The sequence below is a fragment of the Centroberyx gerrardi genome, chromosome 17 (genome assembly GCF_048128805.1).
Source record: "Centroberyx gerrardi isolate f3 chromosome 17, fCenGer3.hap1.cur.20231027, whole genome shotgun sequence".
Taxonomy (NCBI): domain Eukaryota; kingdom Metazoa; phylum Chordata; class Actinopteri; order Beryciformes; family Berycidae; genus Centroberyx; species Centroberyx gerrardi.
Genome location: NC_136013.1, coordinates 16,476,387 through 16,548,475, shown reverse-complemented (window position 1 = coordinate 16,548,475; position 72,089 = coordinate 16,476,387). Strand labels below are relative to the sequence as shown.

At 43.8% G+C, this 72,089-nt stretch overlaps 3 protein-coding genes and 1 pseudogene across 3 annotated transcripts; 1 reads left to right on the top strand and 3 right to left on the bottom strand.

The window, feature by feature from the left end:
• The window catches only part of LOC139911814 (cytochrome P450 1B1 pseudogene), a 2,730-nt pseudogene extending 1,494 nt beyond the window's left edge, over window positions 1-1,236 (bottom strand).
• A 1,589-nt stretch (window positions 1,237-2,825) lies between these two features.
• On the bottom strand, window positions 2,826-5,879 carry LOC139912135 (cytochrome P450 1B1). Its single transcript, XM_078289531.1, has one exon. The coding sequence runs from the start codon at window positions 5,624-5,626 to the stop codon at window positions 4,049-4,051; it is 1,578 nt and encodes a 525-aa protein (XP_078145657.1). The 5' UTR covers window positions 5,627-5,879; the 3' UTR covers window positions 2,826-4,048.
• A 20,954-nt stretch (window positions 5,880-26,833) lies between these two features.
• LOC139912437 (adhesion G protein-coupled receptor G3-like) lies at window positions 26,834-32,946 on the bottom strand. The gene is made up of 17 exons (XM_078289332.1): window positions 32,919-32,946; window positions 32,733-32,833; window positions 32,342-32,437; window positions 32,184-32,255; window positions 31,924-32,085; window positions 31,149-31,223; window positions 30,858-31,032; window positions 30,509-30,668; window positions 29,880-29,999; window positions 29,610-29,720; window positions 29,479-29,518; window positions 29,272-29,372; window positions 28,958-29,079; window positions 28,591-28,856; window positions 28,400-28,490; window positions 28,031-28,314; window positions 26,834-27,797 (listed from the first exon to the last, which is right to left on the bottom strand). Exons 1-17 carry the CDS (start codon window positions 32,942-32,944, stop codon window positions 27,667-27,669), a joined length of 2,133 nt encoding a protein of 710 aa, XP_078145458.1. The 5' UTR covers window positions 32,945-32,946; the 3' UTR covers window positions 26,834-27,666.
• A 19,751-nt stretch (window positions 32,947-52,697) lies between these two features.
• On the top strand, window positions 52,698-63,754 carry bmf1 (BCL2 modifying factor 1). Its single transcript, XM_071899910.2, has 4 exons — window positions 52,698-52,822; window positions 54,930-55,126; window positions 55,785-55,987; window positions 60,674-63,754. Exons 2-4 carry the CDS (start codon window positions 54,955-54,957, stop codon window positions 60,788-60,790), a joined length of 492 nt encoding a protein of 163 aa, XP_071756011.1. The 5' UTR covers window positions 52,698-52,822; window positions 54,930-54,954; the 3' UTR covers window positions 60,791-63,754.
• Window positions 63,755-72,089: the final 8,335 nt, after the last annotated feature.

Below are 72,089 nucleotides of genomic sequence, written 5' to 3'. Positions count from 1 at the left end.
ATGGCAGTCTGTCACGCCCCACCACTTTATCAATAAGTTCCTGGAGTTTGGTTTGGATTTCGGGGTGTTTAGCCAGCAGAAGGAGAATCCAGTGAAGGGCAGTGGAGATGGTGTCCAGACCTGCGCCAATCAGATCTGCCACAGTCCCCTCTGTATGCGCTTCGGTCAGCCCAATGTCACTGTCAGCCTTGTCAATCACCCCAATGATGGCATCACTCATGTCCCGGGTTACCTCTGGATCAAAGGTCTCTCTGTGCTCCTCCACCTTGTTCCTGACAAAGCAATAGAACTCATGATTTAGGTCTTTGAAGTTCTTGAACACATTGCGGACTGGATTGGGGAAGGATTGAAGCCAGGGCATGACGTCCACCAAGCTGCCAGCCCCTACTGTCTCTCCAAACTTGTCCACCTTCATTAACAAGGCTCTAAACTCAGCATCATCACGTCCATAACGTTTTCCAAAGCATAAGGCACAAATCACATTAGCCGCAGCTACTGTCAGCTCATGACCGGGGTTGAAATACTGGCCCTGAGCACTGAGTTTAAGGAAAAACTCAACTAGTTCTGTGGCTTCAGCCACAATGTGCTGCTCAAAAGCTTTTTTGGTCTGACTGTTGGCAGATGAGAAGGCTCTGATTGTTGATTGAGCAATTTTCCTGTGCATCTTCCACTGTTTGCTGTAATTAGTAAAACTCATACTGTTTCCTCCAGATACAGACTGAAAAGACACAAAGTTTGGTCTGCCTGCAAACTCTGTGCTGTGCAGCACCAGAGCCTGACGTATCGCCCTGTCTCCATTGAGAACCACAATATCACTGCAACCTAGCCGTATCTGGTACACATTACCATATTTTTTGGCTAGCTTGGCGAAGGTGATGTGAGGCATTTGGCCCAGCTGCATGGCATTGCCCACCACGGGCCAGGCAAAGGGTCCTGGCAGTCTTCTCTTGAGCCTGAGGTTCCTGACCCAGAGACAGGCTTCCAGACAGAAGAGGAAAACAAACGAGGCAACCAGAGCAGGCTGGACCTGTCCGCTCCATTCCCTGATGATGCTGCTGCCCTTCACACCAAACTCAGTGTCCAGTTGCGTCATTGTGTTATCCTGTCGTTTTTCTATCATCCACCGCGTCCAATGGAAAGACAATTTTCACTTGATTTTACATGAGCTATTCCTGAGAAGAGAGCGTTTCAAGTGGTTCCTCTCTACATACATTCAAATGCAAATTCTGTATGTTTTCTAGTCGTCCTAAGTTATAATCAGACTCTGAAAAAATAAATCCGTGCCATAAGATTTCAAGCACCTCTCACACGCTGTCTCACCCCTCCTCCACGCTAGCTAGTGAGGAGGGCTCGATCAGGTTGAGTGGATAGCGGTGGTGCAGCGTGTCTTCAGATGACCACTTTAGAAGAATGCAGATTCAAGCCTTAACACCCTCGCTTATAAGTATCTCTATGGTGGGAGGGGTCAGCGACTCAGGTTTTTTATTATCTCTCCCCTCCCATTATGAACACAGCCTGTAGACCCTAGAGTCCTATTCCTCAGGCCTCGTTCCAGCAGTGTCAGTTGTAGGAAAAGGGGGAGAGGAGGAGAGCAGCTACTTAATAGACCCTGTTGCCAAAAAGTAAAGGAGATTTGGAGTTTTGTTGCCAAAGAATATGACAGAGAGGCCTAAAAGTTATTTGTCAATAAATATCAAGTATAAATTAGTAAAAATAGAAAAATGACATGCACTTTGACGGTCTGATCTGAATTTAAATGAGATGGGTATCATATAATGGAGTCATACATTGACTTGTTATATTTAACTTATTGTATGAAAGTGGCACTCTTTATATGAGGTAAGATAGATAAATAAAAAAAAAATGCATTTACTATTCAAACTTTCCTATAGAGATTTTCCATGGTTGTTTGGTTGTTTTAAACATGATTTTGTGTCTGTTATTTTCAGCCAAGCTGTTAATTATAATCATATAGGAATAGGCTCTGAGATATGACCATGAAAGCTCTGGGTTTCAGATCAGAAGACTAAACAGATGCAAACAGCACACTTTATTATGCTCCATAAAATATATATATACACAGAGTTATTGTTGGCATAATAGCCGTTTAAACAAAGTCCCTGAGATAATGTAGCTGTTAGGGTTGTGGCTGTATCAAAATAGTTTTAAACAGAATTCAGAACCAAGTACTCTAGCAATAAATCTTATATGGCTGTTTGTGCAACGAAACAAAGAACTTAAAAAAACCCATCAGCTTGGGTTTCAGTGATGTTCAGCCACAATTCCAGTATTATAGAACTTTCTATTTATATAACAATGAGTAATAATGATGAACAGAAATAGACATTTTAACCACCATGTTGCCAGACCCAAGCAGATGTCACACAGTTGGCACATCTCTGACAGCTCTGACAATGGGTAAATAAGGCAGTTAAGACTGAGTAATCAGTTTGTATTGTACCCAGAGAAGCTCGGGTAGCTTAGCAGGTTGAGGTGTCATCAGATTTTAGCTAACCCTAACTCTAACCTTAATCCTAACCCCAACCTTTGTCATTGAAAAAGTGCTTAAAGACTACTTTGCTACTTGATTACCACATTACAGTGGGTATCTTTAGTGTTTCATCCTACCACAAAAACCTGACTTATCTTCTTTGTTGTGTTAAATAATTTTAATAATTGCAGTGTAACATGCTGTGACTATCTTGCTGCATGATATATTGGTTTGAGGCACTTCAAATCAAACTCATAAACAATGTGTAACAAAGGGTTGTCTGGTGTAGTGTAACTGATATGAAGACAAATGCTACTGAAACATAACACAGACTCAGAGAGACCCAGACTTGAGTCATGATTATTACTGACCATTGACAGTTCACTTTATTCATTTCAGATATAGCTTATTTTTCCAATCATATAGAGCAAACAATCTAATAACAACATATTCCATATGATGAATCTTTGCCTGAACATTCAAGGCCTGCTGTAGTTGAGTTTGTTGCCTTGAGAGAGACACATCTTTAGGACATTACAACGTCAATTCCTGAATGCAGACTCTTAGAGGTGTGAAGTGACATCCATGTAGCTTTGAAAATCTTGCTTTGTAAACAAACAAGTTTATGAGAATGCCTTGTGAGTGAAAAGTGAGAAAGATTTATTTGTGCTGCACTTTTGTACTGGTTTTACTGGTGAGACTTTGTGTGTATGATATATAGATTTTTAGCTGCAGTGCTTATACAGTAAAACTGAACCCTGGATATAACAAAGTTAGTGAAGTGTTCACGGTCCATGCTTTCACCAACACAGTCAACCTTGTGTACTTCCAGACTCCTGTGAGATCTCTCCTTCATCTCAAGTCTTTGGAACGTTGTTGAAGAGACTTTACTTGATGAAAGACTTCCTCCTCGTTTCCCGGCTTCTCAACCACTCCAGCATTTGTTTCCTTCCATCAATATATTTAATGTGTTGATATGCTTTGAGTACAGTAGATAGTGACATGGATTACATTTCTTTAAAATTATTGTCATACCTGAAATATGTAACTATAAAAATACTTTGTAACTGCTTTATGTGGCAAAGGCTAAATATATTCTTACACCATTACACTGAAGAAAGAAAAATACGTATTCAAGTGACCTCATAACATTCACAAGTATTCACAAGCATTTTGTATACAGTTATATTCGTTTGTATTGACATTTCAGGGATATTGCTAATTCCTGCACGTCATACTTATTAGTATTTTGTGAACCAGAAATTGAATATTATTAGCATTGATTCCAACAGTCCACAAGCTTTTAATTCTGCCTTGTTGAATTCTAGCTATAGCTAACATTTATTTCATATTCATACATTTTTACATATTCTCAACCCTGCATCAACAACATTTCAAACATAATAGACTGTGTTTAGATATTCATTAAATATTAAATATGAAAAAGTTACAACAACAGCATTTAGTGCAGTTTTACTGATACTCACTGTTAAATGTCATTGGTGGGGAAGTGATTAGTCTTTGCTGGCCTTGAGTCACAGTATTGGGAGAAGGTGTTCATGCTGGGGAGACCAAGCCAAGCAGCTTGCCCCTGAGCTTAACACTGATACTGCATTGGAGAGGCTTCAGTGTAAGCCCATAGGAACAGTCAAGAGTGAGGGGCTCAGAGGGGTTGCTCTCAAAGCTACACTGGTGCAGCAACACCGCTGTAAATAAGAAGATTTGCACCTTGGCAAGCTGGTCACCGATGCATCGCCTTTTACCTGTTGAAAAGATCATGACACTGTTGGTTATGTCTTTATCGAGGGCTCCGTTTTCATCGAGGAAGCGCAAGGGGTTGAAGATATGTGGGTCCTTCCACTTTAGAGGGTCATGGTTGACGGACCACTGGTTGATGAAGACCACTGTGTCTTTGGGGATGTGGAGACCCTCGATAGTGACATCCGAGGTTGTGGAGTGGGGGATGGTGACGGGGACGAAGCTGGTAAAGCGCATGGTCTCATAGATGAAGGCATCCAGGTAGGCCAAGCTGCTTCTGTCCTCGATTGACGGCAGCCTGTCTTGGCCAACTACTTTGTCTATAAGTTCCTGTAGTTTGACTTGGATGTCAGGGTGTTTGACCAGCAGCAGCAGAATCCATTGCAAAACGGTTGACATTGTGTCTTGACCTGCTCCAATTAGATCTGTGACTGTTCCTTCAACAAAGTCTTTGGTCAGTCCATTGTCCTTCCCGTGCTCGATCACGTTGATAAAGGCATCACTCATGTCCCGTGTCACGTCAGGGTTGAAGGTCTCTCTATGTTGCACCACTTTATCTTTCACAAAGGCAAAAAACTCCTCATTGATGTGTTTGAAGTTTTCATAGACGCTGCGGACCGGATTAGGGAAGGACTGAAGCCAGGGCATGACATCCACCAAGCTGCCAGCGCCTACTGTTTCTCCAAACTTGTCCACCCTTTTTAACAGGGTCCTGAACTCCAAGTCATCATGTCCGTATCGCTTCCCGAAGCACAGAGCACAAATCACATTAGCAGCAGCTACTGTAAATTCATGAGAGGGATCAAAATACCGTCCATCAGTGCTCTGGCGCAAAAATATCTGCACCAGTTCCATAGCCTCAGCCGTAACATGTTGCTCAAAGACTTTTTTGGTCTGGCTGTTTGCAGAGGAAAAGGCTCTGATACTAGATTGTGCAATTTTCCTGTGCATTTTCCACTGTTTGCTGTAATTGCTAAATGTCATACTCCTGCCTCCTGAGACAGACTGAAAAGACACAAAGTTTGGTCTGCCTGCAAACTCTGTGCTGTGCAGCACCAGAGCCTGACGTATCGCCCTGTCTCCATTGAGAACCACAATGTCATTGCAGCCAAGTCGTATCTGATACACATTGCCGTATTTCTTGGCTAGCTTGGCGAAGGTGATGTGAGGCATTTGGCCCAGCTGCATGGCATTGCCCACCACGGGCCAGGCAAAGGGTCCTGGCAGTCTTCTCTTGAGCCTGAGGTTCCTGACCCACAGACAGGCTTCCAGACAGAAGAGGAAAACAAACGAGGCAACCAGAGCAGGCTGGACCTGTCCGCTCCATTCCCTGATGATGCTGCTGCCCTTCACACCAAACTCGGTGTCCAGTGCCATTGTGACAGATCTGCTGCACACTTGTTCCTCAAAAAAGGAAAAAAATTGTCTTCACTTCTCAGCAAATTCTGTTCTATGGTTACTTTTGAGAGAAAAAAAAAACTTTAATAATGCTCTTCTATATCCATATCAGATGAGAAAAAATATTTCAAAAAAGTTAATCAAATGCCAGTGAGGCCATAGTTATAATTTCAAAACTCCAAGGAAATTAATTCATAAATGTAGTGAGTTAGGATGAAGTTTTTGCCTTTAGTCAGTCTTTTCAGCAAGATTTAAGGCTTTAGTGCCTGCTTTTGCTTCACTACAGCGTCTTATATGTTTGCAGTTGGTGGGCAGGGCTCAGGATAACTTTCATACTCCTCCCATTGTGGTAGCCCTGCAGACCCCACTATATTATCTCTCTGCTGTCGGACTTGGAGGCGCGCACTTGTGAGAGATGTCGGACACCGTGAGCGTGCAGCGTGAACGACTGCCGTCCACACCAGGGAGACATTCAGCAACTGGTGACCGATTCAGTAGGAAACGTGTCGAGCCAATTTGTTTTACTAATTGGAAGACTGGCAATATTTGCACATTTGAAAGTATAGCCGTTCATCTTTCTAATGTGGTTTCTTTGTTGGCTGCAGAAGACTCAGCGGGCGCACTTTGGCTAGAAAGCGTTGCTTACGGTTTGTTCAGCTCCAGATTAACTTTGTTTTGTTACAATAACGTCTATTTGGACCTAATTACATTTTTGTAACGTGAACGTAAAATTGTTCATTTATTTAGTTGCTGTTTACAACAAAAGAGATGCCTTTGATCTGCGTAAAAGTTAGTTGGCACGTTTGGTCAAGAGATAAAAGCAGTCTATGAGGTAAATTTAAATTGTCTGTAAGTAAGGTTGTAGTCACTCAATATAGCAAAACGTTATCTATATGTTATATCGTACCATGTGTTTAAAAATAGGCCTAAATACCTATTTATGCCACTCAGTGATCTTGAAAACCAATCTTGTCATTCTTAAATTCCCAGGATTTTCCTGTGATTCTTCCTTTTTAATCAAACAAACCCTGGAAGTTTGAACTGAGGTTCGTTTTGTTACTTTTTCATTAAAACGTACTGTCTGAAATCTGCATTATGTCCCACTGTGCTTCAAAACAAATGTGCGTGCGGAACATAAAGTTGAGTGAAAGTTGCGCACCACATACCCGACTCCAAATCCCCTGACGCTTCAACTGACCACATTTTATACTGTATCGCTCCTAAACGTTGCACTCTTTGACAAACTAAAATCATGCGATTTATACAACTTTGTCACAAAATTCTGTGTATTTATAATATTCAGAATTAACACTTATACGAAAAAGAACTGTAGCAATGCCACACTACATTTTAGAGGGATACTGTACAAATTACAGACAAACAAACTATTAAATTTGTTTAAATTCATGGAGCTATTAACTAAAAAAAAAATATCACAACAGAAAATCCTGTAGTGATAGGAGATTGGGAGATGAAAAAATACCATCAAGTACTATAAGATCCCCATAAACTCAGTACTGAGTACCACAGACACATTGAAACTTCCTGTAGGAATATAATAGTGATATATCAAATTAGAATTGAAGCTGCTTTTCTTTTTTGAAATGAATCATCATCTGCAGACTTCTGAAGGCAGCAGACTAATTTGAGTTGAGTGCTCATACAACAAAAAGTGAGCACAATAATTCAGCTTGCACAACCCATCAAATATTGATACTTGAATTTGAGAGTGCTACAGCATCTCTTCCAGTTTTCGCAAAACCTAAACTGCACTTTTGCATAGCAGACTTCAGACTGCATAATATCATAGCAGACTTCAGACTGCATAATATCATAGCAGACTTCAGGTGCCTCATAAGAAGTGGCTCTCCTCTGCTTTCAAGCTACACTCCTCAGAAGTGAAGGGGAAATCAGAAAAAAGAAATGTCCTGTGTAATCTGTAATGTTCTGAAGTGATGACACGCAAAGCTAAATTTGAGGCCAAATCTTGGTTATATTTCAATTCACACAACAATAACTCATATAGCAAATAACAAGTTCCATATTTACATGGTTACAAAATCTTGGTAAATATGAGTTCAGGGTTTTGGGCTCGATTCCTTCCACACTGTTCATAAATTCCCTCTCAGACAGATAGATAGATAGATAGATAGATAGATAGATAGATAGATAGATACCTGTGGGAAATGTAGAAAAATACAGTATGATTTCACACTGTATACCATAAGTTTCCCTTTGCATATTCACGTTGTAAAGAGATGGTCAACTTCCACCATGTCCTCGGCATTCATCACAAAGTAAGGTTTACTCCTTGTGGAAATCACTGTTCTGTTGATTCTATTAAACGTTCAGTTCAAAGACTGATTTCAGCTCCCAAAGGCGAAACGTTTTCCTCCTCTGTGCCGAAGACAAAATTTGTGTTTCTTGTTTTCCCACCAACTGTGAAGTTTATTTTTGCAGGGAGGTAATGACCCTAATTGAAGGTACTAAAACATTTCCGAAGTGCGGCACTAAGTCAGAGGGACAGAAACTTCAGTACCACACAGGCGCAGTCACTCGTTATCAGCAGGAGAGGAGAAGGGGAGGAGGGGTGGGGAACTGGGGAGGATGGGGGTGAGTCGTTGAAAATGATAACTAATTGACCTCTAAAAATTTGTTTTTTTATTTGTTATTTCCACAGCTGATATTAGACATTAGCTCTCCATGAAGGAATTGTTAAAAATGCTGCTGGGATCTTTGCAGAAATGTAAACATGCATAAAACATTTACATTAGGCATACACATTTATTATTATTACTTATATGTTTCATAAATTGGCAAAACATGGAAGGGAATAAGTGTTACGCTTAGGGTGGAGAGAACTATTTTTGATGCGGTAATAAAACAAATGAGAAAGGTCAAGGTTGGAGAATTACAAAGTTTATTTTTCAATTTTGTCAAGTCTTCTCAGGCTGTAAATTCAGTCCAGGTAAAAGTCAGGTAAAGTGCATATTGCTCATTTATCAAGTGGAACATTAACCATGCACTATATCTGTATATTTTGCCATAAAGTTTAATTGGTTGTTGCATGTGACAGAAGAAGTTTCCACAACCCTTGATCAAATATTCACTGCTTCAAAAGATTTGATAGAAAGCCTTTCACTAACCTGCTCTGTCAACGGCCACTAGCCTGAGAACCACACACTCACAACCAACAATGTAACACATGAGGATTTCTGAATTAACAGATTTAACTAGTAGGCCTGAAGGTAATGGAGAGGGACAGAGTGCCTAAGCTGTGAAAACAAACTGAAAAGCAACAATAAAAGTAACTTGGGTGAAACTGCATTATCTGTTTAATATTCTTTAACAACAATGGTCCTAAAACAGCCTTTTACACATGTTGAGAGTTTTGCTGGTTCAGAGCGCTGCCTAAGAGCTGTTTGTCTTGAGAAATGCGGTGTGGCTGAGCACCAAAGCCTCCAGAATGATTCCTCGGTTAACCAGAGACATAGCAATGTCTTCCAATACACTGCTGCACTGGGGATGACTGTTTCTTCTCCCTTCTTCTCCTATAGGGGAATCCTTTTCTGGGTGCAACACGACACCCTAAGCGCCCCCCCCCACACACACACACCCCCCCACCCCTCGCTATGAGTCTACTCCTCATACACATGTGGCCACTCGCATCCCCATCACGTTAATTAGAGCCAGGTTTGCGGCTGAGGAGGAGGAGAGGAGGGAGTGTGTGTATGTGTATGTGTGTGTGTGGGAGGGAGGGGGGAATGGAGGGGGGGGGGGTCGTGTGTGTGCGTTTTGCGTGTGGCTGCTGTGTTTGCCTGTGATTATCCCTTGTAACCTGGCTGTGAAAGGTTGGCCCTGACCCCGCGCTGACTCTGGCTGAGGGGGGTAGTTGGGTGGGTGGGGGTGTGGGGGGTGTGGGGGATGTGTGTGTGTGTGTGTGTGTGTGGGGGGGGGGGGGTCTGTATGCCACTGCATGTAATGTGCTGGCGGGTGGGCGCGCGCTGTGCGGAGACAGGACCAATGGCAGACCAGGCTGCCCCGGCTCTGGAGCTAATCATTGTTTACTAGTCTCATTTCCACTTCTCAGTGAGCTACTGTCACGCACAGCACCGACAGGGAGGAAGGAAAGGGGGGAGAGAGGGAGAGAGGGTGGGAGGGAGAGAGGGAGGAGGGGGAGGGGGGGGGGGGGGCAGCCAGGAGAGGAAAGCCAGGGGTCCAACAGGCAGTTGGGGAGCTGGTGGGACTTAGGAAAGGGGAAGAGCGGAGGGGGAATGCAGGAATTTCAGTGTAGATTAGGCTTTTGAGAGAACAAAGGTGAGCCAAGATTGAAAAAGCTGCGGCCAAAAACAACCCAGACAAACCAGTAAACAGACCAACCAAAACATCCCCTGGGCCAGCGCCATCCCAGCCAGCCAAGGAGGTAACCACCGGACATTGCTAGTTTGTGATGGTGATGTTTGAAATGAGAGCATTTATGCCGGCCAGACCGCAATATGAGGACAGAGAGACAATTGGAAAAATTGTTTCTGTCTGCCTTGATTGTTGCTTAAAGTGAAAAAAAAAGAAGAAAAGCGGGGAATAGGCACCATTCACTTCAACGGGATGATACCATCTTGACTGGCAGCTAAAGAAAGTGGTAGAAGTACGCGGCATTGTCACGCCATACGCACAAAAAGTTAATATCATTTTCAACCCTTAGCTATTGAGTTCAGCTCTCCAGGCTTACTGGTCAGCTTTTCACATGGTGTAGATTATGTTAAAATGTGAAATGGAGCCGAATCCAGTTTGTGGAAGCCTTTGTTGTAAGTGAAGAACAATACCAGTTCCAAAATAACAAAATGAGAGAATCCCTTAACATGTTGATTTTTTTTTCTCTATTCGAAAGCACCGCTGGGGAACATTTCTGGTTTCAAAGATGTTTCAATATATTCATAATCAGACAAGGTGTAGCCGCAATGATGCATTATTATCATACAAATATCTAGCGAGCATCAAAATGACTTTGGCCTTCTGTAGAATAAGTTTGCAACGTCTTTTGACCATTCAGTCAGTTTCTATCACACACATCCCACCACCTCCAGCCTGATGAACCCCCTCTATGGAGGTCCAAGTGGATCATGAAAAAAAGTCTTGAATTATTGGGACTTCAATTTCTTGTTTGTGTGCTTTCCAAAAAAGCCTTCTGCCAAATGTCCATGGCTTCACTCATCTTGAACTTCGCCTGACACCAGATTAAAAGGCTGTTTCTCACAACGAAAGGAGTCCACAACCACTGGAACAGTAGCCGCTGGTATAACCTGACATGAGATGGGGGCAGTCCACAATATCACAACGGCTCCAATGTCCTGTGTCCGTTTTGAGTCGGAGTAAGGGAAGGAAAATGGCGTTCGAAGGAGCCTTTTCAGCTTTGATAACTCGCCGATGTTAGACGCACTGTGACCGAAGATGATGTGGCTGGACGTAATATCAAACAGCCCACATGAGAGGAGAGGACTACTTTTGGAGAATGCTTTCCTGGAATGATTTGAGGTCCTTGGTTACACTGTGAAAACAAGGATTTAGACCTTTTCCAAAACTATTATTTTAACCTTAGCACAATATTATCTTACACATGCTGCACTTTCATGTGGTCCTGTAGCTCACTGAGTCGAGCATGGCACTAACACTGTCAAGGTAAGGGGCTTGATTGCCCCCAGGGCCACCCACACTAAAACTGTATGCAGTGGTGATACTGCAACACACTTTAGATGAAAGACTCCACCAGGTGGCAGATATTCATGTAAAAACATTATCCATGGGTTCCATTCAGCAATCTTTGCATCACTGAGATAGAGTTTTGTTCCAAGATATCCATCATAGGAAAGGAGGCATTTTTTTTATTAGCCAGACACACATATGGATTAAGATTTATCTTCTAGAAGGTTTATCTTCTTTTCTTCTTCTTTTTCTCAGCTGACTCGTTGCTGTTTCCCTTGCTTGGCCTGGGTTTGGATCCTCATAAGCATGGCTGAGTGCCAAATTACCTGGAGTTACTGCAATGGAATGACAGGATCCCATTTGCGTGTTTGCTGTGTTAACCGGCGATTATGCCTCTTCCAGTCTGTGTTTTTCTTTAACATGTTGAAATATGCAAAAGGTTAAAAGGAAAAAATGAAAACCAGGGCGCTATCGCAATTAACCTTTTCCAGATCAAATATTTGGGTTGCGCACCTCGGATGCGCCACTGGAAACGTCAGTGTAAACCTGCAATCACACCATTCGTGGTATGAGTATGAGTATGAGTATGAGTATGAACTCACTCTTGAATACCGCACACTATAAATCTCTATAGGAAAATCATAGGAATATTATCGTGGTACCGTAGGAGACAAAACAGTTCATAAGGTCACTATTAACTCACCACTATATACCACAGACACACTTTAAGTTCCTGTAGGAATATTATAGGAATAGACTATATATTCATGGCAATGTGACGCCCCACACTCCACGTGGACAGGACACGCTCACTCCTCACCATGACGCACGCAGACTGCTGCGTGCGTGATATATCCTCACTTAATGTGGCACCCAGGACAGGAGCCATGTATTATGTACAGTATAAGGATATTTGTTTCTTATCCCGTTGAGTTTTTGCGTGCTAGGTTGGAGCGGAGCGGGGATGAGCTTGCGTGCCATGCCGGCCTGGCGTGCGCGGAGCTCGGTCACTGAACCCCGGCTTCCCCGGGGAGCGGGGGGGGGGGGGAGCGGGGGGGGGGGGGGGGGGGGGGGGGGGGGTGCGCTAAGAGATTAAAATGAGACGAGGGAGAAAGCACAAGTAGAAATGGCTTCCAGATGACCCCGACTCCGTTCGCTCATCAAAGTTAGGCTGAGAGATCGTAGGACACAGTTGATAACGCATTCCCCACTTTCCATAAAGAAAAACTATACGTCCTTAGATGAATATTATAGGAATATTATAGACGTACCATAGGGGACAAAAATTGTGAATTTTCTTTAGGGATGCCCCTTAAAATTATTTGAACTTCTTATCTCTTCTCTGTCTCTTCAGCACAACCATCCGTGTATCTTAGACGTTATTGCGCCTATATAGGCTAATATCTTAAGTGAATATCACATGACATTCATACATCTGTAAATTGTTTGCATTCTATGTGAACCTATCTTTGGAAAAATTTAAGTTAAAAGAGTTGGGCAAGTTTGGTGTTGGGGGCCATAAAGAAAAGTCACTATAATATTCCTATAATATTCCTATAGGGACTTATAGTGTGTCTGTGGTACACAGTAGTGAGTTAGTGACCTCCTCCTACTTTATGGTATTTTTTTTTTACTTTTCTGTTTCTTTTTGACCTACAGTATATTAAATGCATGCTTTCGGATTTGTAATAGGCCTATTTGCAGCATATATATTCCTCTAAAATTTATTGTAGGATTAGGCCTACTATAGGTCGCACTGTAACATCTGTCATCCATCACCCCTGAGATACACACTCTTTTTTATATCACTTTTATGGCTTATCTGCTGTACAGTGGAGAGAGACAGGGAAGATGAGCGCTGTACTGTTAAGAGTTCATTGTGACCTTTGCCCTCTGAGCCACCAGGGCGGCCCTAAACACACTTTTGATTTACACTCAGTATCCATCATACATAGGGTTAACCCAAAAAACGCACAATACAATTCTGAACTGTCTCAAAGTATTTTATTTATTGGTCATTGTCAAAGTAGTTCAGCCCTCACTAAACCACATTTACCACATTTTAAGTGCTGGGATAATGCCTTAGCTTCAGACAGGGCTACGCAAACGTCTCAGTATGAGACAAAACAGACCACAGCACATTTCAAGTATTCACATTTCTGCAATTAATCTTTGATACAAACGTAACAAAAGAGGTGTTATCCATCACACCTATTACACCTATTCCAAAATTTAAACTAAATGCTGTCGTAAATTTCCCTGCAGTTAAGTTGGCCGTCATTAGCTGTCAGTAACCGACTTTTTCTCAGTGGCTTTGCAGCACATTACTGGCTGTGTAAAGAGATGCTCTTTTTGATGACTTGCAAAGGAAATTGAAGTGAAAATCCACCTTGAAACAGAAATCACTTGTGCCGTCCCTATGATGTCGGATAGGTTAAGATTTGTGTACATGGACAAATTTGTCCCACAGCTGGAAACTAGAGAAACAAGACTCTAGTCTGTGATGTTCTTTGGAGCTGTTCCACTGACAGTAAAAATAACCCTATTTTATTTTATTGTATTAGTTGATTTGACAGGGACAAAGTACATTAATAAACTCTTGTGTAAATGTGCCAGAGTTGGTTAAAAGGTCTAGTTTTCATCTGTAGTCCCGGGCCAGATGTCATTAGTGGCTGCCTAGAATGAAAAGCAAATATTTACAAAAAAAGAAGACAACATGTAGAGTATGACAGGACAACACTTTAGCAGATATTAAAATGGCATTTAATGTTTTCTAACTAGGCATAAGTTTGCACATTTGCATACAAGGACAAAATAATATTAAAGATGTTATGTATTTCCAACAGCACCAAATAAATGCATATCAGAGGTTCATAGAAATTAAGTTAATAACTTTTTGTTTGTTAACAATGTCTGGTCAGTGGAGGTAGTTAAAGTATGAATGCAGCAATACCAGCAGAAAATAATTCCAGGTTTTACAATTGAAAAATGCATTATTTAATGTCATTCAATAATCACAATATGTACTTAATACCAAAACAAAATGTAACCTAAAAATACAATTACCCCAATTTCTGTACAGACACATTCTAATCTTTTTCAACATGTGCAGCTCAGGCCATGCAGGCTGGAGGCAGAGTACAGTATGGTTCATAGTCAAATCATTGCACTCTTGAGCCCTGCTGAGTGAGATCGAGATTTGCCTGGTATTTTAATGACTGCTGAGAAAGATGAGAAGCTGACGTGCAAAATGTTGGTGTGTTTACTTTTCCAATACAGTGCGTGCAACTGCTTTGAATACATTCTCCTCCTCCCCATCAAACTCCTCTTGAATTTGGTTAACCATGAAAGCATCTTGTCTCTTGATACCCAAAACAATCACATCATCTGCAGAGCATCTGCTCCGCTTGCTGTGATAGGACATGAAGCAGGTTGTTCGTCTTTGGACATGAGACAGGATGTTCCTTTTTTTTCTCTATATGCTGTTTTGTGACTCACGCATTTACGAGCTGTTTTGTCTCTGAGACAGACTGTCCCAGGCTGTGATCCCTGCAGGTGGGGAGGCTGAGCTGGTCTGATCAGGGCCGGGAGGCCGGTGGCTCACTGAACATTACGTGCAGTATGGATACTACCAGCGGGTCGCTCTTCTCATTGTGTAATTGGGCGGATAATGTTCCGTGATGCCCTCTCTTTTGCACCTCCATATGTTCCGCTTGAGCACCTCGCTGCATTTTAGTATCCTGAAAATGAAGCCGGGTCACCAAGCGGTCGGGTTACCCCCCTTCGCATGGTATCGCCACAGTGCGAGGACACAGTTTCTGAGGGCAGAGTTCATGCACAGTCCTGGTCCTAGTCTCACTGGTGAGCCTGTCTCATCGCATCATTAGTACTGGAAAAACGTCCCCCTTTGTGATTTAGTTTATCTATCTCGTCTATGCTGTAGATACACACTAGATACACTACCAGTCAAAAGTTTGGACAAAATTGAAATTTGTTTCTTAGACAAATATAAATAGTGAAGTTGATGCCTATAATGTCTTTCCAAAGCCTTTGCCTTTCCATCAAGGCAAAGGGCGGCTACTTTAAAGAATCTAAAATATAAGATAGTTTTGATTTGTTTAACACTTTTTTGGTCACTGCATAATTCCATTTGTGTTATTTCATAGTTTTGATGTCTTTTCTATTATTCTAAAATGTGGAAATTGTAAAAAATAAAGTGTCCAAACTTTTGACTGGCAGTGTAGATAGTACTGCACTAGCCAAGATGTTTAAAATGTGTGAAAGCCGTTGTGTTCTGCAGTGGGAACAAGCAGTACTGTCTGAGAGGAGAGTGTGAAATAAGTGTGCGTGGGTGGCCTTTTGGTAGGCTTGTGTGCTTTATGTGCCGCACGCCTCATTTGCACACCACAGCCCTGCGTATCTGGGACTGTAAATTGTGAAGTAATTACTGTAGAGCAGAATCTTTACCAAGGCCAGGGAATTCACTGGAATCGCTTTATATTGTGACTGCTGCAGACTGCTTTCCAGTCTTGCCATGCAAACATTTATCATTTTTCTATATTGTGAAGCGATATTTAGGAATGCACTGAATGTACGAAATATTAGGGACATCTTACTGATACTGAGTTGCAGCCCCTTTTGCGTAATCCGCGTCTCACTTCTCTCAAAGATTAAAAATCCTTCTCTAACTCGTCTGCTTCTGTTTCTCTACATCTGATACATTTGATAAGCGACCATCCAGATTTTGCCAGAGTCCCAGAGGTTCTTCATTCCCAAGCTCAGCAGTCTGGACCCAGCAGTTTGCACACGCATAGTGTCACTGAATGAGGAGTATGATAGATCATTTATAAAGCCTGTCTCTTACGTTGTTATCAGGCAGCTCCCCACCATACAACTTTTTCAGGACTGCAACCCTGTTGTCCATTCTCTGGATCACCAAACATGTTCAGGTCCATCACTGTCACTGTCAGGAGCGAGCCTCCACTCTGTCTGTTCCATCTTTCGCAAAACTTTCTAAGGTTGTTAACTTGCTCAGCTGTTTTAGTTCAGTTTCAGTGGTTTTTCCAATTCAGCTGCTGCTGGAGTAACAGAGACAATTTTTCTTATATTGTCGCTGTTTTCCAAAATGTCAACTTTTCAGGAAATAAGAAAAATAGCCTTGTTTTTTACCCTGATGACAATGCATTTTTTACATTATCCGAGTGGTTTTGAAAGGGTTTCAGAAGCCCAAGAGGTCAGAGAACTTTCTCAACCCATAGAGGACATGTAATCCTTCAACTAAAGTTCAGATTTTTGGAGTTACGTGGTTTTCACATGACAACAGCGATATACACCGTAGTCATGCAAGTATCTCCTCGCTGGAACAAGCCGCTGAAGTGTTTACACATCTGTCCGTGAATACAGAAGTAGAGATTACCGCTCTGAGAGCGAGCTGACGTGAAATAGCTCTGTGATCCATGAGGATGACACAACTCTGGCACCCTCTCTTGCCCTCAGACGCTCTTCAAATTGCACCTTGTCATATTTGGCTCTCGGTGAGGGATGGCCCTGACTTCCTTGTATTTCCAGTGGGTCAAGGCTTCTCTGCGCCAGAGAACATGTTTGTGCTCCAGAAGGCGGAGAACAGCAGTGCAACTCTCAGCTGGTTGATTGTGTGAAGTTGTCCAGGGCCGATCCCCTCAGACCCTTTGTTCTGTTGTTGTGTGTTTTCTAGGTAACGCAGATGATGATTGAGAGTATCAAACAGGGTCCTCTGACCTACAAGTAACAAACTATTCCCAGATCATTTGTCCATTTGGATTTCCACCTTGTTCTTTTGTGGTGGTGTTGTCTGTTGATTGCTGTTGGTTAAGTTGAGCAAGAGTTATACCACTCTCTTGCCTGACTTGGAGAAGCAATCAAGAGGCAGGATAAAGACTTAAAGTCAGTCATTGCCTTTTTCAGCATGTTTTATATTGGAATATATCTAATAACACTCAGTCTGGGCCTTGAAGAGAAATGAGCGCACCAGAGTTTTGCCCTGACCATTGACTACTCACGTTTTGGACTGAATGAAAACTGTCCTAAGGGATACAAAAGAGCAGGTCGAGACACTATCTACGTGCTAAATGTGATTTCTGCAACACATGTATCCCGCAGCATCATTTCACACAAATCGCCACTCAGTTTCCAGGCATTATTTCACTCTGGCATGTTTGCGAGTCCCAGCTGCACTGGGGTCCACCTCATCCTCTCTGTAATTCACCACATCTCAGACTGTAGCCCGCACTGTGGCTCGGCCCATGTGGAAATAACTGGGAACCATTGATCTTTTCAGCTCTTTACAGTCAAACAGTTGAGACTGCTTGAAACTCTGTTTCACCCAAGCACTCATGCATACTCATACGTATGCATGCGAGCAGGCACAAAGATGCTTATATACAAGCAGTTGCGCGCACACACACACACACACACACACATACTGTTTTGTGTAACAAAGTCTCTGCTAGCATGATTGAAGCTCTTATATCATCTTACCTTTCCTCAAAGCTTTAGTCAGCCTGAGAGTCTCTATTTTTGCGGTCAGGAATTTCAGGCTGGGTCTAGACAGAAAAATCACCATTTACAATGATCATATCTGGCCTTCTCTTATATTTAGGTATGAGACAAGTTCAAATACTCAGTGGGCTGGGATTGTGCCTATATAAGGCATGTTCTTTTTGGTGCTGCAGTCATTTGTAGGGGAATGTAAACACATAGCTGTTAGCAGACTAATAGCCATTTAGTGATCCTATTGTGTGGGGAGAGAATGTCTCCACTGACAGAGAGAAAAGTATCTACTGTTCATCGCTTAGTTTGAAATGGTTGTCTCTAGCCCCGGGCCTAGATTTCACACTGGAGAGTGTGGAACACTATCCATCATGTGGGTGTTTCACCCTGTCATCTGTAGCATCCTGAAGTGGATATACCTCATATTTTAACTCATAACCTGTCACCTCTGTCTTGAGCAGAGTGCGCAGAGAGGAAGGAGGTGGAGAAAAGGGTATCTAAGAAAGTGAAAGGGTCCTGATTCTCTGAAGAGTTTGTCAGATAATTTGCAGAACAAACCCAAAGAAACTACTATTAGCGGGGAACGATGGAGTCAGTTTTCTCTGGTCTTTAAAAGAAGCCCTGCAGGCGTAGCTGGAGTGAGTGGCGCTCTGTCATTGTTTGGGAACAATTTCACAGACATGTGCAATGAATACTGACGTCGGCCCTCTATTTCATAGGGGATGATATGCCTTTTCCTCCCTATTCGATACGCTTTGGTAATTCATTGACATTGCTGTACCAACTGCAGGGAGGGAACTGTGTTTGAGGCAGATCTGAAGACTGTGAATCCCATATTTTGTGCACAATACCTTGAATTAAGAAAGTCATCTTGAAAACACACAGACCTTACAGAATGGCCCAAAAAATAGAGGTCACACGTTCTTATGTGTAATGAAATGTGTAATAAAAGCTCTTTTAAGATTACTCTAATTATATAGACAGAACAGAATAGAACTTTATCACTCTTAATCAATATATTATTTAGCAATTTTACTTGCAGTAATTTCAAAGTTCAAACATGTTGTTAAGTGTAGGCTTATGACCCCAACAGATAACAACATGAATGGTGTTATCTGAGACGTGTTTTCTGTGGGTCATGCCCGCCCCAGACGTCCCATGGAGGCAGACCCAGACACAAACAACCTTAAAGTTTGACCTCCTCACTCCTCAGTCCTGCTACTTGCTCCTCTCCCCCTCTTCCTCGTTGCACCCACCACTGAAGGTGATACATTTCTCAATCCCATGGTTTCTGTAGAGAGGAGGGGGGCTGCCTCACAAACCAAACAGTTTCAGAGAGAGCGGTCTCGGAGGAGTCCCTCATGCACAATGTATTCCATATGCTGTCTCAGAGGCTGAGAGGCACCCTACACCTCACATCTGGCACGGACCACCTATGCTAGCTGACATATCCCTCCTCAGACCATCTGATCACCTCCCGGTGGAGGGAGACTGGCCTCATCAATGATCTCTGGTCCTCCTTCTTCTTTGCTGTTTGCGTTTGTTGTCCGAGCTATATACAGGGACTGAGGGTCTATCTTAACTATGATTAGGGAAGACACAACACAGTTACATTTTCACCTAAATTATAGTTAGTTACTGTGTTTTAATGGCTTTGTATTATCTATGAACAGTAAATTTCTGATTCCTTGCAGCCACTTGGGATTTATAAACATAGAATCTGAGCATGATACATTTACTTAGGAAAACCATGAAAATCATGGAACATAAAGTTGGGCTGCTGGCAGTAGGATTCAGAGTAGAGTACCTGCGTGTGGCCAAGTAAATGAGCTTTGCCATAGTTGCACTATACTTTACTATACACCTTTTTGCTTACAGGAAAATTGATGAGACAGCTCTTCAAAGTTCTTTAAGATTACTTTTAGCGGAATGTTAACTGAGGACATGAGACGAATGAGTGAGAGGCAGAGGCCTTGTCGTGCAGACAACCTGCCACTCTGAGGTACACTGAGGCCACCAGAGTTGTTGTGTGAGAGTCTTCAGCTAAAAGGTGACCAATATATCCTCCCTTTCGTTTTTAGTCTCTCTGAGGAGAAGGATTGGTTGCTCATCCCTCCTCTCCTCTCTCTCTTCCTTTGCTCCCTCGCTTTATTACCTCCGTCAGCCCTAATTTGGGTTGATGGGGCGGCTGTTGCATGACAAGACACACGTCTGGGCCCCTGCGTGAGAAGGCTGGCTCGCTCTTGCTGGGCTTGTTTTCTTTGCGTGACCATGTCCCTCCCTCTGTCACTCCTGGCACCTCCCGGCGAGCTCCCCCTCTAACCCCTTTCACGCCCTCGTTAGCTGGCGTGTTGCTGGTTTATTTGCTTTGGCCAGCTGCCCGTGTGAAAGGCACATTCTGACCAGGCTCAGGGAGGGGTCAGCTTAGGGGAGAGCAATGGCAGAGGTGTTGGTGGTGGTATTGTGTGTGTGTGTATGAGGGGAGGGGGCGATCATCTTTACTCAAAAGGGGGGATGGTAGGATGAGCATGTTCAGTTGCAAGAGCTCTGCGCTTTGCATTTGTGAGCATGTGCGTGTTAATGTGTGGCTGTGTGTTCTTGTGCGTGTGTGCGGCTGGTATATTTGAGTGTGTGACCTTCCTGCCCGGTCAAAGGGAAATATGCCCCACTGTAACTGCTTTTGAGGAATGACATGCACAGGCAGGTCACTCAGAGTTTACTGTTCCGGTTGCCGTCCATAGAGAGTGCCGAAGAAAGGGAGCATGAGGATCGTGGCAGTGTGTGGAGATTTCACTTGTTCCCACTGATGTAATCCAACAAATGCTCACGCTAACATTCATGTCTCTGTACATACTCTCTCCTGCCAAATTCCCTCCATTGTATTGTGAATGGGTATACCAATAAAGATAGGAACTATGGGATTGGACTAACACGGATATGCAGAATAGGATTCATGCCAGGCGAGTTTCCGTGCATTTGCATGGTTGCTCCAGCCTTGGCTACTGAACCAGTACAGACTCTGTACAGTCCCACAACACGTTTGTGGGGATAACATATAAGTCTTTCTGAATACCTGAAGAAGAATGTGGGAATTGTGTGAAAATTCACAGCTAAGGTGTGAACTTTTATGTTCTTTTATTAATTTCATACTGCCAACAAACAACAGGCATGATTTGTAGAAAACTATTCTCTATTATTCTCTAACTATTCTAAGTGCCATAAACCATGACGCAGTTTGATAGCACACAGCTATAGAGTAGTGAAGTGTCTCGTCCCCGATGAACCCTGACTGACCTGTATTTGCCTCTTAATGACCATGGCGCCATGGCGATAATAATACTCCTACACATTCACCTCTTATCATCATTTTAGCTTTCACAGAGGACAGCGTGACACACTTCTGTTTTGACTGAATGTGATGCCACATGACAAGGCACAGGAGCTGTGCGATGAATGACGTGACAGCACAAGGTGTCCTTAAGAGTAGGCCAAGACATGAACTCCTCTGAGGTTTTCACGCAATCAGTGGAAATCCCACAACCTCAGGAAGTGACACACTCAAGCAGGCACGGGTGCTGTCATCGTGGACGTGACGTGGGCTATTCTAAATTGTGCCATAACTAAATAAATGGAGAACTGACATTGAAGGCAGGAGAGAGCAGCAAGTAAGCACATGTGGTCCCAATTCCCTGGATCCAGGCAGGGTTTCTCAGTCACTGGCTGTGTTGATTTTACTCTCCACAGTGTTTAGTGGACTATCATTAGCTCGACACAACAGCAGAATGAGATTGGACCGGTGCTAAGAATACACCACTATAGTATAGTGGAGCTGTGGGGACTATTTTGCCGGAGTTGCGTCAACACATAGCGATTCCACCTGGGGTAGGTTACAGCGCACGCATACACAGACCTACGCACAGACAGAGAGACACACACACAAAGTCTGTATGAAAAGTATGAGTGGAGGCGCAGGGAAACCCAGCTGACGTCACTTCCACTAATCCTTTAAGTCAGAGAAGAGACATGGCGAACAGCAGCGAGATGAGGCCCATAAATCAAGTGGGAGGTTGGGACAGCAGGATAACACAGCTCGACATAGTCACAAGTATGTTCCAGATTAACCTCTGCCACCGCCTCAGTCAATACCTCTGCTGGGATGGAATCACTTGGAGCTGTCTGGCCCGGGACCCTGGAAGCCATGCTTTGGCTGTAAACACAGACGCCACACTCTAACTAGGAGCTGTGGAACACCGAGGATCCCGCAGAGTCAGACTGCTTTTTGGTTTCTGAGTCAATATGACTTATCTTCGCAGAGTTGTGAAATTTCACATGATGTTCTAAAACATGTCATTATTGACCGACTGCAGCATCACAGGGGTGAAGCCCATGTTTCATCACAAGCACTTAATGGACACATTCAAAGCAACATGTTAAGAAGATTTATTTACTCCGAATGAACACTCATCAAGCCCGAATTGTGCGGTTTGTCCGATACCACTCTGTGAAAGAGCTGGACCCATATTGGGACAATACCCGGAGGGCTTAGCGGAGCCACATCCTTATGTTCTGAGACTTCCATAAATGACAAACGAGAGACATTAAAAATGAGCCATGGAGAAGATGAAAACAAAAAAAAACTTCCTCTGCTGTTCCAGGAAACAAACGTTTCTGGTGGTCCCTGACATTAAATTGCCACTAACCCAAACGCAAACACACAGATACAAACAAGATTTGATTAGGATTGGCATGAGAATGGATGCTTTCCTTATTTCTCTCCTCGTGAGATCTCAGTTTATTTACGTAGGGGAATATATTCTCACACTTGGATGTGTAAAAGACCGCGCTATAGAGTGATCGAGGTCTCTCTGCAGAAGAAGAACAAGGCAGAAGAAACACAGTCGGAGAATACCACACTTGAGCAATAATGTGGCTTAACTGAAATCAGATCCCTGTGGGCTAAGAGGATGCACACATACACACACATGCATGCCTGCACTTCTGCGTGCAGACACAGAAACACACACTCACACCCCACACACGCCAGAGAGTTGTCTTGCCTTTGGGATTTGACATGAGAAGGAGAGCAGGATCATTTTTCTCAATGCTAGTCTCGTAATGTAATAACTAATCGTGAAGTGAATTGACATGGGAAATGGGAATGAAAGCAGAAAAAAAAGAGTTATATTTGGTGTTTCAGTACCAATCCACAGCACATGGGGATATAATAGCATTAATTGCAGCCCTTTTAGATGTGTTGTTCATTTTCTACCTGTGAAGATATCGTAATTCTGTAGCATTAAACCAGCGGGTGAATCAGTCCCTCCAGTAAATTCTTCGTCATTGTGGGAAAGCCTACACCACTTGTGTGAAGCAAATACCACGACTTAACCAAGTGTGAATTTTAAAGGCCAAACGACAGCCAAGTCAATAGCAGGCAAACTAGGCACAGTGTGAGAGGATCCAGACGGCCTTAGCTTCTTAACCATAGGCTTTCATGTCTCTAAAGTGCGGGACCAAACTGGTAGTTATGAGGTCTGTTAAAATCCAACTCCAATGAGGAAATACTTTAGACAGAAAATGCTGGCAACAGTGTCTTATAAATGAGAAGGATGATATCATGACAGATATATACTGGAGTCATACATCTAAATTACTCTGGAAATTTTATACATTACTCACGTGTAATCAATATTTATGTGGAAATTACAGATGCTGACAACTGTTTTTGTTCATTCAGCTCGTAAAGCTATAGAACAACTGTGAAATATAACTTTCATTGCTGGCATTGAAAGTTATATTTCACAGTTGTTTTATTCAGACAGTGCACAGGGACGAGAAATCATAGAAGTCCCATCCAATATCTGTTATTACTTGTAGAGAAGATACTGCAGACACTGAAGAGAACAACATTTTTAATTTGGCAATATTTCTTGCGGTGGGACACCAATAGTTACCAGTATGTTACAGCTGTACAGTGCGGTAGTGATGAACACTGACATATAATTGACAGATCAGAACGTATGGGAGTCCCTCAGCTTTGTCACGCCCGCTGGTTCCTACAGAAGCGAGTGAGTTATGGGGAACCTGCTACAAGGTCACGGACTCAAAAAGAGTTAATGCCTTCCCCCGGCTGCGGCGGGACACAGAGAAGCCCGTTACGTGACACGGAGGGGAATGATCCTCCCTGCTGCTGCGCATGACGTGAGAAGGGGAGAAAGGCCCCGGTGGGGAGGAGAAGCTTGAAATCCAGAGGTCAAGTTTTCAATCTGAATGCTTTCGCAGGTCAGCACTTCCCCCCTCCTCCTCCCTTTGGTGATCCCTCCTCACCCTTCATCCTCACCCCATCACCTCCCCACACCCAAGCTGATGAAAGTTATTGATGAACAGTAAAGACAGACATAGAACCGACTTCCAGTTCTCGAGGGGGGGATCCAGGCAAGACAATTCATCTCAGTCAAGTCCTGTATATGCATCTGCAGCCATCTGGCCCCTTCTGCTGAATTGGAGCGTTTCCCCCAGTCATGGCCAGTAACCTGAAAGCACCTTGGGTTGTTGTTGTTGTTTTTCGATTCTCTCCCCGCTTTCCTGTAGGAAGAGGCCTCGTTTCGTGCTCACTGCAAGAATAACACTGTTTCTCTGACACGCTGCAACCGCCCCTCATAAATCTACACCCTTAACTACGGGCCCTCGAATCTATCAGCCTGGATGCTGTGTGTCTGGGGCTACGTCGTGACATGCGAGGAGGCGGGACCCTCGCAGGTGCCCCTGCACAGAGACTTATGGCCGGTGCTCCCCCACTCTGCAGTCACGCAAGCGCTGCCCCGCGCCTGGACCTCAGCCTGATTTTACTGCAGCCAGCAGGGAAACCAGACGCTACAAAGGCCCCGAGTCCACATCAATTTCACGAGCAAAGTTACTAGGAAATAAATCATTTCAAGGACTTATGAAAAAAGGAGCGGGGGGAGGGGTGCTCCGTGGGCCAGACAAGAACACAAAATAGTGGTGCATAACACAAAGTCAATTTGGCATGCTCATACTTCTGTTAGTGAGAAAAATAGATAGAACCGCTACTGATAATAGGCATCCTTTTCATTTTTGATCCAAGTAGAGATATTACTCAGTGTATATTATTAAGTCAAATAATAAAGGAATATACATATAACTGCATGGCTAATTCTATTAGGCTAATCATATTTCCTCCAGACACATAAGGTTCCAGGAACAGGACCTCATGCTTTACAGGTCATTTGAGATAGGCAATTTGGCTTTTACAAGGCAGGATTCAGCCCAGACTCCATTACAATAAAATACCTCTTTTCCTTCACCTGAAATATGTCCATCATAAAACTGACCCTATTCACACACTCTGGCTGTGAGAGAACAGTGTGATTAGCGGTCTTATACCTGTGCTACTAAAGAATACCAGTCTGCTATATGAGATAAAAGGAAATTCAGGTTATAAGGACTAATTTGTTGAAGATTTTATACTTAAGAAGAACCAATCGCTTACTTGGAGGCTGAATTCATCCTCTTTTTCTAATCTTCACAAGGAGTATGAAGTGTTATAATCCACCCATGATGAATTCCGCCCCGGCAGCTTCATTTTCCCGCATCATTATTTCAGTATTATGAAGAAAGTACTTTGTGTCAGTGGGCTGTCTGTGAAATCTGGAGACGAACGCCAATGCGTTCCAAGCCACTGCTGTACATTTGGCTCCCAAGCCTTAGCAGATTGAGAGCAATTAAAAGTGCTTCCTCAATTTTCCTCCACTAAAGGAAACACATCTACACATGTTAGATTTTATTCTGGTGGCCACATTTTGACTCTGGTAACAAGCAGTTTATGGAATGGCTTGAAAATTTGAGCATTCCTCCACTCTCCTCATTTTGAAATTATTGTGATTGACATTATTACAGAGAATGTTCCCTGAGGCTCAACATACATAATGTTCAGTTTCTAACTTACATCTCTTACAGTTGTCTAAATTTATGGTTTCTAAAAAGCTGTAAAACACTCCAAATCACAATCTTTGTGCGGTAGATGATGGAACTTGTTTGTTGGGAACCTTTAGTGACATTTTGAAACTGGAAGACTGACCAGAAAAAAACAGCTGTAGCGATGATCTTTTTTGCTCAAGAAATTTTCCCATTTTGTCTGCAGTGCGCTTCATGATCATTTGCACAGAGCTGCAATTTGCACTTGCAGCCAGCATAGTAACCTCAGTCCACAGATGAAAGCTTTGGTGTGAGTCCTCACTTACAGACACACACAGGTACACCATAGAAGCCTGCTATGCTCTGCATGAAAGGCCTTTTTGGGGCAATACAAATCAGATGTGTATGGCAGTAATTACCCTAGTTTTTGGCTGGCACGCTGTGGTCATTTAGAAGATTAATCAGTCATAGATAAATAAACAAGCTTTGCTCTCTGGATGTCATTCAGCGATCTCACAGTCCTACTCAGAGCTCTGCATAAGGAAAGACTGTATCCTGGTGGCTACTTCCACCAAGGATACTGTAACTTAAAAAATCCTCGTTGCACAATAACAGGCATTTCCGCAGACAGCTCTCTCCCAACTATTTCCTGATCTGATTCAACATGCCACATCAAATGTCAATTTGATTCACAAACCCAGTTGCACATCTGTCTGAGGGTCTGCACGCTTTGTCCCGCGCCACTGATTCCAGGAACAATGCTTACTAAATTTCATCTAAGTAAAACCTTACCAAGCAAATAAGATGGCAAATAATTGCATCAATGAAAAGAGATCTTTAAAAAGTTGCATTATAGGAAGAGAGGCAGATACGTATCTAAGCCAAAAATATATAATGTGGTGAATCTGGTTGAGATTCCCTCTGCTATGTACAGTTGTGTTACCCTGAACAGAATATAAATAAATACAAATACACATTCTACTGAGAAACAAATGTAAATGAATGGACAATAGACAAAAAAAATACACAATTGTCATTTTAATGTATTTGCCAAGCTAGTCAGTTCCTTTAAATGGCGTAAATGCACAGTAAAATCCAGTCATAATGGTTTCAACATAGCGGCAGGCCCTCAAGCTTCTTATCACTATAGGTAGCCATGAGCTCATTTCTTGTGCGCCTGTTAAGGCTCCCTGCTCAGTGGATACTGCTCTCTGTAGGCACAAGGTAATTATCTGCAGGCACGCGAAGCGCTAGCTAGCGAGCTCGGCCCCCAACACTCTGTGAGAGACAAGACTTTCCTTCACCTTCTTTTTACTGCGTGCTTATCCTTTTGCTGTCCTCATTCCACATGACAACCACATCACTCATACAAGGGCAATACTTTACTTCATAAACATTTACTCTCTGTATTCCAATGTATGATTGAAGCTTTGATTTAGGGGGACTGTAATACAGTCTGAGTGAATCACAGCATTCTCCAGGAGGCTTATGCAGTGAGTAAGAGAGAGCCTCTGCTGGCTGAGACAGCAGAGAGGAGAGTCATCAACACAAGTGACTCCCAGGAGAATACTCCTTGCCTCTGTCAGTGTTCATATGGGTATTTTTCTCATTAGGGGTAAACCAAATTAGCCGCTTCACATCAGGGTGCGTCAGGAATTGAACAACACGGGGCACTTCGTAAAGGAGAGAGCGAGAAAGAAAGAGAGTTTGTAGTTTTGCATAACTTAGCTGCACCTCACACAATAGAGGATCTACTTGACCATATAAAACACAATGCTGCCCCCTTGTGTCAAACTTGAGGCATGGAACATTTTTCTGTTGAGGTACAAATAGCTGTCACACTGTACACAGTCAGTTTACTGTTGTGGAGCATAATGAGGCGTGATATAGGTATTTGAAGTAGCTGTGCCTGAACTGCTGCGTGTGGAGCTTCTGTCCTCTCCGACGGTCTTGCTGATGTTGTAATAGTAGAAGAACAGGAAGAAACCTGGAAGAACATGGCAACCGAGTCACAAACATGTCCAGTCCCCAGACTGTATCTGGAACACAGCCAGCTCGTGTAATGGCATGCAAAACCAACATAGATCAGAACGAGCTGATAACTATTCCTATGGCACTATTGCCATATTTTGTGTTTTTTGTGATGGCATGACAAATTTTAAGTAAGTTAGAGTGGATGGGCAAAGTTCTGCGGCTGCCATGTGCCGACTTGGAGTTTACCTTGGAAGGAGTTGAGGATGGTGAAGATGTAGTAGGAGGCTATGACCATAGGGCCGTAGCTGAAGAAAGCGAAGGCCCAGGTGATGCCCAGCAAGAGGAGCAGGCTCAGAATGGAGAAGGTGTTTGTCTTGATGGAGCTGGTCTCCTGGGTGTTCCCCGCTTTGGGACTCCGGAGAAAAATGTGCCACACGACCATAATGAATACGAGAAAAGTGAAGATGAAAACTACAGCGTAATAACCAATGTTCACTCCCTGGTGGACACTGACGTCAGAAATCCAGCACCTGGAAATCATAGGGAAAATAATGTTCAGAAATGTGGATATGTTTTTGAAAATAGAAATTCTCATAATCATTAAGAATTACTTACATTTTCACAGAATTCCCATCATCTGTGTTTATGACCATGTAAGTATATTTTCCCGCGGCAACAATAGCAATCACCACTAGAGCTGGTGTGACTAAAGAGAAACAAAAATTGCACATAATACCTGATTGTTATGCCTCTGTAGGTTGGAATTAAATACATAAAGCATAGGCATCTTTTCAGTGTTCTCTTACCCCATCCAGTGATACAAATCTTCACCATGTAGTGTTTGATTTCAGTAGGGACATTCCTCAGCTGAAGGTACAAATGGAAAGCCTCTATGAAAAACCAGCTAAAAGTAGCCAGCATAGTGTAGTGCATAACCGCTGCTATGGCCACACATGCGCCAAAGTTCCCCAGGTTCGCAATTTGCTCATTTATCAGGAAGGCAAAGTTAAGGGAGAACATGGCGATGAAGAGGTTGACCAGGATCTTGATCGCTTGGGTCGATTTCCTTTTTCTGTGGAATCAGTCAGGTTTTGTGTCAGCAAAAGCTTTTCAGAAGTTATAATAAAATCCACACATTCGTGCAGCGGCTGTTGCATCCCTGTGATTCAATACCTCATAACACAGTGCATGAAGAGAGCCACTGCCAAGAACATCATGGACAGGCCACAGCCGATGGACGTGATGTAGGTCAGAGATGTCACATCTGAAGAACTTATGTTTCCAGTTGGAGGTGACTGTGTTTTGAGTAAGAGAAGTAAGCAAATGTGTTATTAAGGAGGTGAGATGTTACAGCTATGATAGCTATGGTAAAATCAATGTTTCATTCAATGTTAGAGCCAAACTGCAAGTATAAATCATATACTAAGAAAAAGTAATATGATAAGATAACTTATTGTCAAGGCAACTATTTTGTGGGAGAAGCTCACCATCAGCACAGCAAAAAATGTTAGATGAGTGCATTGGCATGTGAAGCTGTTATTGCTCTCCTTGGTGTGACAGCCCTTTGTGGTCCACTTTGGTCGTTTTCCTATGAAAGCAGAAGAAGCTGCTTTAAAAGGGTTTGCTTTATCACACTGACAGCTGTGGATGGTTTGACTCAGGGCATTAGTGTATTAAAAGTATGTGTGTACTACCTTTGCCGTCCCAGGAATTGCAAGAGACATTGGCTCCCCTCTGTATTAGAATGAAAATAAAATGGGCATACTCTCTCTTTCCACCACCAATTTAAAGATTATTATCATATCTGTTAACACATCTCTCTTACCTTGTCCACATTTCTGTAGTGAATGTCTATGGTATCTGAGAGATTGACTATTTGGATTCCCATACCAATTCCCAGTACCTCATTGTTGAAAACGATGCTGTTCTCCTCATCCTGTTAAGAGTGAAACGTAGGCACAAGAAAAAAAACCTCAAACAGGTTTCAGTGTAGATGTAATTATATAATCATTATATTTATATTGTAGTTATGATTCTAACATTATGTATAATTTGCTCAAGTTCTCTTTTATGTAATACACATAGCAAGCTGTACCTGAGAAATGCCTGGAAACTGAAGAACCCCAACAAATGAGCCATTTCTGTTTACTGCTCTGACGCTGGCCTCTTTTGAGATATGCACCGATCGGGAGAAGGCCAACATATTCTCAACAATCTACAAATAAAAAGAGTGGTTATGAGAGAAACTGCAGTGTTTTAACCTTGTTAAATATTATGTTTTACACTACCAGCCAAAAGTTTCACTGGCACACCTGATTGACTGTGCTAAGTTTTTCACTCTCTTAAAGCCATTTTGATCTAAAGGTTTATGCGTAAATGCTTGAAATTTGTGTCTCAGACAAATATAAATAGTGAAGTTGATGCCTATATATGAATTTTTTTAACAAATCCTTTTCTTTACCATGAAGGCAAAGAGTGGCTACTTTAAAGAATCTAAAATATAAGATAGTTTTGATTTGTTTAACACTTTTTTGGTCACTGCATAATTCCATTTGTGTTATTTCATAGTTTTGATGTCTGTACTATTATTCTAAAATGTGGAAAATAGTAAAAATAAAGAAAAATGTCCAAACTTTTGACTGGTAGTGTACATTTACTTTGTCTCAGCTGTCTCAAATAGTTCAGTCTATGTATGCTGCACAACTCTCATGCCAAACTACATACACTTATCTTATCGCTGCTTGGTGAAAAGCCAAAGATGATGTCGGTTTGATTTTTTGGGGGGAGCTTTATGATCAGTCCTTTGACATTGCCTGCTGAGATGGCCACTGTTGTGGCATTTCCCATCTGTTTCACCAAGTCTGGGAGACTTTCCATGACCTCTCTGCAGTGGAAATACATAAGAATATTGTGTACACACTAATTCCTAAATACTTTGTAATGAGCCGTATTTCCTCCAAAAGTCTATTCCAGCAAACTGCAGTTATCATCACTACTCCTACAACTACCACATCATACGTTTCCGTGCCACTACTGTTTTATTGCCATTAGTTGTTATAACTCAGATACTTACGCTGCCTTTTCTGCACTGATGCCGGACCCATTATTGCTCTCCAAGGGGGGAAGATTAATAGATGGTGGGGGAAGAGTAGTACTTGCCACTGGCTCTTGAGATGTTTGGTTACACCTCACACAACTTATGTCTCCATCAGAAGAAACGTCAAGAATGAATTTCGTAACGTCTGTGCCTGCATATCAACACACACACACACACACACACACACACACACACACAGGATTTGATTTCATTGCCATGTTCGTTTTGGTTTATTGATGATAAGAGCTCATAAACAAATGAAAATACCTTTGCAAGTCTGGTTATCATAGAATGAATTTCCGCAAGACAGGTTGTTTTGGGTTATTCGAATATGCTTCATACCTTAAACATATAAAGAACACACAATTAGACATGCACCTGGGCAAAACAACCACCACTGGTGCTGATATGCAAGATTAGTGTTATGACAGATGTGTGGGTTTACCCATCCTTGTGCAGTTTTCAAGGTTTAGAAAAAACGCTGAAACACAATAGCAGGTATGTAAGAAGATTCATTCAAATAGGCAAACGCTCACTGTGCGTAAGAAATGGTGCTACATTCAGTCCAGTGGGAGATTGAGAGCATGTTACAGTAAAGGAGATAAAAACTTTCACCAATAGAGGGCACTCTCTAACAGCTTTTGTGTGCAAAACATCAACTCTCCTCTGGTTCCCATAATACAAGCTATGATTTGTAATAGTAATTCCAGTAACTACATTATGACTGTTTTGTAGTATCTCTTGGTTGCAGCACGAATCACAAAACCTATTTAAGGATAGAGGGGATTGGATTAGATCACTTTGATGATATTTCTCAAGGTGGTTAAAAATACTTCTTGGCATAGCCTGCTTCAAAATCCGGCACTCAAACTGCTCCAGTGTGGTTGCCAAGGGACACAACAGTACAATCCTCTGGTAAATCTGATTAGATCCCAAATGTGTTTGACTTTCCAACACAGATGTTTCCCACTGGCAATTAGTGCAAAAGAGAGCTCAGTTGTAACTTAGTTGGGTTAAATAAAAGGCGGTTTGCTAGTCATACCTGAAGATTTGTTGTAGAGCGCAGATGGCATAAAAGAACATCCCTGAGAACACAGTATAATGTCTTGTTGCTGTAGAGTGTCTTCATTCAGAGTTAGGCTGTATGTCTCTTCATGTTTCCTTATTTCCAATGTGCATTGGGAAGTTCCAGGGTGACAACAATCTAAAAACACAAACCAGATTTCAACACATCCTTCAAATCCATCCATTCTATACTGAACTCTAGTGGACTTGAAGAGTGTTAATGATTGATTTATATACCTATTTTTTCTGTTTGGTTTTCCTTGACAACTCTGATGCAGAGGTTCTTCCCATTGGCCAGAGGATAGGTATCTGAAATAAGATTTGAAACCATTGTTCACTGATGAATTTTCAGCTGAAGACTATATTCAATCTCTCCATAGTGTTATCAAGCTTACCTGAGTAATTAGGTGTAGATGTCAAATTACGGTTCGTGTCATTGTTCATGGCAGTCACTATCAGTAAGTGTTTGCTGGGGCACAATCCATTTGTGTCTGTATAAAGAATTTACAAAATGACAACAACAACAACAAAAAAAAACATGATAATCCATAGGACACACTGTACGAATGTGCCATGGTGATTCCAGCACTTAAATACAGACATAAATCCTATTTTATGAAGTTGAATATTAGTCTATTTGTGAAGCCAGTATGAGAAGTGCTTAAAGCTATTATATTGGTATTTATTTATCCATGTATCAAGATAAACTTGATGAAAGTCAAGGTGTTTTATCAATGAGTTAACCTTAACATTGCTTTTGAGTTATCTTATGTTAAATTTACTCACAGCTCTCACATAAGTTGCCATTGAGGAAAAAGCCAAAGAGCAGAAATGCTATTGTCAGAGTAAATGTCCAGCGCTGCTTTTCATCCATAGATAACAGCGATCTAAGGAGTCAGCATTATGGGATTAAATTATGTATCTCCATGAATTGAAGGTAGAATCTATTTTGAATCCTTCAGTGATTCTTACCTGACTGAGGAGACTCTGCACTGCATGGCCGCTCTCCACACCAACTCCCGGACTCACTTTACAGTTACCTAGTGTTCCTGGAGCATGTGTAATTAATGTCCTATCTTCTGTGATTTACCTTGCAAATAAGCATGTCTGACCTCTCATGGCACGTATTGTGTGGCTGTGTCAGTAAACAACTATTACTTCGCCAGGCACCTCACAATTGTAGTCACCATAAGTCATGGGCTGGCAGGAGTCTCTCCTCTAGTTCTGTACGCAGTAGTTCACAAGTACTGGAAAAAAGGAAATGACTGGTTGCTCTATATTGTCAAGCTGGGATCAAAAATGTATCAGGTGCTCTTGGAAAACGGGGGAAAAAAGTGTGCTACAAACAGAAGGACAATCCAGGCACTCCAAATATAGAAATATAATCACGAGGAAGAAAAAAATCTTAAAAAGCCTTTATTGTAGTGGCTAAATCATTAAAAAAACCAACATGTTTCGACCACTGTAGGTCTTCTTCAGGGCTTCAGGGCTTTTTTAATGATTTAGCCACTACAATAAAGGCTTTTTAAGAATTTTTTCTTCCTCGTGATTATATTTCTATATTTGGAGTGCCTGGATTGTCCTTCTGTTTGTAGCACAGTTCACAAGTACTGCTGAGACTACCATCCACATTCACTGGTTTCTTTGCAGACAAGCAGAACTCAGCTTGTATTACTTTTGTCATAAGGATGCCAGACAATCTAGGAATTCCCTAGCAAAGTGCTGCAGGGTATTTTCTGTCTGTAAATTAAAAGTTAATAAAGCAATTAAGAAACATGGTCCTTATTTTCAATCCTTTTTATTTTTATTTTTTTCAGATGCTGCTTTATTCACATGATGGGATGGATGAGAAGATAAGTGGTAAATTTACACACTACTAATGCAAATGACATTCATGTGTATGTACATGAAGCAACACACTTTAGGTGTTCCTCACATTACTGCTACTTATTCTTCTTCTTCAGCTCAAACTGTGTCATTTAGGTCAGGTGAATTGATTACTCTAAATTGCCCATAGACGTGATTGTGTTTGTGTTTGTGTGGTATATGATGTATATGATGTATATGTAGTATGGTATATGATCTAGTATATGATTTATATGTAGTATGTATATATGATGTAGTATGGTATATGACATGTATGGTAACCAAACCCCTTCATTTTATCCCTGAAATGTCCTTAATTTCTCCATTACATAAACATTAATTATCCATTAAACGTAACATAGCTTTAAAAAGGTAAGGTTAGTATGATGAGTTTATAAGGGATTTATTCATGGGTTGATTCACAGAGACACTAGTAATTAAGGGATTTTTCATGCCTTTTGTGCATGGTTTACAGGGTTATTAAGTGGAAATGAATCGAAAAGTTCCTGTCTCCCTGAATTTTTCATTAAATTAGAAAGTAAGGAGTCAAGATTAAGGGGGTGTTTAAGGTGGTTTCGATGGGGTCTCCTCCATTAATAACTCCCTTAATTAATCTTAAGGGGATTTTGCATGAATTAAAGGGTTAATTCATGTAAATTAATGAAAATGTAAGGTTATTTTAAGGGATTACTGGTTAGTAGAGTATGTAAAGGCCTTTGAGACATGCTTGTGATAAAGGGCTATATAAATAAACCTGACTAGACTAAACTAGATCTAACCACATACTACGCTTTGGGACATGTGTGCTGTGACTTTTCTCTCCAGTACTCTATACTCTTTAAGATATTTTACTTTTTGTTGCTAATTATTTCACATAGACCTGAATGACATAGGAATGCATTTTCAGGTGAGCAGAAGTGGAGGAGGCTGGTGATGCCATATTTCACTCTGCAGTTACTTTATCTGGATCATCCAGTGTTGAAACTCAACTATTAGGTGACAAAAAGTCGATGTTCAGCAGTGTCAATTTTGTCACGTCTGTTTGGTGCATCTCTCCAGACTATGTAACCCTAACCCTGACTTTAGCCTAATCCTAAACCCAACCCTGACCATATGTTTAAACCTGAACCCAAAGATTAACCCTAACCCAGATATTGAATATCTATAGACTGATTTCCACACTATTGTGAGTATCAGCTGACACTCTGTAGACCTTTTAGTGACACATTATAGTCACCTGAAGCAGAGTATCAGCATTGGACTATCAAACTAAAATGTGACCTCTACGATCTACTCCTCCATACTTTATACTAAAAGCTCCATTCAACTTCCATTGTGTTTCACACTTTGGCCTTCTTTATGCTTTTTCATACTATTCACACTGTTTCAATTATGGAACTTTTATCAACAATTACAAAAAAAGAAGAATCAGAGTCATTTGGAGTCTTTTGTGAATTTCTCCTGGAAAACCTGTATAGTTAAGGTCAAGTTAATCTTTATTATATCACAAAGAGAAAATTGTTGTGCAGTCAGACAAACTCTCCAAAAAACAAATTATATAACTACATTTGTATAACTACAATTACAAAACATAAGACACAAATTTTCTTTTTGAAAATGTACTTCATCTAGTTTACATTGCATCTTTGTGGTGGATGATGCTCACATGAAGCATTATGCAAAGCCTTTCTATTTCTGGGTATCCACAACGTAGGCCTGTACAATTTTCTGTAATGCAAATAGAAAAAACAAATTAGTTTTACTGTCACAGTCAGGAAAGTAGACAGTATGGTGGCAGCCAGTGGTGTTTGGATTTTCTTATCACTTTATTGAAACTAAATTAATTTGAATTCATGCTTGTGTGTGTGTGTGTGTGTGTGTGTGTGTGTGTGTGTATGTGTGTGTGTGTGTGTGTGTGCGTGCGTGTGTGTGTGAGTGTGTGTGTGTGGGGGGGGGGCACAGGGGGGTAATCTCTAGCATGTGCTGATATGAAGTGAGATCCCTCCAGCTGGGGGCTCTTCAGTGTATCAGTGGAGCGACAGCTAAGGTTTCATACAGACGTGTGTGTGCTGCTACAGTAACAATGGCCCCCTTGTGTCCTTAAATCACAATGTAAATGACCTCAGCAGACTGGCCCGGGAGGAGTGAATAAGAGCTGGAGGTCTGAAAAATGTGTTGAGGCCGCCCCCTAGTGAAAACTTGTGAAAATCAATATGGATACTGTGTCAGTTTCTCATAATCCTTTCTTATTGTGATAATCTGAGGTTGCAAACATTTGCCTGGCACACATTTTTCCTTCAATGTGCCAACATTTGGGACACATGCAATAAATGTATTAGAAATAAATACTTTGACTACTACAACCCTAAAGACCGGAACATCTCAGAGAGTCAAATAGCACTGTAGCTAAACAGAAGTGCAGCTGACCTTAAATTGACAAATGTAGCAGTGAGAGCCTCCAGAGACCCAGCTCAAGCTCCACTGTGGTTGTTAACATGTTGCTAACGTCATTACAGCCAGCCTGCTAGCCTGCTAAGGCAATTACTGCCCCACTAGCAGCACTAAACACATTTAAGACCTGATACTGGTCTGGATAGGCCTGGTTGGATTCATTGATGGAGTTTTTATTGACAGTTTGGAGTTAACTCAACATATCGATCCATGTGGTCAGCCTGATGATGTCATTGTTTTCTTCATTAATGGGCGCGTGGCCATTAGTTTGCTGTTAACACTGCATAATGTGGGCAGGTCAGAAAGCAAACTGCCCCCTCCATTGAACGGTCATTTGCCCAATTGGTCAAATCAATGTATTGTGCAAACTAGATAATGGCTCAGGTAGTGATGCTTGTAGCCAGTGTATTAAGTGATTTACGTCTTGCCAATACAGATGTCATGTCTGCCAGTATTCATCAATAAATAAAATCGGTATTGCCTGGTGATTTACAATCGGGGCAAAGATGATTAAATCATAGCTGTTTTTAGCTCTGCACTAAAGGCTTTTCACTCCTATGTTGTTGTTTTTAGCAGCAATCTTCTCAGTGGTTTGATGTGCGATGCTGAGGGGATAGAGCCACCGGCTCAGTGCCGTATGGCAGATGAATATTTGATGGCCCTTAATGGAGCCTTTGCCCTCCTGCAGTGGCGCTCTGTTTCCCGCCCTGTGGAACGGAGGGCCGCGGCTGAGCCGTGCGGTCGGCGTCCATTGTGGCGCTTCCCTGGTGAATTCGGTCGCCCGTTCGGCCGCACCGACGAAAACAACAGCTGCCGTGATTTCGTCGTACCAGCCGGGGGCCTAGCCATAAAGATTACCAGGCAGACAACTGGTAGTGGTGCTGAAGTTCCATGGCGGAACAAAGTGTACCATATCCACACCCCTCCTATTACCCAACCCTAACATGCAGCTGTATCCCTAGCCCTGTGCCCCGTGCGTGAACCTCTCAGAGGTGAAAGGGGGTAAGGGAACACATAGCCCACATAGTGAGCCGTTGTCACCAGCAATCTGGTACAGCGGGTCAGGAGGCGGTTGGACCAAGGTCAGCAGATCACCTGCCATCCACGACAGAGGGACAGCCTCCGGTTACACCTCTGGTCCTCCCATATACATATGGATACATGTGTCAGTATTTATGTCCACTGGGTATAAAACATTGTCTGCATCAATCCTGCTGAGGAGATTAAGATCTTAACTCAAGGCAGGTATGACCCAGTCTGCCAGTCCAATTAGGAAAGTGACAGTGAGGCAGAGCAGCTATACATCAGCTCAGTGACCTCATCCTCCATGCAGCACAGCTTCAAATCCATACCTACTTGACAGAGTTACTTCCCACTGATGTTTTGCTGTTGGCTTAGTACTGTAAATGGATCTTGTAATTAATCAAAGTGTCTGGGAGTCTTAAGAGTTTTTGATGGAGGGTGTGAGGGAAAGGAGGAGCAGCTTGGCCGTGTGCTGGAATGCGGGATATCAGAGGTTGTGTGTGTGTGTGTGTGTGTGTGTGTGTTTATGGCACCTGTTTGTGCTGTCTTTGCATGTATGAGCCTGTATATGTGTGTACACACAAACACATACACACACAGACAGTTGCCCCTCAAATTACACTGCTATTTCTGACCTGCTCAGTCAGCCAGAGGCATGAGGACACAGAGGGGTCAACAATGCACTTTCTCCCCCTGGAACTGACACACATAAACACACACACACACACACACACACACACACACACATTCCTTGGGTAAGCATGCTTTCAAACATTCACGGACGCATACAGTAACCACACATCACAGTTGATCCTCTGCTATAACACTGTTGCTCTACTGTACCTAATATATATAACATATATGAAATATCAGTAAAAGAAAAGCTTAATTTTTCTGATTTCATCCAAACAGTTTCACTTTGTTTGTGGTATCTTTGAATGTACAGTGCAATCAATACTGGCTTAAGAGGGTAAAAGTATTCTTGAAGACATAGAGTTTACATTATGAGTGAGTGTGTGTCAGTGAGTGTGAGTCAGTGAGTGTGTGTCAGTGAGTGTGCCTGGCTCTTCGTTCACCCCGGTGTACAGTATGTCTCTCACCCTGCACAGTCATGACTGATGTGGTGGTGTGCTGAGCTCACTGATTGCTTTACTGCCTCACTGTAAAACCTGATCGGCATGTGGCTGAAATATTTCACATTACAGATATAAATCAGTTTGATGTAACTTAGCTCCCTCTTTGGTTTCCTATCCCTGACTACAACACCCGTCCCTGCTCTCTGTACAGTTGCTTCATGCCTGAGAGGACAAAAGAGCTAAAGAGGGGGTATGACGGTAAAATATGGAGTAAACATAATTTATGAACCGTGGAGCTTTTAAATAGCAAAACCAAACAGGCGGTCGAATTTCTCACATAAATTTTTCATCGCTTCTCTTTTACAAGGTCACAAGGTGGCACCCTATACTGGTCAGCGCTGCGTCTCCCAGACCTCCCCCAAACAAACAAACAAACAAACATGAACAGGAGGACAGTGCAGCAGGCTGCAGTGGAACATGTTTGTGGTTGACAGAAATGCATTCGTCATCCATCCTAGAGTTACAGTAGGCCTACTGCAAGGTCACCTTGGTCGGTGGAGTTATCACACCATGACTGAAGACCTTTACTGCGTGTGGATGCAGTGCTAGTTGTGGCTTTAAGAAAATAGCTGAAGAATTTACTAGGCTATGTGAAAACATTTATGGTCAAATGCTTTGTTGGTTATAGGAAAATGTCAATTGTCAGTAATTCCATCCTATTCTCATGCAATTGCACCAGATGAGATTACTGCGTCGTTGCATCAACATGAAAAGACACAGTAGGGGCGCCGCTATCTAGAAGCACTGCCCTTCCCATCATCTGCCTAATTTTCAACATTGCAAAAAGCCACACAAAGCACCCCCCCCCCCCCTCCCCCCAGCCCCCCCCCCCAGCCCCCCCCCCCCCCCCCCCAACCTCTCCCCACCCAAACAACCCCCCCAAAACCCACCAAATTTTCCAGCATGCTATGACATCACCAGTCTGTGCAGCCCATCCCTGGGGCGTCTCGCCATGACATCAGCGTCTGTAGCCAGGCAGCGGGGGGTGTCTCACTCCTCCCCATGCCCCACCCACGTGACTTATCCCCATCTTGCAGGCCAGTGACTGTGACAGTATACAGTAACTCTACCCCCCCACCCCCCCACCCCCGGCCTCAGGCTCCACAAAGAGGCCCGCTGGTCTGCGAGGGTCCGGCGGACCGGCGAGGAGTTGTGGCGACACTGGAGCGAGGTGAGGAGTGAAGAGGCGAGGACCAGGCTTGGTGTAGCAGGGGAGGGTTGGTGACAGTCACCTAATCCCCTCTTCGGTGGGCGGGGAGGGGTGGCGAGGTGGGGGGGGGGGGGGGTTGGAGGCCAAACTGAGGTGTGAAGGGCCCGGTAGGGAGCCAGAAGGACCAAGATTACAAACCTCTGACCCGCGTGACAATAGAGGTGTGAACTAGGAGATGAGTGTGAAAACCTGGGGAATAAAAGGAAGGGAATGCGGAAGTGCAGGTGATGACCGGGTGATGATGGCTCACTGCTGAGAACGGCATGGTGGCGAGGTGAGAAAGACTAACAGATCTTAGGGGAGATTAAAGACATGGTGATTCTTTGACGGGTCATTAGGTTAAGGTGCTTGTGCCTTGAAATTTCATCTGTATGTGAAAGTTACTCTCTTGCAAGGCAGAGTTTGATTTATGTAAGACGAGGATGTCAAAAGAAAACACCTGAAATCTTGGTTAACACCAGCCCACGTTCTATTCTCCCGAATTTCACCGCAGTTATGAATTTGTTCAGGAACAAACACTTGACCACATCCCCTCGTTCCGTCTGTAACATACCCCCTAGGTGAGTCAGAGGGGCAAATAAGGAAAGGAATGATCTCACTGTGGGCGACGCCTGCAGATCCACTTTCATTATGAATTGAGGATTTCATCATTCGCGTATCACACTGGGGTAGAGTTACGAATGTGCGGCAGGCTGCATACTTCAAGGCAATTTGATTGAAATGATAGCTTCTTTGTGGTGCGGTGCTTCTTTGCAAACCCTATAATATGAGTACTTTGTGGTTTGTCGCAATCCTTCAAATGGGCCTTTTCTTCCAGACCGTTGTGTTAATAGCGGTAATATTGACTCGGAAGTGCCACCGCTGTCAGGCAGGAGACAGCGTTACATCATTCTCTTGTGCTTGAGGTATTGGGTTGGCTGACTGTCTGCCGTCTGTCTGAAAGGCTGCCAGCAACTTGATTTGTCTGTCTGCCTGGTGTTTGCCCGGGCATTCCTCTCTGGCACCGTCCCAGCGGGCCCGGAGCAGCAGGGTGGCTCGTCTTCCTGGTTGCCTAGGCCCTCGTACGGCAGCGGCACACTCACAACCAAGTCGAACTTACCTGAAACAGAAACGCAGTCCAACACGTCGCCGCTAAGGCTACTCGCCGCAGCTTCATTTATTTACACTCCACGCCAGAGATCAAAGACGTAACCGTAACCTAGGGAGACCAGAAATATATAGCGGTGACAAAAAAGAACAACAACAACAATGGCTGCGGTGAAAGAGCGACAGAGGCGGCTGGGGGAATATGAGGGTTTAGAAGCCGTTTGATCGGTCACAAAGGTGCAGATATCATCTAACAAGCTCTTCAAGTCTTGCGTCGAAACAAACCATTTAGAAGATCACAAGATGTTAGATGTGAACAAAGGCAATGACCTGGAAAAGGAAATGGAGGTGACCAATCATGTGATATTTTAGCAGATCAGCCAGCAAGCCTGTGCACACTGCAGTCCAAAACCACACTTCCGCCACGCGTCCTTTTGTTCGTACAAACCTTTCCACATTTATTTTCTGCAGCAAGTATACTGTGGCCATTAGGGGCACCAGCACCCACTGCCAGCACGCACATTCACAAAATATCTAATGAATTCCTACCGAAGGACGTCATCGCAATTGCAAGTAAACGCTGAGAAATTCCTAAACTTAATATAATGCTAATATGCAGTAAGTTCATTAGTCTCAACATGATAAGCTAAGTGATCATTTTCTTTGCGAGTAGTTTTCTAGACTACTTCAGGAAAACTAGATTTTTTTTGTTTCTTTGGAGCTAAATCTTGTCAAAATATTTTAGTGTGTTTCCACCCTTTTTGGAATTTAAGGCCATGGCGGAACCGCTGTAAAGAGGCTAGGGGGTGCAGGCTGCTACTGTGATGTAGGGGACAGAAATAGCCATCCCAGCTTGACCTTAAAGAGGCCCCTTTGTTAAAGGTGATGTGATCATTCTTGGGCTGTCCTCAGCTGCAGGTGGCCAGGAGCCTCCTGCTGAGTGCTGGAGACTCCCAGAGTCAGCGCATTAGCCTTTCAAAGGAGCAGATTAGGCAGCCAGTGGGACGAGGGAGAGCCCATGACCCCCACTGAGCCACTGGCCCCATGACCTCTCCTTTACAACTTACAACATTTCTGATTCTTTTACCAACTAATATAGGCTTTAAATATGTTGTACATTACTGCATGAATCCCACAGTTTTTTAATATACTTTATGTATGTAGTTATTTATTAAATACAGCAATGGGGATTTTCTTGTCCTCTGGGCTTTACTTCGCTGCATTTTCCTTTTAAGTTCAGACACTTGTCAAAGATTGTTAGCTGTTAATTTATGTTTGTGTAGCCCTATATTTAGCTCTCCTTTATGTATAGTTAAGCTCCCCAGGAAAGGGGAATTAATATTCAAAGGGAAAGGTCGAAGAGTTTACAAAGCAATCCTCACCAAAGTGACAGGGGCGAACAAAACAATGGTGTTTTAGAGACTAATTCCTCTGACCAGTGGGATGAAAATAAACAAACATGACCCTCCATCGAGCGCGCACACTTCTCTGCCAGCAGAGGTAGGGGGTAGAAGGCTTGAGGTGGGAGTAGAGAGAAAACTTCACAGCACATTTGCCTGGTTTGAGAAATCAATAAAGCTGCTTTCATGTGAACTTCGCGGGAAAGAATGACCCAGAAACGCTCACACAGGTTCATTAGTGGCTGTGATGCGCCGGTGTTCCTTACTGCAGCAGGGAGGAGACGGCAAGCAGTTGCCTATGGGCAAAGTGAAAGGGCAAGAAGAGAGAGGATTCAGGAGATGCTTTCATTGCAAAGCCTATTGTTGCAATATGTCTGCCATATGGGACCGTCAACATAAAATATGCATGTTAATCCATATGTTGAAGTGTCTTTTGCCATGAATATTTAACATTCCAGCCACACACAGCGATATACCATGAAGCTATACGTTCTCTGATACGAGTGGAGAGGTCTTAAGTGCACTGCCGACCTCTCTTTTCTGCCTGATTATCACAGGCACGCCGATCAATAAATCATAGCTTTTGACAAGACAAATCAAAAGACATGGATTTCACAAGTGAACTCCAGCTGAAGCCAACCCAAACAACTTCGCTGGCCACCCGACTCGGTGAAAGCCAAAACATCAAAGAACAAAGCCAGGAGTCCAGGGGGAAGCTATTGATCGAGAGCCACAGCGAGGTGTGTAGAGTTCAGGTGCGTAAGAATGCACGTTATGGATCTGTGCATCCATATCTTGGTGGGACAGATGTCGGGGTTATGTGGGGGTGAGGGTTACAGGTTCAATGAAAGTTGCAGGAGGTTTATGCATATGACCTTTCTACGAAGTAATAATCTCCACTCAACACGCCCAGTAACGGTTATTATTGATGCATGAATGCATCTATTCAAAACAACCTATAGATTTCATAGTGGTAAGCAGCACAACGGCTTGTTGTCTCAAATGTGGTTAAATAAGACAATGGCTTTTTTTTTTTTAACATGAAAAGTGGCTTGAAAAGTGTAAGAATTTAAAGGGGATTTTAATACCTTGAGGATGTTATTCGTGGACAGCAGACTCTGTTTGATTTTCATTATCTAATTTCTCTCCCACTTGAAAGGGGACCCTTCAACCTCGATTAATAATTGACATTTTATTACTTATCCCCCCTCATCATGGCAGGCGTGCGCTTTGAAGTGAGCTGTGTTCTTTTATCAGCACAGTGCTATGTATTGATCGCTGGGAAGATAGGAGCGCTATCAAAGGGATTCCTCTTGGGGCAGTCAACACCCGGTCACCTCATACTCCTGGAATGTGGTCAAGAACTGGTCAAACTCTCTCTCTCTCTCTCTCTCTCTCTCTCTCTCTCTCTCTATCATTCGTCCGTCTTCCTCGCATCCTTCTGTCTCTTCTTTGGTCCATCCTGTGCTTGAGCGCTGCTTATCTGGGTTAAATATTCGCAAAGAGAAACAAAGAGGCCGACAAAATGACATCATCTGAAGTGGAGGATGTGTTCAGCAGGAAGGCACGCCGCCAAAGAGGGTTCCACCAGAAGAAGTTGTTGCTGCTATATATTTCCCGGAGAAGGCATGGCATGGCTTCTCTCCATTATCTGTCAGGTCCCGTGCTCTGGCTGTACATTACAGCGGACGATGATCTCATCCATAATGCTCATTATGGTTCACTGGAGATGCTTATCGCCAGCTGACTAACAAACAACTATGTACAGTATGTAAACAGAGTAAAAATTACTAGAAGCAAAGGTTTTTTTGTCCTGTCCATTACATTTATATGGTATTTTTCCAGAGCTGTGGATTGGAAATGCTGAAGAATGTCCATAAAGGATATAACTTGCCTTGGAATTAGCACTGGGATTGGTTAGTTATCATACTGCAGCAACAAAAAACAGAAAACAAAGCATATTAGTCATACACGTGGGCAGCGGGATAAAAGCTGATTACCTCAAGTGTGAATTACAGCATAAATGCTCAGTAGTGTTTCGAGAATGATAAGCTCTATCCCACTACACGTGAGGGGGATAATAATTTCAGGAGATTTATATAATCCATCCATATTGGCAAACACCAGCCTTCTTAGCTCCCTTGTTTATTCTCTCCCACCCAAATACATTTCATACATTTAAATCCCATATGCAGTTGTTGATTCGAAGGCCGGGCATTGATTGTTATTTGACACTCGGAGACCAATCGTCAGAAGCACTTAGAATAAAACATGGAGCGCAATCATAATGAGCATAGTCTATTTAACTGAAAACATAATGGCCACCTATGAAAATACATAGTCCATTTTTAGCGGTGAACACTTAGAGGCCATTAGCAGCAGTGTAAAAGCCGGGCGTCTTTCCATCATCAATATCCCATAAGTGGACCGCTACATGTGCGCTGAGGGCCGGCCTGCTGGAATTCTCCCAGGCTGTTGCTGCCGCCGCTGCTGCCGATGACTTGTCCAGACTGACTGACAGCACTTTTGTTTTCCGCGGATTAGGCAATCTGACTTCATCGCGGTCCATGAGGGGGTTCACGTAACGCTGCCTGGAGGTCACTACACCCATGTGACCCCTCCTGTCTACTGGCTGCCCCGATGACAGGCCGTCAGCCCTCCAGACCCGGGCCAGACAGTGGACGGACTGACCACACCCCACACACACACACACACACACACACACACACAGACACACACACCTTCCTCTACGCACAGACCCATAGGCACACATACTTGACACACTTTCGGATCCCGACGAGAGTGTAAATATTTAATGAAATATACATTAAGGAGCATTCATGGGCTGATATATGATGTGGCTCCACAGCTAATATTTCAGCAGACTGTGTATCAGATCAGGATTGAATGATTGATTTTCTATCAGGCTGCTTTTCTTGAATGAATAATTCAGGGTTATACCTTGTGACACCTTCAGCATATTCCATTATAGTAGCTTACATTGTTTTCATCACCAGTTTCATTTTGATTTTGGCCATGATGATATAACTATTATTTACAACTGGTGGAGATGAATAGAGAAGAAGAGGCTAGGATCAGATGAAAGAGGATTATAACCATATGCATGCCTACAGTATTTGTTGTCATACTATGGTAACTGTGTGTGTATATACTGTATGTGTGTATGTTTATTTGAGCATGCCTGGGACAGGTGAGGGGCAGGTGTACGTGCCTGTTGATGACTTTCTCTGGCCTCTCTCTTGGCCTCCTGTCTGTGATGAGAAATGGGAGACGGCAGTGTCTGAGGTCACACTCTGATTACCTGTCCCCACACAGGGTCAAATGACTCTTAAATGTGTTGTTTACACTTCTACAGCCCGGTTTAGGCGTTGAACTAACTACAGTGAACCCTAAAGATTGCATAAAGCCGTGGACATTGGGACATTCGATGTGGCTTTATGTGTCATGTGTCCCATGTGTCATACAACGTGACAAGAGGAAGACTCTGTGACTCAACAAACAACATATGAATGAGGTACAAAGATCATAGATGCCAATGAAAATATTGTATCTTTGTAATACACTGGATATTCATGCAATTTCCACCATCAATAATCACGAAGGATCCAACAATCTCACCAAATTATTGTAAATATCAAATCTGTGTAGAGGAATTTTAAACTTTCAGTGCTCTTTGTCTGGGTATGCGATAATTAGTGTCACAGTTTGATTTGCATTCCCAGATTCATAAAAGCATAAAGGGATAAATCACTCCAGAGGGATTGGTTTTATGTGTTGATTCGCAGCTTGAAGAAAGGGGATATTGCAGTGTTTTTTGTTTAATAGCTCCTGCATCTTTCAGGAGCATCTCAGGTTTCAGCTGGCTGGAGTCCTAGAACTGGACGAACAAGCGCTGGATAATTATCCGCGCCGGTGTAAGTACAAATTGCTCAGACCGGGTCTTGAAAGGACTTGCTGAAGCACATCAGAGAGATTCTGGCAGAGTGCTGGAGCTCTCCAGCTGGCCCTCGGCGAACTCTCACTGTACAAATACAGGCAAATAAAGCACACACGAATAACTAGCACACACAGAGCCTAATCAAAGGAAAAAACTGATGCTGGTTACTTATCATGAGGCTGTCTCCATTGCGCGATAAGCAAAGTGCATGACTCAGTATATTCTATTACTCCAGCTACAATAACAAGGACAGGTGGCCTGAGCAGACTAAAGTCATATTTGATGTCCAACATCAGACTACTTACACTTGAGGAGTGTGACATCATGATGACTCTAAGCTGATAACCCAGCAACAAACCTGCAGTTGTTGTGTGGATAAAGGATTAGCCTCCCTTTGCTTTTGCTGCTCTTTGAACCAGAAAATACTCAAACCAAAGGATCTCGCATGAAAGGACCAACTTGCTGAGAAAGCACAAAAATTGGGGCACTTCTTCACATCAAAGGGGTTGAGTCACTTCAGGCTCGACTTTTGAGACCCCTCCCCAGCGCCCATCGAGGGGTGAGCTTATGTGTTGCTGCTGTTTGTGTTTGCAGGTGACGGTTTGTGTGTGTGTGAGATTTTCTTTTCTGTCTGTGTGTCGACCATGTCTGTCTGGCATATCAGGTAAGGTCTCTGTCTCCTTCCTACATTGTTGGCGGATAATGAGGTGTGATTAAATATGAATGCTAAGTGTTTGGTGGCTGGAGCCCAAAGCTGAAACCGGATCCAGCCGGGCCCACAGGCAGCATAATTAGTAGCTGATGATAGATGCCATTAATGGTGCTTTTCCACCCAGCGCTGGCAGGCTTCTTAGCTGGACCTCCACGCAGCAGGCCGCCTCTAAGCCATCCGCAGTTAATTAAGTCCCTAATAAATAAACCCCTATATAACTGCGGAGGTTCAGTACTGTTTTAAAGCCGCAGTGCTGATTGCAATCGACTATATCTAAATTGCTGTTTAATGATCAACAATGATTAAATATTAAGTCTTTTGTTACATTTATTTGATCTCATTTCCATGAACACCTCTGGGGATTTCATGTTGAAAGCATGACGAAAACCCTGTAGAAAACAATATCAGCATTTCAAAGCTTTGAAGGGCCAGTGTGACGCCTTTAATGGTGGAGAGAAAAGCCCTTTGTGCGCGCTACAAGGGCTGCGTCGGGTTTTGAGGGCTCTTTGTATTGTCATAACCCTGGTGTGAGATTGACTCATTCACGGAGAGTGGTCTCCGGGTCTTCATCCTCTGCCTCTCTGCTGCAAGGCTGCGGACACCGCTGTGCTGCCTCACTTCAGAGAGAGAGACAGAGTCATGTGTACAGCTGTTAGGACATGCCCGCTTTGAGGTGCCGTGCCTTTAATGTGTGGAGCAGATTAAACAGGGTGCCTTTGTCAGGGCTGGATAACTGGTCAGCTCTCCCACGCAGTTATCCAATGTTATCCGCTGTTTGTGTGCGCGCGGGTGTGCAAGTTTGTGCTCGTGTATGCGTGGTGCTGCCATTGCCACACAGGCGCTCTAAAATCCTCACATGGGGAGCAAAACAGCCCGACACGCCAGTCAGTCTCATTAAGTGATGCCTAGAGTTTTCAAGCCTCCCTATAGCCGATGGGCAAAATATCAGGAGGAACCTCAGCGAACTATCAGGAAGATAGCCTTGGTGCTTCAATTGATTCTCCTCACTTCACATGAAAGCATCACCTGGAGTCTGAGAATTGCTGGACTTGAATGTGCCTGAGCTATAATATGAGGTAGAATATGTCATGCAGGGCTGCGCTACACGAGGGCAGCAATTGCCTCCAGTGAAGTTCAATTGGTGGTCAGGTCAGCAAAGGTTCAGTGTATGTAGAGCGGTTCGACATGCCACAATACTTCTCAAGTCTCAATTTTACTTCTTCGCCCACAGAGGAGCAGAGCACAGAGAGCCTTCATGTGTTGGAATGGATGGAAGTATGAAATAAACAGCCTAGTTTATAGATGTGTGCAGACATGGTGAATGTCTTGCTGTGGTTACTGTCATTAATGTCATTGCAGGGGTCAGCCAGCAGGTTTCAAAGGTCAAACAGTCAAACAATAGTGAATTCCCATAACAAACACAAATAAGTCCCTAATAAAACAGGAGGTTTCTATAAGACAGGATTGATAATGATACCCACATTCAATGCCAAGCAAAAAAAAAAGGGGGGAAAAAGCAGAATTAAATCAACTGGATTGTGTCTTAAGTGACGTAAATGATTTCCACCCAGAATGACACACACATTAAGTAATGTTTAAGAGGAAATTCAGACATCATCCAGATTAGCTGGAACATTGAGAAGGGGGGTTCTCCTTACAGTAAGTTACTGTGATGTGATGTGATGACCTTATTGGCTAAAAGAACCTAAAACACAATGCATGCAGCTAGCTTAAGTCAGCCTTCATGGTGAAAAAATACATGGCCATTTCTATATAAATGCATCTTGAGAGAGTGAGGTTTTGTTATGTGTGGAGCAATCCCCTGCAGTAGCCCTTTAGGGAGCAGAGTTCAAACTCAGAACAATTACTTCACCGATGGAACAAAGGCCTTTTGATAGGGAGGCACTTTAGAAGAGTGTGAGGCTTGGCCGGAGTAGTCTGCAACCAGACGGGCATGTATGATTACCAGACAGGAGTGAAAAGGTGGCCATTTGTGTCTGTGCTCTCAGTTACTGGGCCCAGATCGGGTGTCATTGCTTAATAACCAGGGCGTCCTCCTCACCTTCACCATTTCTGAAAGAGGCTGGGGTCAGACACAAAATTACCCCACTCCACCTCCCCACGCCTGCTACATTATTCACTCTGTCTTCACCTGAGAGGACCTGTGAGGATTTGGAGACTGACAGATAGAAAAATAGACAGACAAAAAGACTGACAGACAAACTTTTTCCATCGGGCTTCTTTTCCCTCCGGCTGTCACTTCTGAGTGTGACTTGAGGTAATGGATGCAAATCAGTAACAAAGATGTGGAATCACCATATTGTACACACCCTGCAGAAATAAAAAAGTATTCCCACATTAAAGTATACATGCATAATTCCAAAATGTAATACATGTGGTGAATAGAAACCTTGAACATTTGTTCCATACTTTTTAATGGACAGAATCAGTCAACCTTTGTTTTACACAAAACAAGTCGTCAAAGACCCTCTCTGCCTTGTGCTTGTTTTCACACCCATAATGAATGCAAAGTCACATGAGCAATACAGTTATCACTGTATGGACATCATGAAATATATATATATGCCTACAAATTCCTCATCAGGGGATACAAATATATAATATATTTTGTTTATTGCTTTAAAGAGTAAAGAAAAAAACGAAATTATTGCATGAATGTCTCCAGGTCATTTAGCTTAACAAAAACAACAGATCAGTTTGATGGCATGATAACAAACCTAAGGCTAATCCCGCAGGAGGCTTACACATAGAGCCTGCATGGATAAATGTGTATGTGCATGCACACGCACAATACAGTCTCATAGCTTCAGATGTTGTCATCTCCCATTCTCTTCTGATCCTGATCTGATTTTGTTGACACTCTGTTTGCTTGGCCATGTCACCCAGATGACACCATCATGAACTGTTTTGATGAGCTAGAATTTCAGGGAGAAATCCCCAAAATACTGCATGAATGAATGTAAAAAGGCGGATGGCAAAATGAGTTAGTCAAGTTTCAGAGAGTAGGAAAGAGATTATTGGGTGTCTCCGGGGCTTCCTTGAGCCAATCACATGAGGTCAAGGTGACAAGAGGAGCGCCGCAGAGTTCAGGGAAACAAGCCCCCTTTTGTTACCAGGTCACTGGGTCTGCTCCAGCATGGTCTCTACCATTGGGTCAGGGTGCCGCACATGCCTCATCTGACTGGCCGGCAGTCAGGACGCGGTTGCCATGGAACACGTCCAATTGGAGCACATGAAATCCCCCCTTTCCAGTTTCCAGGCAGGATTCACATGCTGACAATGTTTTGGTGGGAAACTGTGTGTGTGTGTGTGTGTGTGTGTGTGTGTGTGTGTGTATGCGTGCATGCCTGCATGTGCGTATATGCGTGCGTAGTTAAGGGCGAGAATGAGATATCAAGAGGGAGGATGGGCTTTTGAGGTTACTGAGGAAGTGGGGCATGTGATTGTGCAGCCATGTGCGTTTGTGGGTGCGTGCGTGAGTGTATGTCTGTCTGTGTGTGTGTGTGTGTGTGTGTGTGTGTGTGTGTGTGTGTGTGTGTGGGTGCGCATGCATCGCTTTCAGCCCTTCAGAAACAGCTTTCTGATGCAACATAAACTGATGCCTGCCTGCCTTGCCTCTCCCAGGGTTCTCAGGCGTCTATGGGAACTTGTTTATGAACACTCACCCTTCACAATAGTATACAAGTCAATAATGGTATTGTTTTTCACTGGAGAGTGAGAGGCAGTAACAGATATTTTTTTGCTTAATACCCCATTTTGTTCCCCTTGTCCTCATTTGATTAAATCCCATACTTCTGTCTGGATGAAGTGCACAAATCTAATTTGTGAGTGTATTTACACTTCAAAGACTTTGTGACACAACAAAGCCTTGATCCACATACTGATAGACACGGCTCAATTAGTTAAGTCAACGCTGTGTTGAATACAAAATTTATGTTCCCAGATAGTGGGAAGGGCTGTCGTGAATTTATCCATATTCATTATTTAAGCTAGAGGCCTGTGTTTGTGACTCTCTGAGGACTGCCTGATGGCTTGAATGATTTCTGCAGCTACTCTCCAACCCTGATACATCACAGGCTAATGTATGTTAATAAATAGCCTAGGTTTGTTTTCTTAAGATGTATGTACTATCATCAATATTGTATACTTAGGTGTTTCATTTGCTTCTCCTTTGTCATGTTTATTTTTCTTCTCCAATAAACTGAATGGAAAGTATTAAGCTTTCTGAAATCATCAGGCTCAACAGGAAAAAAAAGAGTGGCCTAAGATTGAAAACAGTCTCATGTAAACATTCACCAGCTGACAAGACTTTCAAATAATAAACCACTCATAAGCTTAGTAACCAATTACCATTAAAAGGTTATCTGACTCAACCAACATATGCGCATAAGTATATGTGCACACCTCTCAGTACATGCACTCTCAAGTTTTGTTTTTCTTTTCACAATTGACAATGCATGAGGACATTCAATGCTATGTCTATGACAATGACCTGTCCCAAAGAGGATTCTGACTTACTCTTTACTAATTACAGGTGTAGGTAGTAGGCTTTTTCTTTTCCTGACTATTGGTTAAGTGGGAGGATCTACCTTTGTTTTGCTGCAGCACAAAAGGAAGCTGCTATCAATGCTTCCACTTCTCTGAGCCTTTGTTTTTTTCAGTGGTCACTCATGCAAGAGTGATCAGGTTTCCAATATCACACTGAGGCAGAAAACCAATCCCCTCTTCCACAGCGCATCTCCACCTCCTTGGATAGGCCGCAGGTGGGACAAAGTCCAAACCAAGAGGTCTAGTCAATTCAGAGTGGACAGAGGAACCGGGGACCCGTGACTTCTCACACAGCTCAGTGGTGGGACATCACAGTTGATGGGCAGGGAGAGAGAAAGAGGAGTTGGGGGGCAGGGTGATGGTGCTCTGTGAGAGAATGCAGAGGGTCGCCCCCTGCTCCAGCTGTCCGAGTGTTTATTGATCAGTGATACCCCTGAGGGGAGGGGAACAGATCATAACAACCAGCACCTGCCCTGCCCTGCCCTGCCATCCATAACGAGCAGTGCAGGACCCACTGGATTAAACTCTGGCACGCAAAGGCAAGGAGGTCGTCAGGCAGGTTGGATTATTAGCTTTGTGACTCCCATAAAATGAAGGAACTTTTAAACTGGGTTTGTAGTTAGGTGTTGTCATTGAAGTTGATTAGAAGTAATGATGCAGAGGCAAGACATATATGTGAAATATATTTCCAGATGTCCAGATAATGAATTCTATGGACTTGGACAACTATTTACTTGTGAATTGGGCTACATTTGCAATTATTTTCTATCCAGTCTTTATACCTCAAGCTGGAAGTGGAAGAAAGCCTATATTCTCTGTAGCCAATGACAGAAACTTTCCCACACCCCTTCCATTAATTCTGGGACTTCATCACTATTAAATGCCAGATGAAAATAGAGGCTTTATGCCTTGCAGCATATGGACACTTTGACTGTGACCCTGCACTCCTTTACATTTTCTCTATAAATACAAAGTATGGTCATCATGCAAGCTAATGCTTCCTGATTGCAGCACACAGGAGCAATGCCAGCTGAGTACAGTAGTAGGTTTAGTTTACCGTGAGAGCGGTCTCGTGCTACGGGGAATTTCCCGTCCACGTGTCTGAATATGCGATTGGGAAGGCGGGAAGAAAACAAAGTTGCTGATTGGTTACAGCAACCGTATGCAAACGAGCCTTAAGGAAACATGCCATACTTGCTCTGAGGTACAATGCAGTTTGCCGACACATATCTGCGTGACTTTAAGAGTGCTTTATTTACTACTTTTTTGCACCACGCCCCGGCGGGGCGGAGTCAGTTTGTAGCTGACGTCTGCGAAATGAAATCAGCTTGTTGCCATTTGTCTCACAGAATGGAAGTTGTCGTAGAGGTGATACGGACTAAACCTGCTTGATTTGCCAGGATTTTGAGCTCGGTATACTTTTTTTGAGTACAAGACAGCCATAACATCGAAGACCATCTCTGTGGTGAGTTTCTACTGTTAAATAAATACGGTTAGATTTCATTATCCTTACAATATGCAGTAGTCGGCACGGGCGAGTAACGTTAAGTAACGTTCCTGTCCTTAGGAAGCAACAAACAACCTGTGATTGTTGTCGGTGATACAGCTGCCACGAAGTTGCCTCGACCTCTGTAATGCACCTTTATTTACTGTGTTATAAAAGCTGTCCAACAGAAATGATATTTAATTTAGCTTAGCCTGTCATTCATACAGCGGAGGTTTGAATTATACCGGCTTTCCCGGTTGAACTGGGCTCAGTCGGTGAATGGACTCCAGACCGCAAGGCTGAGTGTTTGCGGCAAGTGAAGTGGGTCTGTGTCATGTTTAAAGTCTTCTTTAAAATTTTTTAATAACCGTTCGTTTTTCTTTGGCTGCCTCTATATATAATTATTTATACCATTCCACTTTGTTTATTCTTTTTAAAAGGTGTCGTTTTATTGCCCCATGGCACTACACACAGTTGCTTTTTTTCATGTCTGATACTTTTAAGTCCTTTTGAAATAACGTGTTTTTTTCTCATATGCAAAGCCTGTGGATAATTAACAAGCTTTCTGGATAGACAGAGCTAAGATTACCACAAGATTAAATCAGGCTTTGGGTAGGGAGCAAGTGTCATTTTAGGTCACGTAGCTATATGCATATGTTACATTAGGTGGAAATGGTGTGATGTGAGGCTCTTGGTGCTGTTGGATGAAAACTGTGTCAATAATACAGCTGCCTTGCCACCCCCCTCCCCTCCCCTCCCCTCCTCTCTCTCTCTCTCTCTCTCTCTCTCTCTCTCTCTCCCTCTCCCTCTCCCTCTCTCTCTTTTGTTAGCATTACTATATGCAGCAGGGGGAGCCACTGTCTGACACAGAGAGACAGCTGAGCGCCTGGAGAGTAGAGCAGTAGTAACAGAAAGCAACCCAGGATATCTGGAAGTTGTGTGCCTCTTTTTTTCCCTGAATCTTCCATGTTCTTGCTCTGTGTTTGTCAAAACAAAGCATTAAGTGGTTTTACACACAGGGTTTATTGTGAACGCACACAGTATATCGTGAGGTCTGGGCACACTAGAGACAGGCCAATCTGCTTATGTTGGGTGAAGAAATGAAAACTCCTTCTCAGAGGCTGGCAGGCTGACAGACCCATGGTAGGGAGAGTGGCTTAGGATTTTCCTCAAAGGCTGTCATTACCCTTTTGCTGTGGACCCTCATTTGGAAGTGTGGTAGTAGCCTAACCCTGTATTACAACTCGATGGTGAATTGGGGGTGAGTTGGTGAGGCAACTTGAATTTCAGCCGTATTTTGATAACTCTTTGACCCACTGTATGATTCAAGGTTGAGTGCAGTGCATCGTTGACACTGGAGAGATTCCCAAGTGCTTCTTGAGACTGTTGCCACAGTGCTCTAGAGTTGCTTTGGTGAATTGTAGGCTAAACGTGCATTTTCATTATTCCTGGCATCAATTCTATAAATTTCATGTAGATGTGCAATGCCTGTAACAGTGCTTGATATAATTTGCAGAAAAGGTACTCTCTATTGGGATGATAAGTTGCCAATCATGGGACAGTGTAAAGAAGCCAGACTCTTGGCCACAGGGCTGGCTAGCATAGAGAAGGGAGACTCTACCTCTCACTTAACCTAGTCCGCCAAACCCCCATTTAGGTAAATTTAGCTCCTAACCACAGTGAATTGTGTGGTTTCATCACTGAGATGAGCAGAGCCATTTGTCTAAATAAGTACTGAGCTCTTTGCCGCAAATGGAGGCAGGCCTTTAGCTCATTTTCTCTTCCCCAACTTGTCCACTGTGGTTTTATTGATTCAAGGGCGCTCATTATAAACCAGAAAGGGTGTCTTTAATGATAATGAATGTTTAGAGGATTGACCATGTAAAGAATGTGCTGGCTGAGGTCATCTCATTAGGTGTAATACAGACTTTTCCAAGGTCGCCATCATTAACCATATATCGAAGGAAACTCTGGATCCCTACTTTGAGCTCTGCATTCATAGGAAGACAAATGTTGATTAAGGCACACATCTCTATACTCAACTGTAATAACAACCTTTCTCTCTCTCTCTCCTTTCACTCTTAAGGCTGCTCGTCTTATAACGCCCCCGTATGGACGATGAGGAGGATGATGTGTTTGAGCCAGACCCCCACTGCTGGCGCACCACATTCAGGGAGATAAAGTGCGAAGACCGGGCCACACAGACACCCGGTCCGGCCCTGGCATTGGCCAACGGCATGCTGCCCTGTGGAGTCGCAGAGGAGCCCAGACCACTCTTCTACGGTGAGGCTGGAATCATACTTTAGTACACATGGAAAAAGGAGCATTGCCTTGAGCGTGATAATCAGTGTTATAAAGCAGAAGTATGACAGCATAATGTGAGAGCTAGTGTGAGAAATTGTTAACAATGTAGCGGTGCTGTTCTCACCCCTGGCGCCAGATAGTCGTGATCACGGTGGCTTTTATGGTCCGCATGGAGTGTACCCAGCTGCTTTGCTATTCAAAAGGCGCCAGACTGGCATTGTGACTCAGTGGACGTGACGTGACAGCGGTGCTCACCTGAGTAAGCACTGACTAGACAGAGACGAGAGAACTGACTATCAGTGACAGTAAAGTTACAGTGGCGCCATATACAAGTAACCATTCCAAACAAGCTCCATAGCAACTGACTGACATCAAATCTGCCACACAAACCGAAATGACTTAAATTGTTTGAAAGTGGTGTTTTATACAACAAGGAGTTTCAGCCAAGCAATCTGATCACATTCAACAGTACTTGGCTGCACCTTGTACCTATTGCATCATCATATGCATAATCGCAGTAAAGAACACCCTCTCAGGTATTACTGCTATATTCACAAACGCTGACCACACTGGCAGTTTCATACTGAACACTTGTGTTATTCACAAAATAATTACTATTGGCCTTGACGCTCAACAGGCAACGCAGGTTTTCGATTGCACTTCCCGGCACACTTTGAGCTTGCGGGGGACCAGGAGGCGAGGCGGCAAGAAAGGGAAGAGGAGCAAAACGGGATGGAGCAGCGTCACCGGCAGCAACCTGTGGCGCGCAGCGTGGAGGCCCGCATCGGACAGAAACTGCAACTGATAGGGGACCAATTCCACCGGGAACACCTACAACTGGTGAGGGGGAATAGACAGACCCTGCTGACTGAACCAACTCAACATATGCACTGTGTGTGTGTGTGTGTGTGTGTGTGTGTGTGTCAGTTTGAGATTGACTGATGGTCATACACACATCAAGGCCCGGTTTAGTAAGTCAAAGTAGAAAAGAGTAAAGCCTGCACATTAGCTCCTTCCATATACCTTTGTATTGATGTTTTGATCCCATTTTGACCTGAAGAAGATTCCTATTGGGTCAAGTTTGCTCTCTTATTGTGTTTGTCCCAAATTTATTTCGGACAGGCTGTGTGCATACAGTACTTTAGCCCAGTGTCTACCCCCCTTTCCCTCAAGCCAAAGACATAGCTGAACCAGGACAGCCCTTCCCCCACCCACCACCACCAAGCCCTCCCCCTGCCTCCTCTTCCTGTTTATTTCTCTCTGCCTCTCTCTTTCTCTCTGTCTTCTCCTGTTTCCTCCGTGTGTTGTCGAGGCAAGGAGCATGGGGGACGCCCTGCCTCACACACCACACAAGCACTGTGGTCAGGGTGACACTGTCCACTGAGTCACTGCGCTGCATAACACTGCATCTATGTGGGTGTAAAAAACGGTGAGATGCAGTTGTTGCGTTGGCTGCACCAACACAAATATAGACCTTTGAGAGTTTCTCTTTGTGAGTGTCTCATGTTGCACAAGGGGTTAACAGTCGAACAGAAGAAAAACAGACAGTGTCTCACCCAAATCACCACACATACATTCACGCACACACACGTGCAAGCACACACGTCCACATCCACACACACTACTATGCCCAGAAAAAAAGCAGAAGTGGCGGGAGTAGGTAAACATGTTGTAACCCGAAGCTTGGCGCGTGAGCCCCGAGGGGAACAGCTGTGGTTCCAGGGAGTCTCCAGTCAGCCCCTTCCCTGGGCAAGGACCAGCCACAGGAGACGCCCAAATAAAAGGCCTCTGCAGCCACTGGTAGAGGGGGGTATCCATAATGATGGTATAGGCAAGTAAATGAGACGAGGAGGTTTGGAAATGAACCCTTTAAATGATCGAGTAAAGACCATCTTCAGTTGTCTCAAAACCTCCACTCTCAGGAGATTGGACCCTCCCTTACCCGGCATGTTATAATGGCGCTTGATACAATTCTTTTTTTTTAACCATAGGTCGAACATACTTCTTGTCTTTTTTTCTGGGGTGCGAGATTCAGTTTCTGATTTTGTCATGCACTCATCAACCTGAGGCTATTTATACCTCTGCAGCTCAGCATGACTCATGTATCATGACACTGTCGGACACACACAGACAACCAGACGGACAGACAGGAGGGTTACAGCCCTATCTGCGGCTGGGATCCACTGACGCACAGCGAAGGCAGGCCTGGGCCAGGGGATGAGGAAGTGGCTCGCGCTCCCTTACTGGCTGAGTAAACACCAGAAATGACAGTCAGACTGAGAACGACCTTGTGAAGTCATATCCTGAAGCTACAACTGATAGGACATACACACACATTGTGATATGTCATACTGAATGGCTAATGAGCAAAGGCCTGAGAATTGTATTTGTGCGTTTTACAAACTGGTTAGAAGTCGTGGTATTTGTAATATGTATGTAATATCTTACATAGAGACCAATACTTTGTTTATTTTGTGCTCTAAGCAACTGATGACTCTTGTCATCCATGTTGAGCATAACTACAGTTCTGCCCCACAGAGCTCAGTGAGGTCTGTTGTGTCGAGTCCTTGTCTGAGGTTCAGTGTCTGTGTGACTGGCTGCTGCTGAGTGATGTTTGGACAAACCCAAACAGTGATGTGCGGTTTTGGATGCGTGATTCCACTGCCGCCTCTATAACAGCTATTTCTGGCTCTGTGGTATGGTTGTGCAATTAAGTCTTCAACAGTGAGGTAGGTAGTCCACCTCGAGCTGCGGCTGGATAACTTGGCAGCCCTGTGTGTGTGTTTGTACGTGCGTGTGTTCGTGCTCATGCATGAATACACCCATACTTGTTTTTCTGCTTTTCACTGTCTCTCACTTCTCACTATCACACGCTCCGGCAGTCACTACAACAACTCTCGCTCAATAATGTGTTACTGTTTGTCAGTCTTCATTTCTGTCTCCTCCTGTCAATAGATGATTGCTATCACGCAGTGCAGACACTTGTCCCTAAGCCATCCTTTGACAGCCATCTTGTCGACGGGCTCGGGAGCAATGTGGCTGTGAGTGTTCTCCATGGGAGCCTGTGGCCCCTGGCAAGAGGAGGGATTAGGTAGCGGAGGAGTGCTGGTGGATGCTGACAGATAAATTGCTCCCCAGTCTGAGGGCTGGAGGGGACGCTGAGGTCCCCAGAGGAAGGCTGACATTAGCCGGCCTGCCATTTGAGACACAGCAATAATGACAGTCACAATGGCAGGAAGACTGCTCCGGTCTGCACAGGGCAAGGAGCAGAGTTAGGTTTCATCCCCATGTTTTTTTAAGAGAGACGACTCCTGGTGCTTTCGATAGGAGGTGTTGAAAGCAGGGTTGAATATCGCCTGCGTGTGTGTGTGTGTCTGTGTCTGTGTCTGTGTGTGCGCCTGCACGCATGCAGCGTTTGTGGCTTTATCTTTGCACTGTTCCATTGAGGGCACGGCACTCTCTCCTTTCAGCACTTGTGGAAGGGGGAGGAGTGGAGCTGCACTGGAAATAAAAACGTGAGGCCGGCTGTGGATATTTGTTTTTCATGCATTGGTCGGGGAGAGATTATTGTTGAGGTGATGTCCGTTTGTGCTTTTCTCTATTATCTAATATCGCAGTTCTTTGTTTTACTCCTTACTCTCCTTGTCCCCTCCCTGATGTGACTAACTTAGAGTTTCTGGCCACTGGAGCGGGCCTGTTTGCTCAGGAGATAAGGCAGAGCTTCTGAGCAGCTGGTCTGACAGACAGCCCGCATGGGACACTGATAAAGCACATCAGCCTAGTGTCAGAGTGACGACACGCTGCATCTGGCTAGACTCCGGCTCCGTATGGCAGGCTAAATTTAGAACCCAAGTCACATTTTGACAGTTGGTGGCGTGACTCATGACCATGTTGCGACAGGGCTGCCCACACCTCTCTTTCGCTCTCCCTCTCCATTTCCCTCTCTGTCTTTCTGTCAGGGTGATAGACGAGGGAAAAAGGTCACTGTCAAGAACTTTCTGGCTCTGTTTAGAGATTAGTGTTGCACTTGTAGCAAATACACAAGCTTGTTAGTGTGGTAAATCCCTAAGTTACTGTTTCAGCTTTCACCATCTAATGTTGAACTTCTAATGTCCAGCCCAGATTGAGTCTCACACATACTGACATACAAATATACATGTAATTACACATACACATGGCTGCCCTCCTCTTCTGTAATCACAGAGATAGAACTGATTGTAGTCTCTAATGTAATTAGGTTTTAAATTTTAAAGACTTGGAGCATATCAGTGTTTACGAAGTACAGCCATCCTGGCTGCCAACAGTATTGCCTCAGATGTATTTTGGTGAACTCATCCAATCTGTGCTGTATATTATGTTGCCTATGTTTATGAAGCAGGCATTTATGTTATTATTATGTTCTTATCAAAATATCCCCAGGCGAGGTTTAGATATAGGGTACAACAGAAAACTGGTTTTATCAAGATTCTCAGTAGTCCTCTCAAATACCCGCTGGCACTTCTTGATTTTTTTTTTTTCCCTCTCCATTTTTCTTTTGAACAAAAAGCTGGTGAGTGAGATACGCACATACTGGTTGGAACCTGGCAAAGCTTATGCAACACTCTGCAATACTCACTGCACTTTGGCTGGAGTATAGAAATCCAGAGGCTTATCACAGTGGCAGCTCTTGGCTGGTAAATAGGTCAATGTTTGGACACCACCTTAACAGTCATGTAAATATTGCATATCTAATCTGTGCTGTCAGATATTCAGGCTTTCCTAAACAATCGCAGAATGTTGCCAAGAAGAAGTGGTGTACTTTTGTGCGTTGTCATGAAAAACTAATCTCAAGTCTTGTTGCTCGTCTTTAGTTTATGGCCCACGTCTGAAAATAGCTACAGCGTTATCAGGCGTGGTGGAGCCTGCCTTTCGTCTGTGGATGGTGTGCAGAGCCGAGCTACTGTACCACTCTCGTGCAAATATGTGTTTCCAGAGGCTCCCCGCCTCTCGTCAAGAGCCCCCTAATCCCATTTGGTGCAATTATCTTATCTCCCCTTCTCAATGGTAGAGATAGCATTATCCCTCTAATCGCACACAATCCAATTGGCTCGCAAACCAGAGAAAGAAAGGAGACTCCTCCTGAGCCGCTGCTGCTGGTCTCTGCCAGAAAGATTAGAAAGAGTATGACCATATGATGAATGTGTTTATGGCCCGGAATGTCAGTTGCGGACCCCAGAGTGTGTAGGGATCCCGCACGCAAAGAGAGGTCTCTAATGAGTATTGTTGGGGACAGAAGCAGACTGTTGTGAAAATATCAATGTCGTTCCAGTGTCTGGTTTTGACTTACCCTCTTCCCAGTTGACCCTTTTCACTCTGCTCAGTGTCAATCAGCACGTATGGCAGCCAACATAAACCCTAAAGCTCACACTGAATACCCCAAATAATGACTAGTTCCAGCACCTTTTGTGATTGAGTTTCAGTGCGGCGGCTGTCCACATGGTCACGTGCTACGCTAACTTCCATATGTTTCTTCTTTTTCTTTTGCAGTATCATCGAAACCAAAGGAACCAGGGGCCGTTGTGGTGGCGTCTGGCCTCGGCTCTGCTCAGCCTTCTGTTTGACAGGGGGGCCATCGCTGGAGGAGGTGGAGCGGGACGGAGGTGAGAGGGCCGTACCCCCCCCTCACACCCCTTTTCTCCATCTCTCTGAGGAACTGGACTCCTAATGGCACTGTCAAATCGAACACGGGTCTGTTTGGGGGGGGGGACGGGAAGAAAGAAAGGAGAGCGAATAGGTCACCGCGGGACGGAGACAACCAACTTTTTTACAAGGTCGTGTTTTTGTTCTTTCCAAGAAGATGCCATGTTGTTTCCGAGATTCCTCTACAGGACAATGTTCATATTTTGGTAAATGTGTGGTGTAGTAGTTTTGTACAGTACATTGTTCTTGTTGAATTTGTTTGCACTTCAACATGTATCCATCTGGAATGACCTCCATAGACCCTGGGAATGCCTTATTCGATATCTCCTGCCACAACAGAATGAGTGTTGAGCAAATTGTATAGGCAAGAGGAGGTGGATAGGACTTGAAAGGAAAAGAAATGTGGTTCAGGGTTTTCTTTCCTGAAGTTTCCCAGGTAACCAGTCAACTTGATGATTTACTTATTTCCAAAGAGGCAGTTTCTCAGAACAAAGCATTTTGCACCTCAACTTCAACTCCTCAATGGAGTATATATCTTTTCTTTTTTTTTTTGCTATGTGTTTTCTTACTCCATTCTCTTTCATGGTGTTGAGTTTGAACATGGTCCCCAAGTGTCATTGAAAATATTGGGAACAACGTTAAGTATTCATTAGCCCATAAGGCCGCAAAAACAAAAGTCTACCATGAGGTTTTTTTATTTACATTTCAGTCAGAACACCAGATATCCGTCTCCCTTCAATTTGATCTTGTTCCTAATTTCACTCTTCAATACAAAGTGTCCCCCAGTATTTTAGATGTGTGCTTTTCATTTGATTCTTTTCAGACCTCCATGCCCTTGAAGTGGAGCTGTGGATCCACTGTTTTTGCACTAGAATACACCCTTCAAGAGTTCAGATTGTGTTACCAAGCCAACCTCTGTCTTGTATGAAGGTTTTCAGTTGTGTTTTATTTCCTCGCTGCATGATTTCAGATGTTTTCATTCACATGTCCAAGACAAATCATCCACATTGAGACCTGACTGAACACAGACTAGTACGGATTCCAGAAAGTCTATGCACCAGTGTTACCGGCTGCGAAGGGTTAACATTCACAGTAGAGCCGCGTGCCTCGATTGAAATGTCAGTGTTTCTAAGTCCTCTTATCTGGTGTGCTTTTCGCTGCCCATGTGTATTCTGAACACCAAACCAATACAGCATAACCAATCTGTGAAACAGAATCTCCTCCTCTCAGGATACTTTTATGGGGTTTTGCACCATTTTATATTCTGTTGGGTGATCATGTATTGTTTTTGGTGCTCAGATCCTGAAGTGGGACCTTTTTGATATATCACCACTGAATCAGTAGACAACCAGTCTCTGAATTGAAACAAAAATCACAGTGAAAATGACTGTAATTATTGTTGAAATATGAATATGTGTGAAGACACTGTTGAAGATGCTGTTTGTTGTACTTTCCATTGCTGAACCTAGGCTAACTTTTGGACCCAAGGAGCAGTACACATCTGGGGGCTGTAATTACCTGGTCCTTACCATGTGTCATGTTAATCACTGCATAATTAGGGTTTTCTCTTATTAAAAAATACACCCTCAAGATGTCTCAGGGACAGACTTTGTAGGCTACTGGTAACCTTGAGAATCTGTTACACGGTAAGAGGAAGAGCAGTGTTTTCACCCGTTTATTTATGATCAAACCTCTTGGAGGTATTGTCAAGTTTCCCATTTTCAATTCAGTTCAAATTCCTCTAGGCCAAAACGTCAGCACACACACCAAGGTACAGTTTGACTGACGAGTCGGGGGCCGACTTGCTGCCTGTGGTGGTGACAGGGGCTACTGAGCATGTAGTAGGAGGCATGTGAGGTGCACTGAATGTGGTCGTGGTTATAGTTTCCTGCGGATCCTGAACGCTGAGCCAGTCCCCGTAGCTCCCCGTCCCACCATGGGCTCTCGCCGCGTCTCCTCCTCAGTCCTCCATGTGTGCTGCTCCTTCATTGCTTGGGTATTGTTCATTTCCTTTGTAATTTATTTTTTTTCCTCTTATTTATTTTTTTGTATATTTGCCCATTTCTACTGTATACACTTGTGTGTGCAATTACTTCTTATTTCCCCTTTTTCTTTTGGTCTTAGATTTGTATGTGGTTCATTTGTTTGACTCTGTGCAGAGCGAGGCCTGCCCCTGCATTGTGCCTGGTATTCCTTAAGGTTTTTTTTTTTTTTTCCAGGGATGGGCCCAACCAATTCAGGCATTTTTCTACATCATCCACCACCCAATTCACCAGTCATGGGTAGATTCACAGTATGTGGTTTAGAAAAGCAGTTGCTTGGGTGCGGTTTTGAGGTTTAACTGTAGAACGGGTATGACTTTGCCCTTACATTTAATGACTCACATCAGCCATTTCAGCAACATCAGGTCAGCATCCTATAGCATGTAGGAAACTGTAATGATACAGGTGATGTCAGAAATGTTTCAAAAGAACTGCAAAAATAGATACCTTCATATACTCATCCTCAAGTCACAGGGCATTGGTTTATGTGTTCATTTCCTTAATCTTGATCATCATTTTGTAATCAACATGCACTGGAAAGTACTTTGTTTCTGTAGATCCCATGGGTCCCTTATCTATTGTGTGTTATTGTATAGTATATACTCTGGATTGTTCTCTCTGAGGTCTGTCACGGACTAATCTGGCCATGCGTCAGCCATTTATCTGTGCATTGACCAGGTAGGCCATGAATGATGGCCTGTTTGATTTATTGTAAAGGGAAACAAGCCACCATGCTGCCCTGTATAATTTGTTAGATGAGGTTCCCAAGCTGCACCACATTATGTGCGAGTGTAGAGAAACCCTAGAGTGGGATATGTATTTTATGGAAACCGTCAGTGTCTTGAATTTTGTAGTCCACTTTATATAAATTTGAAGTTTTGAGGAAGGTTTTGATTTTGATGTTTGTTTTTTGTTTTTTTATGAGAACATTTCTTGCTCATGGTCTTTCTTAACTTTTTAAAATGTATTTTCTTATGGAAAAGGGTCTGTTTTTATAAGGACAGTTCATGCTTGTAAAATCATTTTTAATACGAGTTGGATCCTTTGAAGTCCAATGAGATCAAGGGCTTTTTTTTTGTATAAAAATGAACTTGCAACATTCCTTGCACATCTCATTGTGGTGTATAAACAAAACAAAGCAAACCAAAATGTTTCAGTGTTGTGGTTAATTTGGCTCAAGAGCTTAGATCATGGCTATGAAATAACTGCCCTTCTTTACCGAACAGATGAACTGTACGTGTATTACTGAAACCCTGGAAAATGCCTTTAACTGCTCAGTTTCAACAAAGTCTTGATTATCACACACTCTCTGTATACCAACAAGAATTGAGACCCAGCGAAAATGTAGCATTTGTGTAAACATTGACTGTGTGTTTTCGAGACTGTACTGTGCACTCATTTTGTGTTTATATTTTTTTGTTGTTGATATAATATGGAAGTAAAGACAATTTGTTATGTAGTGCAATATGCTGTACATAAGGAGCTTTGCTCTACAAATCTTTTTTTCTGGATTTCTTGTTGTTTATTGGTACTTTTTCAATAAAATTTTATTGAAGGTGTTCAAAACTTTTCTGTTTCTCTCCTCTTTTCCTCTTATGTCTTTGCTCAACCAAGTAGAAAACATTATTAATGTGGTGCACTTGCTCTCAGGCAAAATGCTGCAGAAGCAGAATTAATTCTCTCTTAATGCTCTGCTCCCACTCCTCTGAGATTGAGCTTTTATTTTAAGGAGTTCTGTATTGTGAAAGTAAGCCACTGATGGATTAGCCAAGTGTCTGAGGCTAGCCAGGCATTTGAAGCTGGCCAGGCGTTTGGCAGAAACTGTGCCCATCACATCCCTCCTGCTGTTGGGTCATTAATTTAGTGGGAGCAACGGGGCTTTCAGACCTCTCTAATAACGTGCTGTCTGCACTACACACACACACACACACACACACCTACACACACACAAGAACACATACAAGCAAGTGTAGCATGACAACTGGAATACTTGACCTGTGTCCCATAGGCTCACTGAGGGAAATGCCCATGTATAGAGCAAATGAGACGAGTTACCTCACTCTGTGTTTCTGTCACTTCCTGAAAGGTCAAGGCCGGCGCTGCTGAGCCTGCAGATTAGTTACAGTGTAGCACGGATGCTCTCGGGGCATGGGAATGATTGATTACGCCTGGCAGATATAAACATGAAAGTTCAGTGTGTATTACTGGTCTGTGTGGTGGATACCGGTGTATTATTCTTACAGGGTCTGCAAGTTTTGTATTCAGCGGTATGCAGGATGTATAGCAATATCTTCGCAACATACGTGCTTATGTTCTTGTGAAGCCGATAACAGCTCACCCTGGATTCTGTTGCTGTTTTCTTCAATAGACCAGACAAGTCAAAGCTGTGCGGTGTCTAAAGTCGCCTCCCCCAGGGCTGACGCGTGGCGCTTCTATTGTTATACATGCCAGGTATGGTTTCACGCTTCACTGACACCTGACTCACCTGTTTGGCCACTTGCAGCAGGAGAACTCCCTCGCCTGCGGCCCCCCGACACAAACACACGCACACAATGAGCGTGTTTTCAGAGGATGTGGTCGAAACAGAACAACAGCTCCCATCCCAGTCGGGGTCGGTGAAGCATACGCAACTGTTCAGTGTTCCAGTCCTAATCCTGTGGCTTAGGTATTGTAAGTATAGGAATGTCAAGCCTTAATAGAAGCTAATTAACAGTGATATTTATACAACTGTCAAAAAACATAAAGATGATGTGACTACGTGTCATCCGTGCAGATGTTTTGCTTTCTTTTGAGAGAGTCTAACATATATTATCCAAAATTTTAACCTTAAATGTGTGGGAGGTATAGCACAGCTGTGTGCCAAAGATGTCCCCAGTCTCTGGCTGTTTACCTCCTGGCTTCCTTGGCCCTGTGGCTCCTATGGTCCTCTCCACTTGGCTCAGCACTTTAATGGGGAGAGCCTTGGCTTTCCCCGGCCCGAACAATGGCTCCTCTGTTCCCCCGGCCTGGCCGCCTGCTGAAAGAGACACCCATTAGAGAAGCGTCTATCTCTGGGGTCAGGCCCAGGGGTCGCTCACAAGTGCAGCTCTTGTTTATGTCTGCAAAGCCAATCAAAACACTGCAGCCTACGTTGTTAACTCCTCCTTGCCCGGATCTCAGGCAGGAGTTCAGCAGCTCCCGAGAGGAGACTGAGGAAGACTTTGTGCTGTGAGTTAAACCAAAGAGTACAACAAGTTCAACCACAGCTTCATCCATCCAATCACTTGATCTGATCAGTTTTAGGGCATCTGACTCATGCCCTGCTTCTGCATGGTGTGACAAAGTGAATAAAGTAGCTGTGAGAGAGAGAGAATAACAGGGAATTAGCTTTGACAGGCACCTCAGCACCTGCTCTGCCTCTGCACTACCAGCCGCAGCACTACCCCCCCCCCCACCCACCCAACCCCACCCCCACTCCCCTCCCACCTCCCATCCCCCAAAAGCCCTAAGAACCACTTCAAGTATCTCCTCACTCTGGCACACACAGGCAATTACTAAATTATCACCTGTGAGCTCACTCTTTTCATTAAGCTATAATTTAATGCAGGCATGTTTTGAGGAGAGGAACACAGAGTTACTACAGCTCATTTTAATGTGTCTGCAGTGACATTAATTAGCCTTCACAGTGGTAATTTCTCTCACAAAAGCACACGGCTAAGAGAGGGGTGCACAGAAATAATTCATTATATGAATTGTTTTCAGCTTTTGTTACATGCAATGACGAAGCTTGTTTAACTGTTCTGAGGTAAATCCAGCAGTACGTCCGCAACTGGAAGCAATGTGCTACATAGCTCAGCGGTTCCTATCCAAATGGGAGAGACATGAAACTTTTTGGATGGGCTCCATGTTTATGCAAAAACCTTCCCGAAGGCAGTGCCGCTTGTTGATGTTGCTGTTTCATGGTTGTTATTGTGGATGTTCATGAAAAAAAACAAAAACTTTTTGTGCTTGTTGATGGTACCGTCGTATGCATAAAAGACGTGTTTCAACCGAAAAGTCTATCGCTAAGCTGAACAATGAAGATGATAGCTGCGAGCCGCCAGCACCGCAGCCACCGCCAGCACCACCCCCGACTTCACCAACAGCTCCCCGCCCCATGATACTGACACCACCAAAACACTGTGGTCAGACCATCGCATTCCGGATGAAACTCATGGTAAGGCAAGAGGCGGTTGTGCAGAAAAACTTATTAAACCAACCTCATGATTACAGCAGTGTTTTTTTCCTTTGTTCAAAATTACCTTTCAGATACCATTGTGTACTTTGTCATTGTTTGGGTGGTTAATTGCCTTGGCTCTGTCTCAAATGAAAAACACTGCACTGCTTTGGGGATATTACTCAGTTGTAAGCTTCGATGAGTAATATATGCATTTGAGAAGTAGATATGAAAGTGCTTGAGTAGCAAGGAGTTGACACCAAAACTAACCCAGCAACCAACTCATACTAGTCTTAGTCAAGGCAAGTCTTAGTCTTAGCTGTATTTGAACACTTTCCCTCCTTTTTCCCCCCCTCCCTTCTTCGCTCACATCTGGTCCTCTGGCGGTCAGTTGTCATGGGAATAAGCGGCTAAGCCAACAGAGCTGCATGTAGCTGTGCAGGGGAGAGGGGCTGAGGTTCAGCTGGGCATGCCTTGGGCGCAGCAACTCAGCAACCAAACCAACCAACCGCCCCAACCCCCCCCTCCCCTCCCTCCCTCCGCTGTCCCCGAACACAGCTGACCTCTTCTGGCAAAGACCGTCCCTCCACCCTATCACAGCTGGGAGGAGAGCACACACACACAAATCGATCTGTTAATACTTGGTAGCTGATTATCAAATAAACAGCCCCGGTGTATTGCTATTGCAGCTGGGACAGCGACGATAGGGTCGCTTTCTTACTTTTAAAAACTCTCTCACTCCCCGGTTACACACTGTTTCCAACTTCTCCTTTAATCCTCCGTGCTTGACCAGCTCTTTTCTTTACTTTCTCTGTTTAGGAGAGGTTGGGCAATCACCATACAGCACTGTGAGTTCCCTTTGTTTACCAAGAGCAACCCAGCAGAGCTCAGTGCTTTGTTGAGCGGCAGTCACTCCCAGCCTCACAGCTGTGACACACACACACACACACACACACACACACACACACACACACACACACAGAAATCTCTGACTCACAAACACTAGCAGTATCCTGCGGTCAAGGGGAGGGATTTAAAATCCTCCAAGCACAGCACATGAACCTGCTGAACTTGCCTTCTCTGTCTCCTGCTGGCTATTGTTCTCCCCACTACATTTTCCCAACTTTGTCACTCTTCAAAATCTTCATACTTATCCACCGCCATTTGGACCCCCAATTAAAAGATATACCCCGTAAGCCTCCGCACGATGGGGCAACTGTTTCTCCCCATGTGTGAAAAATCCATGCGCCGGCACGTAGCTGGGAGAGACACAAGCCCAGCCTTAATTATGATGGGGGATGTCACTCAATAGACAGTACATAAACAAGCCGGGTCATTGTTGGGAACTAATTGGCAGGAAAAGGGTTCCTGTAGCAAGATGAAAATAAGCAGTCGCTGTGGTTTCCTCAGGACACATGAGTCGGAGCCCTGTGCGCTGGCACGGCCCGAGGTGTGCAGTAATGAGAGAAGAGCTCGCCTCATGCCCAGTTTCCACACCGGCTCCTCGCAGAGAGACAGCGAGCGTCTTCGCAAAGGCAGGCAGCCGGCAGATAAAGGGCCGGATAAAAGGCCTCCTGGCTACAACCGGGCCAGTTCAGTGGGTGCGTTGGTTTTCTACCAAGCCGGCTGGCAGGGCGCCAGAGACGTCAGGCAGCCTGTCTTGTTAGCACACCTCACCTTGATAACAGGAGTGTGGAGAGAGGGATGAGGCCGAGGGAGAAAAACAACCCGCGCACCAGGGGTGGGGCTCTGGGAGAGTTTTGTGTGTGTGTGTGTGTGTGTGTGTGTAGGTTTCAGTGCGTGCGTCTGCTCACGCAATGGACCTCCTCTGAACAGTAACAACTGCAAAAACATCGGGGAGAGTGTTAAACTCGGAGCAGTTTTTCCGAGCTCATGTTTCACAACAGAGCACCAGGTCCTCCCTCCTCTCTCTCTCTCTCTCTCTCTCTCTCTGTCTCTCTCTCTCTAACTTTTTTTGCTGTCTTTCACTCACCTCCCATCCCCCACCTCCCACTTGTACTCTTTCCCTCCTTTTCTCTCACTTATTGCCTCTGTTTTTCTGCACTCCCTCTCTCTCTCTCTCTGTATGTCTGTCACATACACAAATGCACACATGCACACTTTTCCAACCCCCTTCTTGCATGCATGCTCTCCTCCCCCTCCTCCTCCCCCCCTCTCTTGCTGGCTGTTGTTGCTGACTGACAGTGCTGATTTACTCCAGGCTTGGCAGGCTGCCAGCTCATCTCAAACAATTGCATGAGCTACAGGGCCGGCTGGCGGAGCCAAGTTTGGATGGCAATAAACAAAGTCGTAGATTGGCTCCTCTCCTCTCCTCTCCTCATGTCCTCTCCTCTCCTCTCCTCTCCTTTCCTCTCCTCTCCTCTCCTCATGTCCTCTCCTCTCCTCTCCTCTCCTCTCCTCACGTCCTCTCCTCTCCTCTCCTCATGTCCTCTCCTCTCCTCTCCTCTCCTCACGTCCTCTCCTCTCCTCTCCTCTCCTCTCCTCTCCTCTCCTCTCCTCTCCTCTCCTCTCCTCTCCTCTCTTCTCCTCATGTCCTCTCCACTCCACTTCCAGTCCAAGCTCAATCTTCATGATCAGTGCAGAACACTCAGAAAAGCTTTATTGTGTTTTTGATTTTATTGTTACCAAATGGTTTGAGTCCCTGGGAGACTCCTTAAAGAGATTTAACATAGACATCAGTTGTACATTAGTTATTTAAATAGCCAAAAGTAATAAAACAAAAACAATAAAAAAAGACCTTTGTCAATGCTTCTATACTGCAATACATCTGAATCAATACAGCATGTGAAGAGATGCCAACCACTGAGATTCCACTGAATTCATCATCACTTCTGGTTACACTTCAGTGATTTTGGTATCGACTGAGAGTCAACTGAGCATTTCTGACACTTAAGGGGAAAAGTCCCTAAAAGTAAAAAGTTCCAGAATGTATTACATTGCCTCACTGTATCTGATGTGCTCTCTCTGTGCACTCTCTCTCTCTCTCTCTCTCTTTCCCTCTCTCTCTCTCTCTCTCTCTCTCTCTCTCTCTCTCTCTCTGTCCTTGTCACCCAGGATGCACTGCTTCAAAGTGGTAATACAGGACATTCTCAGACAGTTACCAGACATTGACCAAACGGTTCCCTCCATCTCTTCACACACTGACGTCCCAGCACTGGCCACCTAAGCCAATCCCCGCACACTGATTGGCTGGTGCAATTACCCAGCGGACCGTGGATAAACTCCTGAACCCACACTTCTCAAAGAGAACGTTTGAGACATCTGGAATTGGCAACCACCAGGGACTGAAGCTCAGAGGACTAAACACACTCCCATCGTCTGGTTTCTGGCTTCTCATCATTAACCTCTGGTCACCTCCGTCCTGCCAAGGGAGGACATGAAAACCCTCTTCAAGATAAACAAAACAACAAATACTCCGTATCCCGTTAATAACTTTGGGGAGTTGGGACGCTGGATATTTTGTGCAGGGATTATTATAATGTCTGTAATGAAGCTGTGCATCAGTAATTATATTCCTGTTTTCAAAAACAGTTTTACAGTTTTCACTTTTATATCTGGTGTTTTGGGGTATTGGCTCCATTAAAACCGGTGTTTCTGACAGGCGGTCCCAGCAGAACCACACCAGAGGAGCAGAGCAAAGCAAGACAAGCCATTCCAACGAACAGATTTGCTCATAAATAATTCTCTTCCAAGACAGTCAAATGAATTCCAAATGGAGACAGAGATTAGGTTGGGCTGGAAAACAAACTAACAGTGTAACGAGGAGTGATGTGCAACATTTGTCTTTGACACTCAAGTAAGACAGCTGAATTGATTTAGTATAGAATCTATTCTAATGCTGTTTATCGTATGCGAGTTCACCTTTTAATACTATTATGGCCTCAAGGGTTGACCCTAATACCTTGGTATTTCACTGAGTGCTCCGTGTAGAGCTGTAAACCACCTCATGCTAACTATATGCGATGTAGTTTACTTGACCCTGTGACCTTTACGTCTTCTCCTATTGCAGATATGGTACTTCTCTAACGACGACCTGCTGGTTTAAGCTGAGGCATTCGGTCTCAATCATCTGTTCCCGAAACACAAACCTGAAGTCGCAAATGTGACCGACAGTGAAAACCTTGCAGTCACTGCGGTATCATCCGCCGAGGATGATGTGAAACTCCCGTGAGCATGTGAAACTGTCTCTTGTGTTAGGAAACGTAATGAGTCGCTCCTCGCAGCTACACGAGGCAGACAGAACACTGTGCTCTGCAGACTTGCCCTGGTTTCATGTGACTGTGGCTGTGCGCTGTGTTGCGGTGTGGTGAGGTGTGGTGAGGACGGGCCCTGCCTACCAAACGGCTGCGACGCCGGGGAGAGACGGTGGTGAGCCGTGTGGTTTGCAGCAGACGGAGCGCGGCCACCGAAACTCACCACACCGGGCGAAGGCAGGCAGGGGCCCTTCAACTGCAGTCTGACCACGCCGAAAGCCACCGGCATACTATGTTATTACGTCTTATTGAGCATTATTACATGGCTGATCATTGGGTCTGACATGCATGAAACTGCCAGCTTGTCAGAATTGCACTGCAGGGACATTTGAGAACCACAAGCCCTCGAGTCCCCTCCTATCTCGCTGGCAAATGTTTATATAAAAGCCAGGTTGTTTTCACGATGAGAATGCCCTCTGATACTGTTTTCAAGGTTTCCTGGGGAAAGCAACAAGTGCTGGTCTGGCGCAAAGGAGATAACGCAGACATAAATAATTCACGGTCTCCAGCTTCAGTGATAACAAGAGGCATAACAGCATTGTTTTTGTCACACCCTGACCTATGACAGTGCTCTACATTTGACAAGATCAGAGAGTGTGTGATGATGAACTCATACGCACAGAAGTTGGCGCGCACTTGAAAACACAGAGAGTTCTCTATCATCTCCCTTGTTGTTATCTCTCCACCAGCATGTCCCCTAATGGGTTTACACTGGAAATCAAGCAGATTAACAGCATTAGGCTTCATAAATC

Coding starts and splice junctions, on each gene's coding strand:
- LOC139912437 (XM_078289332.1), bottom strand. CDS start 32,944: ATGCAGTGCAGAGTCTCCTCAGTCAG. Junction 29,080..29,271: donor CATTTTTTGCTGTGCTGATG/GTGAGCTTCTCC, acceptor CTCAAAACACAG/TCACCTCCAACTGGAAACAT. Junction 28,315..28,399: donor GATGGGAATTCTGTGAAAAT/GTAAGTAATTCT, acceptor TATGATTTCCAG/GTGCTGGATTTCTGACGTCA.
- bmf1 (XM_071899910.2), top strand. CDS start 54,955: ATGGACGATGAGGAGGATGATGTGTTTGAGCCAGACCCCCACTGCTGG. Junction 55,127..55,784: donor GCCCAGACCACTCTTCTACG/GTGAGGCTGGAA, acceptor GACGCTCAACAG/GCAACGCAGGTTTTCGATTG. Junction 55,988..60,673: donor ACCGGGAACACCTACAACTG/GTGAGGGGGAAT, acceptor TTTCTTTTGCAG/TATCATCGAAACCAAAGGAA.
- LOC139912135 (XM_078289531.1), bottom strand. CDS start 5,626: ATGGCACTGGACACCGAGTTTGGTGTGAAGGGCAGCAGCATCATCAGG.